At 31.6% G+C, this 72,089-nt stretch overlaps 3 protein-coding genes and 1 long non-coding RNA gene across 20 annotated transcripts; 1 reads left to right on the top strand and 3 right to left on the bottom strand.

Moving 5' to 3' along the window:
- Positions 1–25,371: 25,371 nt before the first annotated feature.
- LOC149496668 (uncharacterized) lies at positions 25,372–29,219 on the top strand. The gene has a single exon (XM_089720511.1). The coding sequence runs from the start codon at positions 25,657–25,659 to the stop codon at positions 29,062–29,064; it is 3,408 nt and encodes a 1,135-aa protein (XP_089576637.1). The 5' UTR covers positions 25,372–25,656; the 3' UTR covers positions 29,065–29,219.
- Positions 29,220–35,543: 6,324 nt separating this feature from the next.
- Positions 35,544–38,631, bottom strand: LOC105628620 (V-type proton ATPase subunit c2). Its single transcript, XM_012210066.4, has 3 exons — positions 38,419–38,631; positions 38,044–38,329; positions 35,544–35,961 (listed from the first exon to the last, which is right to left on the bottom strand). The coding sequence occupies exons 1-3, from the start codon at positions 38,495–38,497 to the stop codon at positions 35,829–35,831; spliced, it is 498 nt and encodes a 165-aa protein (XP_012065456.1). The 5' UTR covers positions 38,498–38,631; the 3' UTR covers positions 35,544–35,828.
- Positions 38,632–39,097: 466 nt separating this feature from the next.
- LOC105628630 (3-oxo-5-alpha-steroid 4-dehydrogenase family protein) lies at positions 39,098–46,117 on the bottom strand. Of its 17 annotated transcripts, none has more exons than XM_037639328.2 (10): positions 45,886–46,105; positions 45,007–45,089; positions 44,188–44,237; positions 43,841–43,941; positions 43,019–43,404; positions 42,464–42,810; positions 41,553–41,784; positions 40,699–40,797; positions 40,456–40,527; positions 39,098–39,512 (listed from the first exon to the last, which is right to left on the bottom strand). In XM_037639328.2, the coding sequence occupies exons 5-10, from the start codon at positions 43,172–43,174 to the stop codon at positions 39,408–39,410; spliced, it is 1,011 nt and encodes a 336-aa protein (XP_037495256.1). In that variant the 5' UTR covers positions 43,175–43,404; positions 43,841–43,941; positions 44,188–44,237; positions 45,007–45,089; positions 45,886–46,105; the 3' UTR covers positions 39,098–39,407. The 17 variants fall into 17 exon arrangements, with proteins under 17 accessions (XP_037495256.1, XP_089576353.1, XP_089576352.1 ...); XM_089720227.1 differs by having other exon boundaries at positions 45,007–45,075; XM_089720226.1 differs by lacking the exon at positions 43,841–43,941.
- Positions 46,118–47,102: 985 nt separating this feature from the next.
- Positions 47,103–50,578, bottom strand: LOC149496667 (uncharacterized). The gene is made up of 2 exons (XR_016320461.1): positions 50,336–50,578; positions 47,103–49,490 (listed from the first exon to the last, which is right to left on the bottom strand). It is a non-coding gene; the product is annotated as an uncharacterized LOC149496667 (long non-coding RNA).
- Between the last annotated feature and the right edge of the window lie 21,511 nt (positions 50,579–72,089).

Raw genomic sequence — 72,089 nt, 5'->3', positions numbered from 1 at the left:
ATGATTTTACTCTACTTTCAAATAATAGAATTATAATAATAGTTTTAATTCATTAATTTGTTTACTTGCTTGAATTGATGTAATAGTTATATTTTCTATTTAGATAGTGTTGGTGTTTATATTTTAATATATATATGGTTATAATAAAATTTAAAATAATTAGTTTTTTATGAGTAAAAGTAAATTTTAATTATTATTATTGATAGCATTTTATCAAAAACAAAAGCCAATTAAATTTTAATATAAATCTACAAATAAAAAACTTTTGCTAATAGTAATATAATAAAAAATAATTTAAGCAATCTATATATACCGCCCGCAAAGCGCGGCATCACAACTAGTTACACGATAATAGTATGTTCATAATCTTCAAAATTTTAACCGTACGTTTCCATACCATATTAAAATATTTTAAAGAGAGTTTTTTTTTTAATTTTCTTATGCAGTAAATTATTGGGTTTTGATTTTAAAATTTTATGCTTTAATATTTTTTTAGAGAAACACTAATTTTTGTAATTGGATGCCATAAACCCTTTCTTTTGCATTCTTGAAAAAACATAGAAAAAAAAAAAAGAAAGAAAACCTTTATTTTTGCCTTGTGGAACTCAAATGTAAAATATTTTGCACAAAGTTAGGCACAAGCCTTTAAAACTTTTTTTTAATAATGCTTAACTTAGGAGGGATAGTAAACTCCACACTTTGAATTCAATTATTTAGAATGAACTCCTTGATTTGGTTAATGTAACATCTAGTAGAAATTCAAGTTATGAATACATAAATTCACTCTCAATAAGATTAAATTGACAAAGTTCAGAAGTGAATTTCAGTATTTGGCCTTATATTATCTCATCTAGAGTTGGATTACATGCAAGTAAGATTTAGGACCAGCTAGATTTTATTGTCTATATTTTGTTAATTTAGCAAGGCCAAATGATAAAAAAAAATAGGAATTTTTAACACTTTTTACAATTTTAGCCAAATCTTTTGATTTTTACCGATCAATATATTGAGCTTATTTTATAATTATAATTATAGCGTCTGTTAAATTTCTATTCCAAACTAATAATGTGGCTTAAGTATAAAGGTTGGGTACTTTTTGCCATGTGATAGAAAAAGTAAAATTTAAATGCTATGAGGTTAAAAATGAAGTTCATGAAGCTGCAAGGTCAGCTTCACAGACAGTGGAGCTATAAGAATATTTTTGAAAGTTCGAGAGTTAAATTATATATGTCCCTCAACATTTAATTTATTAAATACTTCAATTTATAAATCTATATCTATTAAATACTTCAATTTTTAAAATTATTTTATTGAATACCTCAACTTGCAAAAGTAGATAAATGAAATACTAATTAAAAATTGAACGTTATGAAAATTTTTGTTTCAAAAGTCATACTAACTACATATCAAGTTTATTTTTCAGATAAAAGCCAAAGACATTAAAAAATTATTGATATTAATGTCGAAAGGTGTCTAGTCTTACCATACAAGTTTAAGTGCATGATATGGATCATCCGCAAAGTTCAGGATATCACAAGGTTAAAATTGTAAAATTTAGGGGTAAATTTATGTATTCAGTCAATTATATATACGCACACTGTAAGGCTTTCTGTTATGTAATAATAATATTTTTTTTTACCGGAAAGATGGCTTAATTATTATTAGCATCCATCAAAATTACATCATGAATAAAGAGTGGATAGTTTGTAGACCACTCCACTGAATCAGTCGTAGAACCAGCAGCCTGAGCCAACGAATGTGCTGTCTGATTCGCTGATCTTCTGGCAAAAGAAAATGACAAAGAATGAAACTCTTCAGCAAGAGTCTTACAATCAAGAATTATAGAACGAAAATAAGAAAAATCATGGCCACTTGTGTTTAGCGCTTGAATAGCCAATTGGCTATCACTCTCCACTGTCAACGGAGCCTGCTGGTACTGGGCCTTGAGCTAGCTCAATGCTTCCTTTATTCCAAGCGTTTCTGCAAATTACACACCAGCCACCCTACCAAGCTGCTGAAATTTACCACCCACACACCTACCAGAATTGTCTCTAACAAGCCAACCTACCCCAGCCATCCCAATCGTTGGATTATAACTTGCATCAACATTAAACTTAAAACCCACCTCTGGCAATATCCAATGCACTACCCAACTGCTGTCAACAGCCACACAAGAGTTAGCGGCCCCATTATTGGCAGATTACCATGCATGAAGAAACATTTGAGCTTTTCGAACCAAGGCAACCACATCAGTTACTTTTTGTTCCCAAACCAGCTTGTTCCTTGCATTACAGCTTGTTCACAAGCCTCCTCTAGTTGTTGAGTATTACAGCGTCCATTATGTCTCAAACCAGTCTGCCATACCATTAACAGAAGCCCACCATCCTACTAACGACGTCATCCAAACATCTCTAGCAAAAGGACACAAAATCAAATTGTGCAGCAAAGTTTCCACATCCTGCGTGCATGCTGGACAAAAGAGTGGAGTATCCATTTGGCGAGCACGCAACACGGCATAAACTGGAAGCACATTCAGTAGCGCGTGCCATAAGAAGTTCTTGATTTTAGGTGGTATGTTCAGCCCCCATACCTGTCATCAAATTCCAGAATGAAGCCGTGGCGGTAACTGATTCCTAGCATGTAGAAGTTTATACCCACTGCGGACTGTATACACCCCTTTTGCATCATATCGCCAACACCAACTATCACAAGACTGTCTAAAACTCAAAGGAAATTGCTGAATTAACTGTACCTCCTGGTTACTAAAAAGTTACAACAATGAGTTTGTATCCCATCTTCGTGGATTATCAAGTATTAAATCTGCAACACATACATCTTCAATGCCTATATTGGTAGGCGATAAAATGCACGGATAATTTGGATCTAAGAGCCATGAAGTGCCATACACCAACGTATCTCTGCCATCTTTTATTTTCCGGAAACACCCATCCTTCAAAAGTTGTTGTCCAGCCAGCAAAGAGCGCCATATGTAGTTTGGATTCTTACCCAACTGTGCATGTATAGAATCAGATGTTGGAAAATAAATAGCTTTTATGAGATGACTGACCAACGATTCTGGTCGAGAAAGAATGTTCTAGCCACTTTTTGCAAGCATTGCTAGATTGAACTGATGTAGTAGCTTAAATCCCATCCCTCCTTCATTTTTACTCCGGCACATGTTTTTCCATGGAAACTAGTGGATACCCGAGCCAGTATCACCCCCTCCTTTCCACCAGAAATGATTCATCGCTTGCTCAATGGTTGTATAGGTATTGATAGGCAATAAAGACTTCCTTTTTACTTCGACTAACCACCGCCGGAAGGCCAAGATATTTGCTGGGCTCATCAACCTCACGAACCCGCAATAAATTTATAACAAGCTGTCTAGCCTCCTGCAAGGTATTTCTATTGTAAAAATTCTATGATTTATCAAAGTTAACTTGTTGCCCAGAAGCCTCCTGATATAGCTGCAGACAATGCTATATAAGATATGCCTCCGCCGGAATAGCCTTAAAAAGATGAAAAGCATCATCAACAAAAAACAAATGTGAAATAGGAGAGTACCGCGAGTAATTTTAATACCATGTAACTAATTCCGACCCTCAAAAGATTGTAACAAAGATGATAGGCCTTCAGCAAAAATAAGAAAGAGATATGGTGATAAAGGGTCACACTACCGTAAACCTCGACTGGGAACAATGGGACCAAATCTCTTTCCTGCATGGCATATGTGATACGACACTGTGGTTACCATCTTCATAATTCTCGATATCCAAATTTCACCGAAACCCATTTTTTTCATCATCGTTTGCCAAAAATGACCACTCCACTCAATCATACGGTTTACTCATGTCAGTTTTCAGAGCCACCCACCCATCCTTTCCTTGCCTCTTGCGCTTCATAAAATGATGTACTTCAAAGGCGATCCTCACATAATCAGTAATATACCGGCTCGGGATAAAAGCACTTTGTGTAGGAGAAATCACAGAATGCAAACATAATTTCATTCTATTAGCCAACACTTTAGAAGCAATGCGGTCAATGACATTACAGAGGGAAATTGGATGAAGATCAGCAACAAACTCAGGTTCCTTTTTCTCTGGGATTAATATTATATTCGTATCATTATTACCCGGAGCTAGTCTTGTAGAATTCAAAGACTGTAAAATTGCATTAATGATATCATTCCCAACAATCGGCCAGAAAGATAAAAAAACCTAGAATTTAAGCCGTCTGGTTCGGGGGCTTTATCGGGATGCACACTAAAAACTGCTTCTTTGACTCCACCTGTATAACAGGATGCTCAAGCATGTCCCTCATGTCTTCCGAAATTCGATTATGGACTGTTTCCAATAGAGTCTCCATATCGCCTTGCGCTGACTTGAATAAATCAGAATAAAACTGCACAATAATCTCCGCTAGACTAGAGTCCCAAGAAACCCATTCACTATTGTCCGCCTTAAGTCGCTGAACCGTGTTCTTTTTTTTGCACGAAGATGTCATGACATGGAAAAACCTTATGTTTCTATCCCCTCCTTGGTACCAGCTCTGTTTTGCCCGCTGACGCCAATAGAAATCTCGTTGGTGTAATTCTTGCATGTACGCTGCGTTTCCAAGGCGATACTGCTGCAGGTGCTTCAGATTATTACTGCGCTGATACCTCACCATCTGCCGACAACTGTGTTTCAGTTTCTCCAAAAATTGAGTTCTCTTTAATTGACCCCACCGTTCCAGATAACAACCACATTCTCGTATTCATTCCGCAATTTCTTTCGCTTGACCAACGACCCATGCTTCTCTCACAGCTTCCGCAACATCAATCTCTTTTAACCAAGAGTTCTCAAAGTGAAAGTCCCTAGGAACATACTGAAAAAGTGTTATCTCAAGGGAAAGGAAAATAGCCATATGATCGCTTTGTACCACCCCCAGATTGTACAATTTTGCATCTTGGAAACCATTCCGCCAAGCCGTAAAAATTAAAGCGCGATCAAACCTTTCTTGTACCCATTCAGCAGTTTCCCTTCCACATTCCTAACCGTACCTATATCCAGTATACCCAGCATCATGCAACCCACAATCTTCTATTGTCTTGCAGGACCCATTCACTAACCACTCTGGCTGTTGAATCCTTCCCATTTTATCTCCAAAGAAAAGAATGTCATTAGAATCACCCACTAGGCACCATGGGAGTCTGATCGTTGCTTCAAAGATGGCAACAGGTCCCAAGAATGTCATCGACGATGTCTCTCCGGACAACCATAAAAGCCGATGAAGTGAAACTTAGGAACACCGAGAACCTCCACCATGACATCAATAAAGTTTCGACTATAGCTCAAAAAAGTACACATAGGTCTATCTTTCCATAAGAGGGCTAGCCCACCACCAATACCCTCCGGCTCAACTATAAAAAGGCCTTCAAAGCCCAATCTCCACCTTACCCGATCCATTTGTGTAAAACCGACCTTCATTTCCTTTAAAAAAACAATATTGGGCTTCTTAAGTTGAACTAGCTCTACTAATTCAAAAATTGTCCGTGGATTCCCAAGCCCATGACAATTCCAACTCAAAGAACTTATAATGACTGCAGGGCCTGGGAACCAGGGCCCGACCCATGTCCGTATTTTGGCTCACTATCATCTTGACAATCAATAACGACAGTTGACTTCACAAGATCCTGACGGCGTCGTTTAGGGTCAATTATAATTAGGCCATCATTCTCAATATCATCTTCATACTACCTCCATATACTCCTACCCATGCACGTCACTTTCTATTTTTTCTTTCCCCTTAGCAGTAGCCACCTTATCCGCCATTCGGTCCCCACTTTTCAGTGATTGATTAACTTCAAATTCCGTAGGTTTAGGAACTTGAAAAGAATTCCAACTACTTGCCTTATCCGATTCAGAATCATCGTACCCTGCCCTTCCATCTAGTTTTGACCACCGTGAACCGACCTAGTTAGCATTTCGGCTATCCGCCCTCATCCAAGCTCCATAAGCAAACTGTTCTTTAGCAAATCCTGGTGTTAAGAACAATTAACGGCAATACCGGTCCGAATGCCCGAGCATCCCACAGAAGAAACAAAAGGTCGAAAGCCGCTCATATTTGAACATGATCCGTTGCCATTCACCTTTATATTTTTTTTATCTGCATTCTATGTTTCAGAGATTTCCTCACATCCATTCGAACTCGAATATGCATATACTCTCGCCATAATCCGAAAAGTTCTTGGGGTCAGAAAGTAAAAATTCCGCCATATAGTTCCCAATATCCTTAGCAACTCGTTCCATCATAAAACCAATGGGGAGATCATGAACCTAGATCCATATTTCCACTTTTGTAAGTTCAACACGTTTAGGATTGTCTCCTGATTCCACACTCTTCAGAAGAAGAAGATTTTGAGCAAAATTCCAAGGCCCTCCATTCACTACGCGATCCCGATCTATTGGATGAAAGAACTGGAACAAGAATGCATTATTACCAAGATCCTTAATAAGCAAACGCATCACCGGTCTCCAAATTTGTGTTATAGTGTCCTCAAACACATGATTGTTAATAGGTTTATCTGTCAATAGATGACCAACAACGCACCGGAGATCACTATTCTCCGACTCCTCAGCCTCCTTATGATTTGCCCCTTCCTGCACTTCCAACCTATCCTCCAATTCTTCCAAATTCAACACAGCATAGACCTCCTCGATAGATGAAGCTTTATCAGTCATAGCGGGTTCAACATTTTTAAAATATTAAACTTGAACCGCTAGTTCCGGTTCTGGCCAGTACGGTTCCGATCACGGTTTTCGGCTATATATGGTTTTTTTTTTAAAAAAAAAATCAGTTTTAATGTTACATCTTTCTTTCGAAAATATTAATATAAGCTTAAAAAATATTGGTAAATTTTATTTTAAATAAATTTTAGAATACTCATACTAATATAAGAATAAAATTAATTAATTTTACAAAATAATCAAATAAATTATCACTTTATTTTGTCTAAATGTTATTAATTAAATAAATTATTAGAAAATTTTGAAAAATGCTTCAAAGAATGTAATTTTGAACTTAGTAAAAAATTTTAAAGGAAAAAAAAATAAAAATAATATAAGTTTAGAGTAAACATTTCTCTTTTTTTTCACCATTTTACTTTTTAGATTTTTAACTTTTAAAGTAAAGTGTATTTTTTTTAAAAAAATCTTAAGTAAATTGTACCATATAGTAAAATATTATTGAGACTTTTAGAGATGTATAGAATAGGCTAAGTAATTATCATTTTGAAAATAAAAATAGAAAATTTTCGATTCAAACCGGATTAGAATCGGCAGTTAACTGTTGTTTCAGGCCGATTCAGGTTTAAATTTTAACATTCACATGAATCTTAACTAATCCTTGAACCGTCGGTTCTGATTCAAAATTTTGAACCAATGGTTTCGGTCCGATTCTGATTCAAAATGACCGGTGGCCATGCCTAGGAAATAATAGTTGTTTTAGTAGATGTTAGTGGTTGTAGTAGCTATTAGTTATTCTATTAGTTGATAAGTGATAGTTGTTTATATAGTGGTCAGTGATGGAACCAGAAAAAATAATTAGAGGGGGTGATAGCAAAAAAAATATATATTTTTTATAGGTAAAAAGTAAAAATTTCTATTTATATAAGGTAAATTTCAAAAAAAAAATTAAAATTTAGGGACCGACCACCACTGCTGACCATAGTTCTGCCGTTGATAGTGATTTAAATTAGATGTGTATGGTAAAGATAGTTGTTTAACTTAAAATAATAAAAAGATATATCGTTTGTTTAATTAGTTGAATTTAGAAGAAAAAAACAATGGATATGGTTGTAAAAAAAATATAATTAATCTTCATAAAATGCTAAAAGTTCAAATGTTAACCTTTCATAAAAAGCTCACTCAACCTCTAAAAACTATTATAAAAATTGTGTTACTAAACAATACAATTAATATAAATAAAATTTTGTTAATACGCTAAAAGCTAACTCAAAGTTATTGTCGAACATGACCTTAGAAAAATGCTTGGGACGTACTTTCCTAGTTAAGTGCAATTAATTTACTAATTTATCAGATATAAATACACTTTAAATTAATATTATTGATATTATTATTTTCTTCTATAACTTGAGAGAAATTCACTTCTAAGAAAGTTGATTTGTATACTAAATATGCAAACTATATTTTTTTAGAAAATAGCTTTCTTGAAAGTGTGCTACCCGAAAATATATTTTTCCGAAAGTAAACGGTCATGAGCAACTTGGCATGGTAATTTTACCAACCTAGGAGTATTCGATCCAATCCGATTTGATTTTGGCAAGTTTAGATAGTGAATAAACGGGTTCGGATAGTATTTTTTGTAACATCCCTTCTCAGTCCACCCGTAAACCCGAATAAACCGAGACGAGACGCTACAAACTGGTTGACTGTATGTCCTGTCATGCTGACATCATCCTGTATATGAACATACTAGCATGCTGATGCTGTTATATTAATACTGTCTATAATCTTTACAAGACATGATACTAGTTACAAAATGGATTGGACCCAACTGTGTGCCCTGTACATGCCATAAAAAGAATAACAAAATGAGTTTCTACCCTGAAGACCGAGTCTTCTACAGATGAACGGCAGCAGTTGTAAACGGACCCTCTACGGACCAGTCTCAAAACCTGCGAGTTAAACAGGTAACTCGCTGAGCAAATAAAGCTCAGTGGATATCTCAACAAGGAAAGAAACAATAAAGCACATACTTGTATATAAAGAATCATGTAGGCACACAAGGCACATATAAGCACACATATCATGATATCTTTCATTTATCTGTATGATTTATGCAATGTTATGTCCAGATATCTGTATGGCTCCATAAGGTTATAGCGAAACCGAGGTGATAAGAAAAACTGTATAAACTGGATGAATACTGTATACTTGGCTGCTATGGCCCATATAATCATATCCACTCAACGGCCTGTAGCTGGAGTAACAAACTGTATGAGGCGCAGATCTGCTATCCTATGTCGCGACATGGCCTTATCGACATGGTTTCTACCTAACCTCAATGGAGCATAATGTTGGTATGTCAAATGTATAACACAACATCATAGTAATAGTTCATCACTTCATAAATTATAATATTCATATGATTTCACATCATTTGCATGCTTGGATGTTGTTTTGATACATGTTCTAATGTTGTCTTTTTGTTTTGAAATGATTGGATGCATACAAGTTAAGCAAAGAACCCAATTACATAGAAAAAGAAAGTCCAAAAATGCAGGAAAAGCCAAGTCGCGAGCGCGCCTGTGGAAGTCGCGAGTGCGAGATGCAGAAAATAAGAGACAGTGTGTTATCAGGCACAAGTCGCGATCGCGTACTTGAGAGTCGCGAGCGCGTAGTGTGCCAAATGAGAGACAGTGAGTTTCATGCCAACTACGCGAGCGCGCAATGCAAGTCGCGAGCGCTTCCAGGCCAAGGGCCAACTTCGCGAGCGCATCTTGCAAGGTCGCGAGCGCGTAATGTGCCAATTGAGAGTCAGAGAGTTTGAAGTGGAAGTCGCGAGCGCGCAGTGCAAAGTCGCGAGCGCGCGACGTGCTTCCAGCCTACGCAGTGCCAGGTCGCGACACGTTTCCAGCCTGCGCAGTCTGCACTCTTTTGGTCATATCTCTCAATATACAAATCCAATTTGGATGATTCAAAAACCCATGCAAAGCTAACACATAGCGAAACAAATAACTCTTCTATGACACTTCCTAATTCCCTCATTAAATGGGGTCAAAATCAAGATGAAGTCCTCCCCTGTTTTCAACATAAACTCAATACCTCCCCTGTTTTCTCACCACTACCATTCTCCAACATGAAGCAATATATTGTCTCAATAGCAACACACCACACAAATTCTCATGCAAAGACAATAATAAAATCAAGAGATATCAAACCTTTACTCCAAAAACGCGTGAGCTCTGTTCTAGCTTCTTTTCTCTACACTCTTTGAACTCCCTTCTCCTATACACATCAAAATTCTTACAACTTATCTACAATATCACTCAAGTAGAGACTGAATAACAATAAGCTGCAAGTAATTCTACTTACTTGGAGAAAATTGAGGTTGCCTAATTGGATGGAGAAGTAAAGGAAATGAAGGAGATGAAGAAGATGAAGATAAAGATGAACAATGGGAAAGTAAAATGATGATTACGGGTAAGTCATCACAAAATCAAGATAAATGATGGAAACTTACTACATGGTACCTCAATTGGGTAAAAGCTACAACTTAATACTCAAGCTTAATCTTCTAATGCAAGTAACTCCAAATCTTTATACTTTGCTCTTTTTCTCTCAATCAAGTAAGTTCACTAATAATCCCATTCTACCCCAACCGGGTTTGGTTCAACTCGACTCAACTCGACTCAACTCTATGCAAAGACTCGACTATGCAAAGACTCGACTCGGTAGGATGTCATAATTCTCCCCTCCTAAATAAAAACTTCATCCCGAAGTTTACCTGTTGTGAACAACTGCGGATACTGTTGTCGCATGGTTTCTTCAGATTCCCAAGTTGCTTCTTCTGTCTTATGATTCCTCCAAAGAACTTTTACCAATGCTATTTTCTTGTTCCGCAATTCTTTCACTTCTCTGGCTAAGATCTGAACTGGTTCTTCTTCATAAGTGAGATCCGGCTGAATTTCAATCTCTTCTGCTGATAACACATGTGATGGGTCTGATCTGTATCTCCTTAACATTGATACGTGAAAGACATTATGAATCTGATCTAAGGTTGAAGGTAACGCTAGGCGATAGGCTAATGGTCCTACACGTTCAACAATCTCGTATGGACCAATGAACCTAGGGCTAAGCTTACCCTTTCGTCCAAACCTTAGGATCTTCTTCCCTGGTGAAACTTTCAGAAATACTTTATCATCGACCGAATACTCAATATCCTTTCTCTTTAAATCAGCATAAGACTTCTGTCGATCACTTGCTTCTTTCAGCCGTTTTCTGATGATCTCCACTTTCTCTTCCGTTTCTCTAACCAAATCTGTACCCAAAATCTTCTTCTCACTAAGTTCTGTCCAACACACAGGTGTCCTACATTGTCTACCATACAATGCTTCATATGGTGCCATTTTAATGCTCGATTGATAGCTGTTGTTGTAGGCAAATTCCATGAGAGGTACATATCTGTCCCAACTGCCTTCAAATTCTATGACACATGCTCTCATCATGTCTTCCAGGATCTGAATGACTCTCTCTGATTGGCCATCTGTTTGAGGATGAAATGCAGTGCTGAAATGCAATTTCGTTCCTAATGCTTCCTGCAGTTTACCCCAAAACTTCGATGTAAACCTTGGATCACGGTCAGATATAATGGATGATGGAACTCCATGTAGTCGAACTATTTCTCTAACATAAATTTCTGCTAACTTGTCTAGAGAATAGTCCATCCTAACTGGTAGAAAGTGTGCGGACTTAGTTAATCTGTCCACAATCACCCATACTGCATCATGCTTCCGCTGCGTCTGAGGTAATCCAGTAACAAAATCCATTGTGATCTGATCCCACTTCCATGTTGGCACTGTTATTGGATGAAGCAACCCAGATGGCAGTTGATGTTCTGCTTTTACTTGTTGACATGTTAAACATCTTGTTACAACATTTCCGATATCTTTCTTCATGCCCGGCCACCAATAGCCTTTCTTCAAATCTTGATACATCTTGGTACTACCTGGATGCATTGTATATGGACTGTTATGAGCTTCATGCAGAATCTTTTGTCTAAGCTCTCCTATCTGTGGTACAACAACTCTGTCTTCATAAAATAAGACTCCACTGTTATCCAATTTGAATTTCCCACCATGATCTTCCTGTACTTGTTTCACCCATAGTGCTGTTTGTGCATCTTTCTTCTGTGCTTCTGCAACTTCCTGAACCCAAGATGGCTGTATTTGCATCTGTGCTAGAATCACTCCCTGCTGTTGCAACTCCATGCGAATTCTCATTGCTTTCAAAGCAAACAATGATTTCCGGCTAAGGGCATCAGCTACCACATTAGCTTTGCCCGGATGGTAATTAATGACATAATCATAATTAGCCAGAATCTGCATCCACTTCCGTTGTCTTGAATTCAAATCTTTCTGTGTTGGTAAATACTTTAAACTTTGATGATCTGTATAAATGTGACACTTTTCACCATACAGATAATGCCGCCATACTTTGAATGCTAGAACAATAGCTGCCAGTTCTAAATCATGGGTTGGATAATTCAATTCATGTGGCATTAACTGTCTGGAGACATAAGCTACCACCTTCCTGTCTTGCATAAGTACACATCCTAACCCAATATGAGAGGCATCACTGTAAATCTCAAAGTCTTTACCTGACACTGGTTGGGTCAACACTGGTGCTTTAGTCAACTTTTTCTTCAAAGTGTCAAAACTCTGCTGACATCTATCATCCCATTGGAATACAACTGCTTTCTTCAATAATTTTGTTAAAGGTGATGAAATGATAGAAAATCCCTTTACAAACCTTATGTAATAACCGGCTAAACCTAGAAAACTGCGAACTTCTGTAACATTTCTGGGTGGTCTCCAATCAACAATAGCTTCAATCTTCTTAGGATCCACTCTGATACCCTCAGATGATACCACATGTCCTAAGAAAGAAACTTCTTCCAGCCAAAACTCACACTTACTGAGCTTGGCATACAGCTGTTTATCCCTCAATGTCTGAAGTACAATCCGCAAATGTTTATCATGTTCAACCCTGTCTCTGGAGTAGACCAAAATGTCATCTATAAACACCACCACAAACTGATCTAGATATGAATGAAACACGCGGTTCATGAGATCCATGAAAACCGCTGGTGCATTTGTGAGCCCGAATGGCATGACTAAAAATTCATAGTGACCATATCGGGTCCTGAATGTAGTCTTAGCGATATCTTCTTCCTTTATCCGCACCTGAGGTCGATTTTAGAAAACATACCTGCACCCTTTAGTTGATCAAACAAATCATCAATACGAGGCAATGGATACTTATTCTTGATTGTCAGTTTGTTCAGTTGTCTGTAGTCAATGCACAATCTGAATGATCCATCTTTCTTCTTTACAAATAATACCGGTGCTCCCCAAGGTGATACACTGGGTCTGATAAAGCCTTTATCCAATAACTCCTGTAGCTGAATCTTTAACTCTTTTAGCTCGGCTGGTGCCATTCTGTAAGGTGCAATTGATACTGGTGCTGCTCCAGGATAGACATCTATGGTAAACTCCACTTCCCTCCTTGGCGGTAACCCTGGTAACTCTTCTGGAAATACATCTGGATAATCACACACTGTTGGTATGTCTTGCACTTTTGACTGTTCTTGCTCTGCGTGTAATGCACATACCAAGTATGCTTCACAACCCTTCTGAATTAATCTCTTTGCTGCCATGGCTGATATCACATTACCCAGAAAATCTCGCCGCTTCCCGACTACTATTATCTCTTCCCCTGCTGTAGTATATAATGTCACCCTTTTCTTTGCACAATCAACTATAGCCTGATGTCTGGATAGCCAATCCATACCCAGAATAACATCAAATTCTCTAAATGGCAACTCCATAAGATCTCCTGGAAACTCTTTTCCATGTATCACAATTGGGCATCCTTCGATTACTGTATGGGTTTTACTACATCACCTAGTGGATTAGTAACTACCATACCCTGACTCACATATGCAACTTCTAACCCTTTAACCCAAGGTTTAGGTGCGCTAGTGTATGAATGTGATGATCCAGGATTAATTAAAGCATAAACTGTATGACCACATAGAGAAAACTCACCAACTATTACATCTGGAGCTTCCTCCTCTTCCCTGGTTCGCATAGCATAAACCCTGGCTGGACCTCTAGTATCGGGTCTGTCAACAGTCTCTGATTGCTGTCTCTGCCCTCCGGAGCTCTCACCTCTACCTCTGCCTGTTATGAACTGTGTAGGAACTCTTGCCCTCTTAGGACAGTCTTTCTTCTGATGGTCTGATGCTCCGCATATCCAACATTTACCAGTCACCAACCAACACTCTCCACCATGTCGTCTGCCACAATGTTCACAAGGTGGAAAAGGATAACCGGCTGTCTCTGCACCTCTACTGGTGCCTCTACCAGTTCCTCTTCCTGAACCTCGACTACCACCGGCGGAACTAGCCACAACTGATACCGCTGGCATGTTAGCACCCCTAGCTGCACCTTGGCTAAAGGAAGGTCTAGAACCAGCTGAACTACTAGCACCTCTGAATCTCTTACTTTCTGACTGATAGCTACTAGGTGCACTCTGAGTTTGGTCTCTCCTCTGCTGAGTCCGCTGGCGTCTGGTATGCTGACTGGCCTGAATTCACTCTATCTCCTGAGCTGCCTCTACCAAAGCTGAGAACTCTCTGAATCTGGAAGCTACCACTCCCATCTGAATCTCATCATTCAGGCCTTCCTGAAACTTTTTACACCTTTCGGCTTCTGTCGCCACTATTCCCTTACCATACCGGCTGAGCCTGGTAAATTCTCTTTCATATTCTGAAACTGACAGTCTGTTCTGTCGAAGGTATAAGAAGTCCTTCCTTCTCGCATCTAGGTAAGCCTCTGTGATAAACTTCTTCTTGAATTCGTCCAAGAAGAATTGCCATGTACGCTGCTCTGTTGATACTCGCTGCTGAACAGTAGTCCACCATGTATATGCTTCATCTATTAGCAATGATGTGGCACAAATCAACTTATCCTCTAGTGTACACTGCAATTGTTCCAGAACTCTCGATGTCCCATCTAACCAATACTTAGCTATTTCTGGACTATCATCCTTACTGGCACTGAATTCCTTTGCACCATATTTTCTAAGCTTCTCCAGTGGGGGCTTTCTTTCTCTTTCTATTACGACTGGTGCTTGCGGCATCACCCCTGCAATCTGTCGAAAAGTATCTGCAAGTTGCTTTAATAATGCCTCTTGACCTGGTGCTGCTGGAGCCTCACCCTCCACTGCTCTGGAGGCGTGTGACTCACTCTCACCCTCTTGTGACATCCTCCTAAAAGAACAACAACTGCTTAGTTCATCAGGGTAGTCATGGCATGTACACTATACTAACTTATGAATGCAAGCCCAGGGAAACTGAACCTAGGGCTCTGATACCAAAATTTGTAACATCCCTTCTCGGTCCACCCGTAAACCCGAATAAACCGAGACGAGACGCTACAAACTGGTTGACTGTATGTCCTGTCATGCTGACATCATCCTGTATATGAACATACTAGCATGCTGATGCTGTTATATTAATACTGTCTATAATCTTTACAAGACATGATACTAGTTACAAAATGGATTGGGCCCAACTGTGTGCCCTGTACATGCCATAAAAAGAATAACAAAATGAGTTTCTACCCTGAAGACCGAGTCTTCTACAGATGAACGGCAGCAGTTGTAAACGGACCCTCTACGGACCAGTCTCAAAACCTGCGAGTTAAACAGGTAACTCGCTGAGCAAATAAACAATAAAGCACATACTTGTATATAAAGAATCATGTAGGCACACAAGGCACATATAAGCACACATATCATGATATCTTTCATTTATCTGTATGATTTATGCAATGTTATGTCCAGATATCTGTATGGCTCCATAAGGTTATAGCGAAACCGAGGTGATAAGAAAAACTGTATAAACTGGATGAATACTGTATACTTGGCTGCTATGGCCCATATAATCATATCCACTCAACGGCCTGTAGCTGGAGTAACAAACTGTATGAGGCGCAGATCTGCTATCCTATGTCGCGACATGGCCTTATCGACATGGTTTCTACCTAACCTCAATGGAGCATAATGTTGGTATGTCAAATGTATAACACAACATCATAGTAATAGTTCATCACTTCATAAATTATAATATTCATATGATTTCACATCATTTGCATGCTTGGATGTTGTTTTGATACATGTTCTAATGTTGTCTTTTTGTTTTGAAATGATTGGATGCATACAAGTTAAGCAAAGAACCCAATTACATAGAAAAAGAAAGTCCAAAAATGCAGGAAAAGCCAAGTCGCGAGCGCACCTGTGGAAGTCGCGAGCGCGCCTGTGGAAGTCGCGAGCGCGAGATGCAGAAAATAAGAGACAGTGTGTTATCAGGCACAAGTCGCGATCGCGTACTTGAGAGTCGCGAGCGCGTAGTGTGCCAAATGAGAGACAGTGAGTTTCATGCCAACTACGCGAGCGCGCAATGCAAGTCGCGAGCGCTTCCAGGCCAAGGGCCAACTTCGCGAGCGCATCTTGCAAGGTCACGAGCGCGTAATGTGCCAATTGAGAGTCAGAGACTTTGAAGTGGAAGTCGCGAGCGCGCAGTGCAAAGTCGCGAGCGCGCGACGTGCTTCCAGCCTACGCAGTGCCAGGTCGCGACGCGTTTCCAGCCTGCGTAGTCTGCACTCTTTTGGTCATATCTCTCAATATACAAATCCAATTTGGATGATTCAAAAACCCATGCAAAGCTAACACATAGAGGAACAAATAACTCTTCTATGACACTTCCTAATTCCCTCATTAAATGGGGTCAAAATCAAGATGAAGTCCTCCCCTGTTTTCAACATAAACTCAATACCTCCCCTGTTTTCTCACCACTACCATTCTCCAACATAAAGCAATATATTGTCTCAATAGCAACACACCACACAAATTCTCATGCAAAGACAATAATAAAATCAAGAGATATCAAACCTTTACTCCAAAAACGCGTGAGCTCTGTTCTAGCTTCTTTTCTCTACACTCTTTGAACTCCCTTCTCCTATACACATCAAAATTCTTACAACTTATATACAATATCACTCAAGTAGAGACTGAATAACAATAAGCTGCAAGTAATTCTACTTACTTGGAGAAAATTGAGGTTGCCTAATTGGATGGAGAAGTAAAGGAAATGAAGGAGATGAAGAAGATGAAGATAAAGATGAACAATGGGAAAGTAAAATGATGATTACGGGTAAGTCATCACAAAATCAAGATAAATGATGGAAACTTACTACATGGTACCTCAATTGGGTAAAAGCTACAACTTAATACTCAAGCTTAATCTTCTAATGCAAGTAACTCCAAATCTTTATACTTTGCTCTTTTTCTCTCAATCAATTAAGTCCACTAATAATCTCATTCTACCCCAACCGGGTTTGGTTCAACTCGACTCAACTCGACTCGACTCTATGCAAAGACTCGACTATGCAAAGACTCGACTCGGTAGGATGTCACATTTTTACTATCCGTGTCGAGTTTAGGTTCAAAGACTTGGATACCCGCTACTCGTTACCCGTTTAATTAGTATTTCAAAAATATTTAAAATAATTTTAAAAAAAAAATTATATATACACTTTTTAAATTATAATTAACTTTATAATTATATTTAATATTTATATTATATTTTTTATTAAGTCAAAATAATAATTTTATAATTTTTACTTACTTTTGTTTGAAAAATAAAAAATATATATCTTTAATATTAAACGAGTATTTAAAAGGGTTCAGGTATTTAAACGAATAATTATAATCGGATTTGAATATTAAATACTTCCTCCGTTCTAAAAATATAGTCTACTTTCATTTTTTTGCATTATAGTTACTCCTTAAATTGTCTACTGTACTATTATTAAACTTTATTTTATTTTCAATAATCCTCATTAATTCTTACTTATTATTTCAATATAATAATTGTTCATTTATCATTTAAAATGGACATAATAGAAAAGTTATATGAATAATAATAATTGTTATTTCTTAATCTATGTAAAAATAGAAAATTGACCATTTTTTTGAGACGGAGAGAGTATAAATTTTTAAACATGTTCAACACAGATTCATATACCTAATTTATAATTAGGTTTGGATTCAGATAATGCATTTAAAGCGGATATTCAGGGCCATTGCCATCCTTATAAGCAACCATAGGAGGCATAGTTTGAGTTTTTCTTAGCATGAAAACCACAAATGCTTGATAGACATTGAGAACTCATAGAAGCAGCTAGCTAATGGTCACATGAAAAGTGCTATTCAACTTTATAATTGTGGATTAAATTCATTTCCCTTCATACACTTGCCAATCACTAAACCCTAGTTGGGAAACTCTTAGGTCCACCATTGTTAATCAATAATAGCAACCCATTTGTCAAATTTGTAATTTGGAGCGAAAACCTTCTCCCGCTAACCTAAATCAATTCAAATTTTGCACCAATTAATTTGTCTTCTATTGCCCACATTTCAATTACTCTTTTTTTTTAATATATATATATAATAATAATCTAAGAATGGTTAGGTTAGATTACCTTTTCTTTTGCATTATTATTATTATTATGTGGCCACTACCCACCTAATCTTAGGCCCATCCTAATTAATTGACCTTTTTAAGTAGTGGGCCTTCTTGTCTTTTCTCTTTTTAACAAGCTTATAGTTTTGGGTATAGCCTCTCTATGTACTTCCCCCTTCATAAACCCTAAAAGGCTAATCAACCTTGAAACAATTTAACTTTTCATTATTCATCTCTCTTACTTAGCATTTTGACCATTGAATCAAACAGGGAAAAGAGAGGATAGAAAGCAAAAAAACAAAAAAAAAAAAAAAAAAAAAAAGGTTTAGAAGTGATATAAAAGTCAAAAAAATAAGGAAAAATTTTATCAAAGAAGAGGAAAAAGTGCACAATTGTAGTAAAAGCATAAAGGTGTTTGTAGCTCGACAGCACATTCTCTTTTGCAATTTTTTTAATTTGGCTAAATTGAAAATAAAAAATAAATTATATATTTTTTAATGAAAAGCTCAGGCTAGCTTAAGCTATAGATTAGAAGTGGTTAATAATTATCCAATCTTAAATTTTGTTAATTAGATTTAATCAATGGCTTTTTGAGAAGCTACTTCTCACTTTATAAGAAGTTACTTCCTAGAAAGTTAGTATTTTTATTGCAAAATTACTTATAAGAACAATGCACTTTTTTTAATATTTAATTTGATAACTGTTACAACAACAAATCCTTTCAAGAATTATATTTATTTAGACCGGATCCTAGACTAAATGAATGAAAATAGAAATTATTTCTAATTTATTTTTTTTTCTAAGTTTATGGTCCCAAATATTTTCATATTTCTATTGATTTGATTTATGGATAGGGTCACAGATCCGGTCTAGATAAGTCAATCTCTCTTTTTCAAACATTTTGTAATTTATTAACTATTAAATATCATAAGTCTAGTACTCATCCAAGGTTTTATTTTTTAAAATTTATTTGTATAAAATAAATTTGTTCAACTTGATTGCATTTGTCATTTATTGACTATTAAATATCATAAGTATGTGTATTCATCCAAAAGTTTATTTTTTAAAAAATTTATTTATATAGGGCATGCCCACAAGGGGACAAACCGCTCCCTCCCCGATGTTTAATAGCACTCTATAGTTTGGGCTCCAACTCGAGTTCTCTATTTAAGGGAAAATGATCTCTACCATCTCATCTCAGCTCATCATTCGGGAGTGTATTAGTATAATAATAATAATATTATTATTATTATTATTGTACACATGTAAAGCATATAAAATTAGCATTTTTAAACATCTAATAATTCAAATTTCTTTTTTTATAGTAACGCTAAAATATTGATTTTTCTTTTTTACTTATATTAATTTTTGATGTTCCATTTGACTATCACATATTAAGTTTGATGTGTATTGGTAATTTTAATAATACTACTATCTAATTATTATTTTTAAACATGGAAAACATTTAACAAAAATAAAGATAAGAAGAAAAAAAATAAATGGAATATATTTGTTAATTTATTGAATTGACTACAGTTAAAGCCTAATAAAAAATTAATTTTGATCACTTCCTATAAATCAATCAGTGTATATCTCATTCCTTTCAAAAAAAAAAAAAAAAATCAATGTATATCTCTTTAAACATTGTTTTGAATATATACAATTTCAAACAATTAAATCTGCAAAACAAACATTGAAAACCAAAAGACAAAAATAAGAAAACAAAACTTGAACAAGTGCATACACATATAATGGACATACAAATATATCTGAATTAACAATAAATTGTCAAATAAACAATCCAACTTATTTGACTTTCATATCAAAACTCAATTTGCCTCTTGTTCACACATGCATATATATCCTTCTTGTCTAATTAATAGTGGGAAACAAAGATATAGTCCAATGGTAAATATATATACGGTGCGGCAATAGATCCAGGTTTAAATTCTCATTCCCAATATTAAAAAAAAATTAATAATGATGTTTATATCTAATTAAGGATATTTCAATAAACTAGAGATAATTATATTGTTAAAACATTAATTTACATTCATTCAAGAAACAATAATTGTATTCTTAAGATGAAAATCTTACTATGACATTAGAATTCTTATCTACATAAGGAATGAAAATCACATGCTAACCTACAATAATTGTTGAATTATTGAATAGACCATAGCTTTTATCAATGTATATCATGAAGCTAATTTTTATACCGACTTAGTAGTAAAGTTAGTAGTTAGCCGAAAATACCCCTCTAGGAACCCAATTTCTTAAAATTATTCCTCCTGAATTAGAGGTTTGGGTACTCTAGGATGTTTGTGGAGTAGCCTATTTTAGGTTATGCACTTAAGAAGTTTATAACCTACAAGTTTACAAGTTTAGAAAGTAGTACAACATATAAGAATAAAGTATATAATGATTAACTAACCATACCCAAAAAAAAAAAAAAAAAAAAGAGCATACATAATTGCTTAGTATTTTATTTCATCTCCCCTCTTTTTAAGTGGAAGGTCATTAAATAGTGAGGTAAAGGTATAATTTTATATTCACAAAATATAATTCATCAATAATAATATCAAAAATTATAATTAAATACTGATGTAGATTAGATATAAAATTTTACTATTAGTGATTAATAGAGTTCGTTCGTCTTTTAATAAATTAAGAGAATTAGTTATTTTCTTTTGAAAAATAAAACTTAAACTAAAAAGGATCATATTATATCTTTCTACTTGATAATGATCTTGACTAAATATATAAATTTTCATTGTAGTCACTAGTTTTTTAATTTATTTGGATAACAAAATAATAATTTCTCTAAATCTTTTATTCTTGATTGTTTTTTGAAGAGCTTAAAACATGTTGCGTACATGGATGAGTTTTCAAAACTATGCGTTAATAACATCAATGGAGGAACATATCGCACTACCAGATTCTATTGATTAAAGATTCACATTTTTAAATTAAGATCTAAAGTCCTCGACCAAACAAAATCAAAATTAGTAATAAATCCTCACAAAAAAGCACTAAAATTTCACTAAAAGGGTAAAAAAAATTAAAATATAGATACAAAGCAGTAATAAAAATATATATATATTATTTTGTTGTTTTTCTTAAAAAAAACGGAAATCAAATTTTTGATTTTTTTTCTCACCATTTATTATTAGTTTAGAAAAGACTTAAAAAGACTTGCTCATAAATATTATTTATGAATTCACAGGAACAAATTTTTTATAATAAATTTTCCTAAATTATTAAATAAATTATTAATTTTTCTAAATTATAATAAATATTTTATTTAGTTAACTAAATTATCATTTATCTCATGCCATTAATTTAATTAAAAATAATTTTAAAAGTAATTTAAAAATTATAAAATTAATTTTCATATAAAAAAGGATAAAATAAAAAAATTAATTAATTACTCTTTAATATTTTTAAAGTAATGTATATCTATAGATAAAATTATAACTATCCTAACAAATACTTGTGGATACCAAATTACTCTTTTTAAAAAATGTTTTCAGAAAACAGTACTTTTTTATGCTCAGTTGTAAAAAAATATTTTTTTTTCCGTGAATATTCTTTTCAAATTAAAGGGTAGAATTAGTATATTTAGTAAAATTTATAAATTGAGACTTCTAATTTACAAATTAATTAAATATTATTCAACCAAATAATCTTTCTATTAATTTTTTTTTTTGTTAAATTATAATGAAACATCAATTTTATCCTTAACAAAACTTTAAATTTTCTTTTACATACTACATTAAACCAACTTCTTCTTTCATCTTAAACATCACCCATCCTAATTCATAAATAAAAAATTATCTAAAATAACAATATGTCTAGATTCAATTATTAGATAACATTTAACAATAAAATTTGATTCTTTCTCTTAAAGGCAAAATCAAAAGGATTTTTTTTTTTTAACCTTTTTAGTTCATTGACCAAAAAATAAGCAAAATTTTAATAGAAGAATTATTTAGTTGAAGAAAAAGGTGGAAGAAATGTTTAAGAAAACAACAAATTGGTCCCTAACTTATTGTTAAATTAGCACATAAGGATATTTATTTTTCAAACACTAACTATAAGGTTCTTAATTTATAATTCCGTTAATATGTTGGTCATTCCGTCCAAAATAGCATATTTTAATTGTCAATTGACTGACAAATTGGTCCCTAAATTATAGTCAAATTAACTATTAGATTCCTGACTTATATGATTTATGTGGACATTTTGTTTTTTCCCTTATAATTTTTATTGACATTTTAGTCCTTCTATTTTTGAGCAAAATGACTAAAATGTTAATAAAATCATAATTTAGAGATTTCTTTTCAAATTAGAAAAGCATGTGAGAGTCATATGATTTAAGTAAATGTTTTCTATTTATGCGCCAAATAGACAAGATTAAAAAGTTGAGACAACATAAATATAATTAACTCTTAGTTTAATCCTTTAAAATAAACTAATTTGATTTTAACTTTTAAATTCTAATTTCAAATAAAGAAGGTTAATTATATTTATGGAGGAGGTTTATTCATAATATAAATGCAAAAAAAATAAAATAAAATTATTCAATATATTTTTAATAAATACCAAATTTTATTATACAATTGTTAACATGTTTGTGTGTGTATATATATATATATGCAAAATATGTGATTTACAATTTGATTTAGTTTATTTTAACAAAAAAATTTAAATTAAAATTTAGATTATATTTTAAAAAATTTTAATTAAATTATTTTTTTAAGAATCATATTGAAATAAATTGTTTAATTTGATATACTCTAACGAGTTGCCTTGAACAGTGAACAATTCCTAAAAAGGAGGTTGAATCTGAATCCATTAACTATATTTAAATATATAAGCTATCAGATTAAACTTACAAATGCATATTTTTAAATATTTAAGATATTACTATTTAAAATACATACTTATAAAAATATCACATTCCTATTTAAAATATTACTTTTCAAACATACAATAAAATATTGTTGACTTGAAATAAACTCTACCAAAAATTGAAAGATAATTAAATAATTTATTTATTTATATGCATAATATTTGATATACAATTTATTTAATTTCCCAAAATTCAAAACCACATTAAATCATAAAAAACCCAATTATTTAGAGAGTCAAACCAATCAAAATCACCAAAATCAATGTAATTTGACTAATATTATTAAAAATAATATCTCAAGTAATTAAATACTTCTTTGGACATGCTAATAAAGTTTGAATAATATAATAAGAGATTAAGTAATTCGCACGTCATAAATTTAATGAAACATTTAAATATATTTTACATTTATATAATATTAAAGTTCATTAAAATTTTAATAATTATTAAAATTAACAATTAAATTAAAATATTTATTGAACAGATGCATTTCCTCCCAAGCCCTGGACATAGAGGAATGGAGCTATGATCCCTGTAGTCACATGAGTATACAAAATACTAGGTTTTTTATTTTTCCTTCTTTTCCCCAAATAAATAACAAACCAATTAATTAGCACACAAATTTAAAATTAAAAACAATAAAATAATAAAAGGAAAATGAAAAAAGAAAAAAAAGAAAAGAAAACGACAACAAGGCAGGGAAGGCAGGGATAAGATTTCACACAAACACACACAGGACTTCAATGATTCAACCCATATCATATCATATGCGCTTAAAACGGTCCCACCACACAAACCCCACCGTTTGCCGTTTTGAAAAGTGCTAATTCAAATGCTTTTGAGGAAGTGACGCAAATAAGAGAATAACAAAATTTATAGTATTAAATTATTATTCAATCCCTCATATTTAATCTGATTATTACTTCATTCTTTCTTTATAAAAAACTTTATTAATTCTTTTAAATCTTTAATATAAATAATTGTTTAGTGTATTAAAATGACACTTTAGTTGAGCTCTTCCTTCAATTTTTTTTTCACTTTTTGTCTTATGGAAAATAAAAATTTTCTTTCGTAGTAGGTTTGGCCGTGTTCGGCAGCAGTTTTTTTATATAACTTTTAATATTTTGACTATTTTTACAGTATTTGAATTAATTTTTAGAGGTTAATATAACATTTTATAAAAAATTAATTCATGTAATATTTAACTCTTAATGTTATATAAAAAGTCACTCAAACAGTTAACAGCCAAATACCGCTACAACAATTATCTGTTATTAAAATAACTAATTTTATAGAATAAATCATTGGAATATGAATTCAAATATGCAAAGTCATTGAATAAGCTAATAAAAATAAGGAAAAAACCTTTTTAGATCCCGGCATTTTTTCATAATTAATTACTTTATCTTCGTATTTATAAAAACTAATTTACTCATTACTAAAATTTTAGCCTCGTCCAACAATAAACTCCTTTCATCCAAAAACCGATCTTTTACCATTACGCCAGTGTGCAAAGCGTTGGCTTTGATATAAATCTACTGTCCAATGTATATATATTGAAGCAAAGGCTTTGTAATCACTTGGAAAATTTTGCTCATCTCCAATTCTTTATTAGTGAAAATGAAGCTCACTGGACAGTAGATTTCAGTTGCCAAAGAGAAGAGCAACTATGCCACTGATCTCAAGAAAGGTATCGACGTTATAAAAACATTATTCTATTTGGACATCATCAATGAGTTTAAATTTGCATGGAAATTTCAGGTGATAAATAAAAAAAAAAAATACATGGAAATTTGAGGGAATTTTACAGAGCAATCATATTTCAAATTAAAATTTAATTGCTGCAGGACATGGCGGAGAGAAGACATGGTCTCTTGAAAGGATTAAAGCTAGTATTGAAGCTCGCAAGCCTGCTTTTGATGCATTTACAATTACTGGTACGCATGTGTTTTGTTTTTTTTTTTTTTTCCGAGAAAATCATAAATAGGGTTGATTAGAAGTCTGAAAACATAAATGGAAAATTGAAATATTTACAAGAGAAGGACCAAGAAATAGTAATTATAACTAAATATATGGATTAAATATTATGTATTTTAAAAAAATATTTTTTATTTTGTTGAGAATTAAAAAAGATTTGATTTAGTTTTGCGAGAATCTCTGCCTATTTTCTTGTCTCTGTCTCTCTCTTTCTCTCTCTCTCTCTGTAACAAACACTCCCCAGTCTGCCTCTACACATGGAAACACCATCTTGCTCTTCTTCTTCTTCTTCTTCTTCTTCCTCTCCTTCTATTATCACACACTCTCTCTTCTTCTTTCTTTATCTTCAAACACTTCAATTTTTAGCCTTTAATCTTCACTGAAGTTCTAAAGATTCTCTTTTCTCTCTGTTTTCTTTCCTGGGAAATTGTTCATAAGTCTTTACTGTAGCGATGAATGGTGTTCTGTTCACTTTCTTTCTTTTTCTCTGCGCTTGCTCAGCCGAGCGCCACCCTGAAAATCTGGCGGAGATTGAAGCTTTAATGTCTTTTAAGCTTGACCTTTATGATCCACTTGGAGCTTTGGACGGTTGGGATTCATCTACGCCGTCGGCTCCTTGTGACTGGCGTGGAGTTGCTTGCAATACAAACAACCGAGTTACTGAGCTCCGTCTTCCTCATCTTCAACTCGGTGGCCGACTCAGTGACCAGTTATCTAACTTACAAATGCTTCGTAAGTTGTCTCTCAGGTCTAACTTCATTAATGGAACTATTCCTTCTTCTCTTTCCAAATGCACGCTCCTACGTGCTGTTTTTTTGCAGTACAACTCACTTTCCGGTAATCTTCCTCCGGAGATCGGTAACCTCACTGATCTTCAAGTCTTCAATGTTGCTCAAAACCATCTTTCCGGTGAAATCTCCGGTGATCTTCCTCCAAATCTACTTTATTTGGACATTTCATCGAACACCTTCTCTGGTTTAATTCCGCCCACCATTGCTAACCTTTCTCAGCTTCAACTGATCAACCTTTCATATAATCAGTTCTCTGGCCCCATTCCGGCGAGTTTTGGTGAGCTTCAATATCTTCAGTATCTATGGCTGGATTACAATCTTCTAGAAGGAACTTTACCATCTGCCATTGCTAATTGCTCTTCTCTCGTGCATTTGAGCGCTAATGGTAATTCGCTTGGAGGTGTGATTCCAGCTGCCATCGGAGCTCTTCCTAAACTGCAAGTCGTTTCTCTCTCCCAGAATAATCTCACTGGTTCAGTTCCATCTTCTATGTTCTGCAATGTATCAGTTTATTCTCCTTCGCTAAGGATTGTGCAGTTAGGGTTCAACATGTTCAGTAATGTTGTTGGGCCTGAATCAGGAAATTGTTTTAGCATTTTGCAGGTTTTAGATCTCCAGAGGAATAAAATTCAAGGTGTTTTTCCTTTATGGTTAACAAAGGTGGCTACTTTAACAATATTGGATTTTTCTGGGAATTCATTTTCCGGCGTGATTCCGCAGGAGATAGGAAATATGATGAGGTTGGAACAGTTAAGACTGGCTGATAATTCTTTCAGTGGTTTAGTTCCGGCGGAGATAAAGCAATGTAGCTCAATGCGTGTTCTTGATCTTGAAAGGAATCAATTTGCAGGGGAAATTCCTGCATTTCTAGGTGATATAAGAGGTCTAAGAGAATTATCTCTTGGAGGAAATCATTTCTCAGGTTTAGTTCCAGAGAGTTTTCGGAATCTCACTGAACTAGAAACCTTGAGTTTACATGATAATGTCTTGAATGGAAGCTTACCAGAGGGGCTTGTGGTGTTAAGCAATTTAACCACATTAAACCTAAGTGGAAACTTATTCTCAGGTGAAATTCCTTCGAGTATTGGGAATTTGAGTCGGATAATGTCACTGAATTTGAGTGGAAATTCATTTGCGGGGAAAATTCCTTCGAGTTTGGGAAATCTATTGAGACTCACAAGTCTAGATTTGAGCAAACAAAAATTATCTGGTCAGTTACCATCTGAGCTTTCCGGTTTACCAAATCTTCAAGTCATTGCTTTGCAGGAGAATTTCTTATCTGGAGATGTTCATGAAGGATTCAGTAGTTTAATTGGTTTGCGCTATTTGAATCTGAGTTCCAATTCCTTATCTGGTCAGATTCCATCAACTTATGGATTTCTCAAGTCATTAGTTGTTCTTTCATTGACAAATAATCACATTTCTGGCTTGGTTCCACCAGAGCTTGGTAATTGTTCTGATCTTGAAATTCTTGAACTGCAATCAAATTCATTGACTGGTCAAATTCCTGATGATCTCTCTCGCCTTTCGCGCTTGAAAGTGCTTGATTTGAGTAAAAACAATTTATCAGGCGAAATCCCAGACGAAATTTCTAAGTGCTTGTCATTGAATTCATTGTTACTTGATAATAATCATCTCTCTGGTAGCATTCCTGATTCCTTGTCCAATTTATCGAATTTAACATCTCTTGATCTCTCCACTAACAACTTGAGTGGAGAGGTACCTGCGAATCTCACGCGAATCAGTAACTTGCTATACTTGAATGTATCGAGTAATAATCTTGAAGGTGAGATTCCATTGTTGTTGGGTTCTAGATTTAACAATCCATCAGTGTTTTCAAGTAATCCAGAGCTTTGTGGAAAACCGTTAGACAAAAAATGTGTTGATGTGGCTGAAAGAAATAAAAGGAAATGGTTAATTCTGTTAATTGTTGTGGCTGCAAGTGGAGCTTGTCTATTGTCACTGTGTTGCTGGTTTTACATTTTCCGTCTCTTGAGATGGCGAAAGAGGCTAAAACAAGGAGCAGCAGGAGAAAAGAAAAGGAGTCCAGCTAGGGCTAGCTCAGCAGCAAGTGGTGGTAGAGGAAGCACAGACAATGGAGGACCAAAGCTTGTTATGTTTAATAACAAGATTACACTTGCTGAAACACTTGAAGCAACCAGACAATTCGATGAAGAAAATGTACTAAGCAGAACTCGATACGGATTAGTATTCAAGGCATGTTACAGCGATGGAATGGTACTATCAATTCGAAGACTTCAAGATGGATCAATGGATGAGCAAATGTTTAGAAAAGAAGCAGAATTTTTAAGCAAAGTGAAACATCGAAACTTAACAGTTCTTCGCGGTTATTATGCAGGACCACCAGATTTAAGGCTTCTTGTTTATGACTACATGCCTAATGGAAATTTAGCTACTCTTCTTCAAGAAGCATCCCACCAGGATGGTCATGTACTGAATTGGCCAATGCGACATCTTATAGCCCTGGGGATTGCAAGAGGGTTAGCTTTTCTACATACATCAAACATGGTTCACGGGGACATAAAACCGCAAAATGTGCTATTTGATGCTGATTTTGAAGCTCATTTATCAGATTTTGGATTAGACAGGTTAACAACAGCAACAGCAGCAGAAGCATCAAGTTCAACTAGTGTTGGTACATTAGGTTATGTATCACCAGAAGCAGTACTAACAGGAGAAGTAACTAAAGAATCAGATGTGTACAGCTTTGGGATTGTATTGCTTGAGCTACTAACAGGGAAAAGACCAGTGATGTTTAGTGAAGATGAAGATATAGTGAAATGGGTAAAGAAGCAATTACAAAGAGGACAAATAACAGAATTATTGGAGCCTGGGTTACTTGAACTTGACCCGGAATCATCTGAATGGGAAGAGTTTTTGCTTGGAGTTAAAGTTGGGTTGCTTTGTACTGCACCAGATCCTCTTGATCGACCTACCATGTCCGATATTGTTTTCATGCTTGAAGGTTGCCGTGTCGGTCCCGATATTCCGTCTTCTGCTGATCCTACTTCTCAGCCATCTCCGGCTCAACAACCCGAAACATTTTGAGACCCGGTTTTTTTTTTTTTTTTGGAAAAAAATCTGTAGGTTTTCATGAGTGCAGGTGAAAACGGTAGCGTTTAGATTTGTGTTAATTTTTTTAAATTTTTTTTATTGGATACTTGTGCCCTTTTTTATTTAAATTTTTACTCATTATACATCAATTAATGCCGGCCTCGAGGGAAGATGTGGGGACCATAGGGAGAGAGCAAAGTCTAATACTAACAGTCAACGATTTGGACAGGCACAGTTAAAGATGTCTGTGAAATGGCAAAAATAGGATTGATGTGGTCCCTACATTTAGTCACGTGGCAGAGGGAGTTCTTATTAGTAGTTTTTGGTTGGTGGGCTTGGGATGGTGAGAAAAGTAGCCGTTAATGTTGTGGGGTCCGATGTACAACCTGGCAAAAAAAAAAACATAAAAAAGAAATTGTGCTTTTTAATATTAAGAGTAGAATCTAGATTGAAGTTGGGGGTACAGCTTCAAGGTGCTTTCGATCTGAGGTGAAGACACGTGAGACGTCTGTTGCCCCCAGTTTCTTTTTCATTTTTTCTTGCTATCGTTTATTGCAAACTGCTAGGGGCAAAAGACGGAAGAGTACGAACGACACAAAATTTTAGGACCCACTAGGAGAAAGGAACAGTAGAAAGAGAGAAAATGATGGTTCAACATAATTTTCTTTTTGGAAAAAATAAAAATTGGGTGGGGTAATAGCTTTTCAGTGTTGATTTTTGAATTGCTATCCGATTCTGTCATTTAATATGTATATGTCGTCGTTTTATTCACAAAATGAAATAAAAACAATTATTCTATGAAATAAAATATAGTAATTTTGTCATATTTTCTGAATATAAAATTAAAGTAGGAAGGGGCTTTTATTAGCTTTTTTTGGCATGGGGCACAATTAGCAATGGCAATAATAAGATTCTACATGGAATAGCAAAAAAAAAGAAAAATAATAATAATAATATATTTTGTTACTATTTAAGAAAATCCGAAGCAGTGACCGTTAAGGACCATCATCTTATTTGTTTAATCGGCTGTTTACAGCGCTCCCAATAGAGTCATATGAAACCTTGACTTTGTTGTTTTTTGTCCGTTCTTTAACGGACTTCTTCTGTGTGTGTTTTTGTAATTATATAATAATTGATGTTTTAATTTGGTCTTTTTTTTTATATTTTAGTATTCTTTTTTTTTAATTCGTTTTCATAATTAATTGTTTCACTAGATAATTTTTTTATTAGTGAGGAGGTTACATGTAGACCTTTGTTATCATTGGTACAATAACTTCAAGTTGGTTTGTTGTTAACTTGTTGCACTAAAAAGCCTGAAGTTCAGTTCGAAAGGGAGAAACCCCAAAAAAAAAAAAAAAAAAAAAAAGGTTAAAGTTGTAATTTACCTATGCATAAAAATACTACCAATGCATGTGTTGGAAATGATTCCATGCAATCCACTTTGGCTCATGCATTGATTTACCTATATGTAAAAATTTTTATGACAACTTCCATTTTTACTTTTACCTATTAATTAAATATTTTAATTTATAAATTATATTAATTAAATACTTTAATTTATAAAAATTATTCTAAGAAATACTCAAAATTTTTAAAATTTAATCAATTAAATACTTATTAGATAGTTGAAAAATGTAAAAATTATTGTTCCAAATATTATATTAACTATACAATAAGTGAATATCTTGCAAATAAATGTTAAAAATATCCAAAAAATGTTATTGCTAGTATAGAAAGATACAATGTTAGCAAAATTCATAACTCCAAAAGCATAATAAATCACTCGCAAAGTTTGAAGTGTCAGAATTTTTTTTTCGTAAAATACATGTGTATATTTATGCATTTCGCAATTAACTTTACAAGTGATTGATTTTATACATATTTTAATTGTCACGGTAAAAGACTAGCATTAGCGTACTATATTTATTTGTGTAACCAATAAGCACAAATAGTCTTAATCAATAATATCAATATCTATGGGAAAACAATTAAAGAAGACACTCAATGAATATTATTTTGTTGGCTCAAGGTCAATTTTATCCTAAAATTTTAATGATTATGCAAATCAAATAAATTTAATATTCTTGTTGTATTAAAGTTATTTTATGCAAAAATTATTGTTGAGAATTTCCGAAGATATGAAGCTTCTATAATCCAAGATTTTTATTTGAAGATCATAAAAATTAATTAAGATATTTTTATTGGTTAGTATTAGATTAAGTCTTAGGAAATTATTGTAGGATAGAGAGAAAATTATATTATAAGCACAAAATCTATAATCGCTTAAAATTATTTTGAAGTGCTTTTGATAAAAATATTAAGAGAAAATAGCCAAAATATTTGCTTTTCATGTTTTTCCACTTAAAAGATTTTTGGAGTAAATCTTCTTCGTAGCTATTAAATGAATTTCTGCAAAAAGCAATTTTTGTATCTGACACAGCTGTCTATTTCTGATATAGCTACCTGTTTCTGCTATAAAAGTAACATAGCTTTTAAACTAAAACTTTCACCTCAGAGCCTTGCATGTGTGAGTATTAAAAGTGGTTTGACAGCCCATGCATTGTCTCTTTATTTTAAAAAATGTCAGAATTCTCATTGCTCATTAAAGCAATAATCCCAACATTAATTTCTAACGGGGATTATCATCTTTTTCATATAAAAACTCTTTCCTCTTTCAAAAGAAAATGTTGGTAAGAGTAAGAGTTCATTGCTCAAAAATTCAAATTATTCAAAGCTCTCTTTTCAACTCTCTTCGTTTATTTATTTCTTTTTTCTACAAGAAATATTTTTAAGGGAAAAAAATTATTAAACAACTCTTTTAAAGAACAATTATGCACTTACTTTCTATTTTCAAAATCTGTTTTCTGTTCTTCTTGTGCTTACAATTATATTTCTCTCTATCTATATAGATTGTATAATCTATTGTAGACTAAAGGTTTTAAATAAAAAACATTTGTGTAATATCTTAGGTGAGAAGCTATGATGTAAAATGTTATTAAGCGACCTTCTCCTTGTATGAGATTTTAATGTCTTGATTTGAGTTTTCTATTCTATGCAAAGTAGAAGGTTAGAGGTTAACTAGAACCTTTGAAACGTAATAGATTTAAAGGCCAGATTTAGTTTTTGATCTATTTCCTTGTAACTATTGTTTTGTATTTTACCCTTTAAAAGAGATAACAGATTGTTTGACATTGTTGAGCAATTTGTGATTGAAAATAGATTGTTAGGTGTCTAATTTACATGTTTTTAGATTAGTTTGATAGTGGTTAAATACATAAATTCAATCCTGAATTTTACAACTTTAATCTTGTGGTATCTTGAACTTTGTGGATGACCTATTATGCATTTAAACTTGTAAATTTTCGTGATATTACACACTTTTCGACACTAATATCAATATTTTAAAATTTTTGGCTTTTATCTGTTAAAATATCGATTTGATATATGGTTAACATGACTTTTGGAATAATGATTTTCATAAATTTTCATTTTTAAATAAGTGTTAATTGATATAATTTTGCAAGTTGAAGTGTTTAATAAAATAAATTTAAAAATTAAAGTGTTTAACAGGTATACTTTTATAAATTGAAGTATTTGATAGTTTAAACTAAAAATTAAAAGTGCCATAAAATTAAAGTAACAAAATTCGAGACCGAATTATTTATTTAAATTTCTTATGTCTTTATTTCTAATCTCCTTATTTCTTAGTTTTAGTTGTCTTTATAAGTTTAAGACTTTTCATTTCTTTTTTAATAGAAAAAAGTAGATTTTGGAGCCTAAAACATCAAGCTTCGATTGGAGTTAGCAATATAGTTTTATTTTCTATATCATCTTGAATTCAGTGTTTTGTCTCGATACTACGTTAATTATTATGGATATCTTTACTCTCCTAGACTAATTTTATCTCAGAACTAGATATGAGAATAAAACTTCAAGATAAAAAATAATAAATCTCAATATTTAGACGATAATATTATTTGTAAAAAAAAAAAAAAAAGTAAAGAGTGTGAAAGAAAAAAAAAAAAAGAATTTTTAAGTTCTGAGAAATTGCGAGATAGATGATTGCGAAATAGAGACTTTTTTAACAAGATATGGATGGATAATATATTTTAACAAATATAACACAACTTGAATCGTGGAAGAAAAATAATTGGAGCCAGACCAAATCTTTAGACAAAGATAAGAATAAGCATTACAAAAGCACATGCCAGCAATGTCTATATTCCTATGGATAATTGGTTGCTACTAATCATAATTATGAACCTTAATTAACTGAATTTTGGTAAGAAATGTCAATCAACTTTACCAAATCTTTGTTTTTGAATATTGAAGCATCAACCAAATTATTCCATTGAACATTTGCCAAAACATGTCAACTCATCAATCCACCTCTAAAAAATGTCATTTTTTTAGCTTATCCAAAACATCCCTACCTATAACCGAAAGATGGACAAGGCCAAATATTTGATAAGCCATAGACAGAATCTAAAATATTTACCACAAAAAAAAGAAACAAAACAATTTAACCCCACACATGATTTAACATCCATGACGTAACTTTCACACCTTTTCATATTGTACTTTCTTTGTCTGATTGACATAATTGGTCTTTGTCGCTCTTCAAAAAGTTTATTAGTCTTTTCAAAAGAAAGAAATTAGGGGGAAGAAAAGATTCCATCCGGCCTAATGCTACAAAATTCCCATTTTAAAACTCTGGAACTATTGTATTCTGTAGTTAAATTGACAAAAAAAAAATTAAAAATTATATTGGTTAACTTAGCTCATCAAATTAATTCATTATTTGATTAATCATTTGTATTCTCAAGTTTGGTTCGATTCGTTTATAGTCTTATTTTTTATTCATATTCTCTCTTTTTATATAGAAAGAAAAACTTGGTGGTAAAAAATAATAATAAAAAGCAAAACACATATTTAAGCTTCTAAATTAATTCAATTTTTCTCTTAAATCCTTAAACTTTATTTATCAACACTGAGTCATTCAACTTTTATTTTTATTAAAATTAGACCTTTATTTAATTAAGACAAAATAGAAATTGAAGTTTCTAATGATAGACAATAGGTTCAATAATTATGTAGCATGAAAAATCCTAATCTCTATTTTAGAGACTGAAATAAAGGTAAATCAAAACCAAAATAAAAATACTAGATTTCATTTTTGAAACCGGAAAACAATCCCTAAGCCATCCATTACTATTGTTTTCCTTCTAATTGAATTTCATAAAGTAACGGTTGCACATTTCATGACCTCCGGTAAATAAGGATTTCATTTAACAAAAATAAACATTAAGAAGTTCAAGAATCAATATATAAATATTTAAGAGCTTAATGGGCAACCTCGACAACTTCACAAGCTTAAAAACGTGGTTCGCCAAAAAAAAAAAAAAAAAAAAACTAGTTTAACACAAGATCGTGCCCTTTTGCTCCTACATCAACCATCATTGGCGGTAAAAAATCACTTTATGAAAACATAACAGTTCAATTTTGTTCAACAACGAACAGAAATATCTAGTGGTGTAAAACGAGCATAGCTCTAACATGTCATGCTCAAAGCTCAGCTCAATAAAAGAATTCGACCTCAACTTGAAATTTAAGTTCAATTCGAAAAATTTTAAACTTACACTCGGCTTAAAGTTCAAGGCTCGAGTAAGTTTAAAATAAATATTACTATAAATATATTATAAAAGCTCAACAAAACTCGATAAGGTTTGATGAGCTTTCGAGCTGAATATCATTAGGTTTGAACTCAGCTCGTTGAACAAACGAGTCGACTCGAGTTCAAGCTCAAGCTCGATTGGAACCGAACTTTTTCGAATTTTTTTTAAATCGAGCTCGAATAGCTCACTAGCTGGCTCAGGTCACTTTCGCCCCTAAACGGAATAATAATGAAGTTTTATAGACTAACCATGACTATACAACTAATTTGACAGGATATTTGCTCTCTATTTCAAGCACATGTAACCAAATTATAAAAGATTATGTATCTAGCTGTATAGTTTATACCATACAAATCTGACAACTAAACCCTAGCCCCAAACCATTAAGAGACAGCAATAAATCCTTTGTTTTCAATATCTGCTCTGATCAAATTAATCGCCCCTATATAAACCATCATTAAAGGACAGCAATAAATCCTTTGTTTTCAATATCTAACAACTAATTTTGAATTACTTTTTGTAGAAAAAAATTGAGAAGAGAATTTTAAAATCATTCCATCATGCAAGTTCAAATGGATAACAAATAACAGAAGACAAAATGGAAAACTAACAAACAGTATTCACCAAAAACCCTTGATCCATTGATCCATCACCTTTTGGATTTATCAGAGGGAAAAACCCAAGTGACTTGACCCCAACCAAACTTTTTACTGTGGAATTGATAAGAAATGGCCAAGTGCAGACTAATAGTTACATTTTACAAACATATAAATACATAATCACACGAGGCATGAAAGAGACAGAGAAACGGGCTATTAGCGGCGTGCAATTATTCCATTACAGTAGCACATTAGCTGATGATCAAAACAAAAAGACAAGTGTATAACAAATAACCAAATAATGTGCACACTAGTTTTCAAGGTTCAACTAATATATGAAGAATACAACAAAAATGTAGAGCATGACAAGCTTTATTTCGATGGTCAACTAACATGCATGATAAATGACTTCATAAAACACCTGCACAATCTTCACCGGCATCACCGACCTGAGAATAACCAGTGATGCCAACAGCCAGCTATTCTATTCTGCTCGAGATTGCCCAGCTCGAGAAGAAAGGATGATGCCAACAATGAGTCCATAAAGAGCCAGTGCCTCAGCAAAAATGAGAATGAGAATCATGCCAACAAAAAGCTTTGGCTGCTGTGCATTAGCTCTACAGAAGAAACAATAAAATTCAGCCACGCATATTTTCTTGGTCAGTACATGTATAATGTTAAAATAGCTTCAGAGTAGTGAGTGCACAATTATTGAGATAGGCTTCCATAAAAGTAGTGCAGAAATATGCAGTAGTGATTTAGGCCTTTGCATCTAACAAGAAAATCAAGGAGTGAATGCACCATAAAACAATTAGGAAAAATGTAGAACCAAAAACAAAATATTGTGGTTACATAGTCAATAACATCAGATTAAGCAATTTCTTTTGTCTCCATATAAGTGTACTCATTTCAAAATTCAACAAATGTCTTGGGTAACATGGTGATGAGACACTTGACTACCATAGACTAAAATCTCCTGACCTAATAAATTAGCTTCAGTACCTTCATAGCATGAAAGAATTTTAAGCACCATCGAGCAGCCAAAGAGTCAGGTTTACCCCGGTACAGATTAAGATGCTCCTGAGCTATCCTAATTTGTTAGCTCTATGATGTAAAACTTAATCCTTCAAAAACCACTGTATTACAAAAGGTGTTCAAAATTCATGATAAATAGTCATGGAACCTAATAGTCAGACAACAAGCATTATAAATAACTGGGTCAATGAAGTAAACAAATCAAAAACCAAACGGATTTCACATTTATGCTACAACAGAGCTGTTCAAACCACATTCAAGATTGCTTCACCTAATGGCAGAACTAAGACGGGTCTAGTTCCACCTCAGCATCTGCCACTCCTGCCCAAGGTATATGAAAAAATACAACCATCCCTTTCAACATTTCCCTCAAAAAACTTTGATCTTGACCCACTTATATAATATTATAAAACATAATAATACACTAATATGACATTAGTTTTTCATGTTTTTTTTCAAGAATTAAGGGATTGTAGCTCTCCAAAACTCTACCTTTCTAATCCATTAAATTTAACTCAGCAAGTTTCTCTGATTTCTTTTCCAGTTCCAATGTACATGGACTTCACAAAGATATTCTAGGTTTTGGTTGTAATTAGATTTTTTTTTTGTTTTTGTCCTTCGAATGTAAAAGGATATTTATTTGCAACACGAGAATCTTTCTACTTCTCATGGAAATCTCTTGATTCCCTTTTAGGGATCAATTCTTTGGAAATTCTCAATTCTCTGTGAAATCTGAAACTAGACTGCAACATTTCAATTAAGGTTAAGAATATAAGTTATGCAACTAGAAAGACCTCATAAACTATGTATATTTCAATTTTGTCTAATATGCATAGTTTAACGGGCTAATTCATACCGGTTCATGCACCCATTAACTATGTGTTGGAAAACAGGCTGCATTTGGGTATGTTATTGTTAGCAAATATTGTTCAAATATCCATGAGAATAACTGAATGCATACAAATGATCAAATCAACTATATGCATCATTGTTTATTCTCCATACTTTCTTAATGGGACATTTTTATCTAACTAATGATTTCATTTATTTGAGAAAATATAGTTCAAGAATTTGATCCCCCAGCTCAAACTACTGGGTCTGCCAACTGCATCACCTACTAGGTAACAACAAATATACTTTTGGTCAAAGGGAAGAGCATATAGGTAAGACAAACATCAATTGCAAATTTAGTTTTAGGCACAGAAAGCATATACGTTCTTCCAACTGACAATGTATAATGTGACAGAAATGGCAAATTGAAATAAGAGTAAGCTATTAAGAATGCCATTTGGACATCTACAGTAACTGAAAATAAAGAAATTTAAAGATCACTCCAACAAAATAATGAGATCTATAAAAAAACATCAGGAAAGGATAAAAACTTTGGCATCTCATAAGATGTTTGAGCAATTCTGTTTTGCCGTATGCTAAAGGCCCAATATATATACCAAGTCCTGAAATGCCATTACAACAGCTAAAAGATACACATATCAAAACAATGCAACAAACAAAATTCAGGAACAAGTACAATCATAAACAGGTAAAGAGCAAACAGAAAAAACTATAATCCCACATATAAATTCACCATAAGAAAAATTAAATAAAAAACAACCCAATAAAACAAGAATTAAAGAAAAAGAACTACAAATGATAAAATTAATTACCTGACGCCAGCATCTCCAACAATACCAATAGCCATACCAGCAGAAAGGCCAGCAAGACCACAGGCCAGACCGGAAGAAAGATGAGCATAACCATCGAAGAGGTAATATGATTTGGCTTTAGGGTTAATTCCAGTACTAATAATAACAGCAATAATCAAACCATAAATACCAAGCACTCCAGCCATAACAACAGGAACTATAGATTTCATCACGAGCTCTGGTCTCATAACGCCCATTGATGCTACACCAACACCGCTCTTGGCTGTCCCATAGGCAGCTCCCATACCTAAGAAACAGAATGTAAAATTGAATAACTATAAAATGGATCAGATTCAATCGAATAAAATCAATTAAGGGGATTAGGTTTTGGCTTACATGAGAAAACGAGGGCCGCCGCGGCGCCAAGGAAGCCGAAGAAAGGAGCGGTTTCATCGCCGCTAAAACCAGTTGCCATTAGAAATTTTGGAGAATTGGATCGGTGAATCGATTGCGAGAGAAGAAGTTTCTCGGCGTTACAGAGACATGTACCGTCGATTGGGATGAGACAAGAGACACAGAGGAGGGACAATAGGTCGGGGGGAGAGGAAGTTTCGTGGTGGACCTACGTACGCGGCTAAAAACGACAAGAGAAGTAGCGTATTGGGTTGTTTGTTCATAGACAATTCAGAACGAACCAACTCATTGGGTTACACAACGAAGCCCATAGAACAAAGGATAAAAAGAAGAAAAAAAAAAAGAACGGCATCGTTTCGTCCCTATTATTATTAAATTTGGCAAATAAAATAAGAATAAACTATACTTGGGCCTCGTTCCTTTTTTTTTAAGAAAAGAAATTACTGCCATTGGTAAAACACATTTTTTGAGGGAAAATATTAATTTCTTGAATGGAAAAACCTAATTGAAAATTTAAATAAGTACTAGAAACGTAGTTGATTTTTAAAAAATAAAGACAAATATTATTTTAATAAAAAATTAAGAAATAAAAAATATTAGTAAAATATAATTTAGGACCCAAAGTATACTTTACCCATAAAATAATATTATGAACATAGGATGAATAAAATATTATTTTTTACTGCCACAGAGTGAAATTGAATTCTACGTTTGTAGCTGAATTTATAACAGAGAAAGGTTAAGTAGCAATTCAGTTGAAAGATACAAAAGCTCTAACATTCTAATTATACAGCGAAAATCTCAAAATCGCAGCACTAGAACCTAACTATTATTTACTGTACATCTCCTTCAAATGCTAACCAAAAGGTCATTTTTCAGCTTCACATATTGATCAGGACAAAAGTTTGCCCTTCCTCGGAAAATATCTTCAACAACTACAGTTATTCCGATGGCAGTATGTAGTATGCATCTTAGTACACAAATGGAAGTATGGCCCGTCGATTTCGTGGATAGTTGTCAAATTTGTGGAGGTACCACCTATGCGTCTCAGCTGCTGCAAATGCAAGATTAGCCACCTGAAAATATTGAAGCAAACGATTTGACGAAGCCGAAAAGGCAAGGATAAAAAGAAAAGAAAAGGAATAATAGCCAATTTACTTGTTTAGTTAGATAAAAAAAGGTCAGATTTGACCTTTTACACCAATTTGGGCTCCGAACCTGTTTAAAATGATTAATAATATCATATTTAACCTTTTAGACCAATTTACCCTTCAAACTTATTTTGATTTTACAAATTAATGAACTGATTCAATTTAACAAGATGACTTTTATACCTTCTTGTTTTGCGCTCAATGCATCTACATCAAACTTTTGTAACACTTTTAAACATAATTTTAAAATCCATAAATGTAGCATTTCTTCTAACACATTAAATTTACAAAAGGTGGTATAACTTTAATAAATTTACAAAAGATGCAGTATAATAATCTATTTAACATGAGAAATGGATAGATTTCATATACAATAGATGTTCAAATTAATATATATTTTATGAAATCAAAATCATGAATCAAGGTGAAGAGAGTTACAATATACTTAATATATCATTTTCTTCTATTTCATATTTAATTTATTTTTGTTAATAAACTATATGGTCCAATCCTGACTATAATTTTAATAAATATCAATACAAGGATTCTCATATTGTAAATATAGTGAAAAATCAAGAGCTAAATTGACCCAAAATAGAAATATCATATTTTTAATCATTTTAAATAAATTCACAGATTAAATTGACCCAAAATGTTAAATCTGATCCTAAATAATTTTAAACAAGTTTAGGTGGTTAAATTGGCCGAAAAGATCAAATACAATCCTTTTTATCTTGTTAAACAAATTCAAGAGCCAAATTGGACTGTACTCCGAAAAGAGAATGATTGGAAATAGAATAAGCAGCAAGGAGTTTCCTTAAAAATTACCACAAATAGAATAAGAAGCCATGTTATGAAGTCATATTACCACAAATAGAAGAAGAAGCCATATTATGAAGTCAGTGCCTCCACTTGCAATCAACATACCTAAATATATTATCTGCACAGTAACAAATGAGATAATGAGTGTTTGTACTGACTTGCAGCTGATTCAATTATATGCCCATATTGATAACAAAATCATAACCCAACACATGCCGGTGCGTCTCAGTGTGTGTGTGTGTGTGTGTGTGAGAGAGAGAGAGAGAGAGAGAGAGAGAGAGAGAGATACCATCTCAGCCAAGTAGTGTGGACTTGAAACTATTTCAAACCAATCACCACGAGGAATTCCATATTCTTCATTTTGTTCTCTATCTTCTCGCAAAGAGCCCTGAAGAGCAACAAATTCAGTTAGAAACTAAACATAAATATTAACAAATTCCATAAGAAAGATGCTAGGATATGAAGTTAAGAATGTATATTTGCAAGGTGAAAGGAGGAGAAACTGGATATTCTCAATGGGACATCAAAACATGTTGTCAATGTTTATTTTGAGTTCTAAGAACTGCAATAAGCAAAAGTAACATAGCAAACTAATTTAGTTCATATATCAAAGCAAGCTGTCCCCACCAATATTAAAAATGTCTTCAAGTGAAAACTTCGTCATTTCAATGCTGTCCATTTTTTTCTAGTCTTAAATTATTAAGACAGTATGATGCCATTGAAGCCGAACTTTTAGATAAGTTTTACACTTCAATAAAAAGATAACCCTGTTATTTTGTACATAGCAAGTGCTAAGATGGATGAGAAGAGTCGCTACAGGTGAAAGCATATAATTTAGTTACATTTTCATGATATGAATTCAGACATACATGCTAAAGTAAAATGAAGTTAATATAATCATAATCAACTAGGTATTATCACTCTGTATTCATGAAACTATGGTCCATTTGTATATTAAATAGCCTATAGCAGTTCTAGCGCATTAGCAATACATTCCACAGAAAATTTGTTCAACATACAAAGTTTTTCCTTTTTTTTTTTTTTTTTTTTTTAAGTTGGAGTTATGAGTTTTATATTTGAATGTTAAACTAGTTATCTTTGCTGAGACAAGTTACAAAGGAGAGATGTCAAGAGTGGAACTACCAAGATTGCATGACATCGGAGTTGATGCAACCACCCCCAAGCAAATATAGCAGCACCAACCCAGTGGCACCAACCAAGCTTGACAAAAGGCTTCACTAATCTCCACCAATCAAAATCCACAGCTACTGTCTGTTGGTTTTTAACATTCGCCTCAATCATTTGATATGCTGCAAAGTTAAAAGCCTCGAATGCACATGAGTAGCATAGTGTCAAAGGTGCTACTGTATAGAAGCTGCCAATAAACAATTACATTAATAGAAAATAAGGTGAACAAATGGATACTCCATAGTCTAACAATGACGAGATATACTCAATGAAAAAGTAACAAAAACAAAATCTAGAGATGTAATCAGGCTGAATTGAATCAATAAAGTTTGCTTAGCTTGAATTTAACACGATTCAGACTCAAGTTGAGATTTATACTCAATATTGATTCCAATGAATGCTCGAAATGCTCAAGCTTGACTTGATCACCATTAAAAAATAAAATGAACCTTACTTATCAGTCATCACTGTTAAAATAAATCTTGATAAACTCCAGTGAGCTCAAATTGGAACTTGAGTTGGTATTATTGTTCAAATATTATATAATGATAAAATATATTTAAAATTTACAAAAATTTAAATACTCAGTCAGAGTCAGGAGCCATTTTAGGCAAATTCTCATGTACTCAAAAGCTCCATTCAACTCGGTACTAGAGTTTGACTTGACTAAAACCAAGCAGAATTTGTATATTTTACAAGCCCAGCCGAGTAGCTCACCATTCATGAGTAATTTGACTCATTTTTTACATACCTATCAAATCAAATCCTATAAAAATAAATAGGATTTAGAAATAACTAAACACAAGTAGCTTCAAAAAGAAACTTCTAAGTGATAGACAAAGAAACTTAAATCTTGAGAAACTCACAAAAGGCCCACTAGATAGCCAAAAATATGCATTCGAGCTGAAGAGCTGTACTTCAAGACATAAACTGTCTCATAAAGGCGCCTCAAGACTTGCATTTCCATTAATAAAAGCAGAAACACAGATATCCAGATTTTGTGCCTGTATGCTAAGGTGGGGAAATGAGACACGTGCAAGGAATATATCTGTGAACCTCCAACCAATTGACTAGCTGCTGTAGAGTAATCCAATGAGCCAGAATCCAAGGAAGCCAATTTATATGCATAACCCCAAATTATGATCAGCAAAAAAGTTGTCAACGCAACACCCACCAAGTAAAAGTGCAGGAAGAATCTTTGAGGAACTGTGAACTTTAGCAAAATAAATAAAAAAAAAAAAAACAATTAAAGATAATAATAATATTAGTTTAAAAATAATCGCTGAATTGGAGCCTACTTCTCATATACATTTGAATTCAGATATACATATAGAAAAACAATTGAAACTCATTTCATTTGGAAGCATAAATTGGAAGAATTAAAAATACTCAATTAGAGATTTTGATTCTTTTGCACTTACATGAGATGATGGTTGCATAGTCTTGCCCCTTCTAGAAAATCCCAAAAGAAGTTGATGGAAAGAGTTTAGGCGAGAAGAAGGGAATGAAGCAATTAATATGGGTAAAGTTGCAGAAATCCATGCTGCTCGTAGAAGCCAATCAAGGCGAATATCCATTGCTCGATAATCTACACTAATATATCGACTATCTATCAATGATAACAGAGAATACTATACAGGTAGCCCAATAACATCCCTGTGGGCAAGAACATGAAGGCAGCCTTTTATTCTTTGCTTTAGTAGCAGCCCACGAGTCCTAAGACGTGGCGTGTTTCTAGGACTTAACATTTGCCTTGCCCAGTGAGGTTTGTTTTCATCCAAACAAGCGAAGAGATGCCCACGCGTTGCTGCAGATTTATAATTCTATTCATAATGTACTTTTGACCATTGGAATGAACATACAGATTAGTACATACATGATAAATGCATTCATTTTATATACACACAAATGCATAAATATTTATAAGTATTTAATTTGTTAAAATATTATTAAAAAAAGGAATAATTTCACTTTCTCCATCATTCTTATTTTTCTTTTACATTTCCATTCCACAAAAAGTTTAATATAGAATGGTTTACAGGTCATAGATTCCGACTTTTTCTTTTATTATTTCTCAAGACTCATTGTTCATCGTATAATCAAAATACTAAACATATTCAATAATGCATAAAAAAATCACATATAATTAGAGTTTCAAAGTGCAGAATTAAGTTGTTCTTACTATTTGTTAACCATCATTGCTAGAAAAAAAAAAAGGAAAAAGAAAAAATTGTTCAATGTACCTGTTGTTGTCTTCTTAGACTAAACAAATCCAATATGAATGCAACACACCTTAGTTTTCTCCCAGTTTAGAAACTACCACAGGAACTGTTCTAACACTAACCTGAAATAAGCTTAAATGTCTGAAACATTCTATTGAAATTTTACTAACCTTGAGAAGTAAAAATAAATAAATAAATTATCTGCTTGAATGGTCAATTCTTGGCTGCAGATTAAGTGAAGTTTTCAAAAAGATGAATGCAAATAAAATAGAAAATTATAAAAAGGAAAAAAATTAAGTGAGAAAAACAAATTATGTTTTCAATGTCAAAAAATGTAATTAGAGAAGAATAAGCACTTGTGTTCTCACTTTTGTTTCTTTTGATTGAATCTTAGTGTCGGTTATCAAATTTTCGACAACTGCAATAAAAAATAATGCAATTAACAAAATTCTTTTTAGTAATAAAAGAAATTTTTTAAAATAACTAAAATAAAAAAATAGAAAAATGAATAATAAAAAGTATTATTAATCATTCTATTTAACAATAAAGGAAAAAACATTATATGAAATAGATTTTTAGAAACTTCTAAACTTATCTTTCATCCATATAATTCACAACTTTGTAAAACTTAATAAATATAGCATCCAATGACAAACCAATGTGTACATAAATAACTAACAAATCTCAATGGCCAAAGTTATTAACAAATATGGTATACTTGTTTCTTATGCAGCTTTTATTTTGTTATTTATACATGTGGAACCAAAGGTCGCCAACTATCTCCAGATGCAAGTAAACATCGTCCTATCCCTCTCATATTTTCAAAACCATAGAAGCTAATCTACAATCTCCTACCAGTTTTATACTAAAACCTTCAATTATATTTTCAAAGTTCTCTGGAACTCTATTTTATAGACAGAGCATAAGTCATTTGCCATTAAGTTAACAATATCCAAAACCATTCTGAAATCATCTTTTTCCTCAACTGTAAACAATCTGCAACTTCAATTCTTTTAACGTATCCATATTCATTTTAAAAAAGGCAATAAGAACTCAGACAATACAACTCAAATAATTGTATTATCAGATTAGGAAAGGCCACATGGGGATGGTAGACATAAAAAAGATGAGCCTAATTAAAGAGATGCAGGTATGCCATTCCACTAGAAAATTGATGTGACCCTTACATGTGAATGGATTAGAAATGGTATCTACTTTCCCAGTTGAGAGTCTAGGGTTGGCAGCGGGGCAGGTACCTGCAAGAAATAAACTACCCGAATCCGAACCCGTTATTAATTTAAGTACCCGAATCCGTTAAGGAATAAACTAATAATACCCAAACCTGTCCCAAATACCTGCATACTACCCAAATCCGTTTAAATACCCGTCTAATCACAAATTTATTCAATCCATGAAACCCGAATCCGAACCCGAAGTGCAACAAAAAAAATACACAAAAAATACATTAAAATTCAACTTCAAAATAATAAAACAACTTAACCTGTAATATTCAAAATAATAAAACAAATTTAACCTACAATATTCTCAATCAACAGTACATAGTAATATTAAAATAGAACAAAAGAATTGAAATTCAAAACAATATCTCAATTCTCAATTAAACTATTTGACAATCAAACATCTATTAAAATTCAATAAGAATAATATCAACCAGAAACTATAAACTAATTAAAATATAATATTTTTAGAAGGCATCAACATATTTGTCTCATTTTTGTTACTATCTTCACAATCTATACTCTCAAATGTTGACATTATATCCTACGAAATAAAATCTATGTTTAGATACAATATATTTAATATGACAATTACATGCAAATAATCTCATTCTCAGTATCTCTAGACAATCTTAATCATTATTAACAAACCAAACATATCAGATTTCACTTAACAGACCACGAATTGGCTTAACCCATAAATTAATTCAACAATTCCTCCTCTTCGTCTGTTCATATGTGTTCATATAAAAAAAGAAAAAGGAAAAGGGACGACGCAAAACGAAAAAAAAAAAACTGAGAATGAAAAAAAAAAAAAAAAGAACGAACCTGGCACTTCTACGCTTGAAGAGCACGACTGCTGCGGAGGCGATGGCCAAGAACGAAAGCAACGGAAGGTGTAAGGAAAGACTGGCTGTCTGAGTGCAGAAAACGAGTTGCGCAGGAAGGGTGGGAGCAGAAAATACGTGTGACTTGAGTTGAGTTTGAGAGAACTTTCTGTTTGTATGATTAAAATGCAAACCTAGGCTAAAACGACGTAGTTTTGTTCATGGATTCATTTAAACCTCCTACATCAAAACTACGTCGTTTTGAAGGTTTAATAGCTACTTTTGTCATTTTTATTATTAAAGTTATTATTATTCTTATTATTATTAGTTATTAATTAAACGGCTATAATCATACTTCAATATTATAGTAATTGTAACAACAAAATATCATGTAAAGTATTAAATTTAATATTTTTTTATTAGAGAATATACTTAGTAGGTTATAATTAATTATGGTTATTATAATCCTTAATCTATATACACTAGACTTCTAAGTATCATTATACTAATAAATATGATGATACTAATAAAAAAAAATCAAAAGACATTTAACTAAGATCCAATTATAATTATGTTATAAGTTCATTATGATATTTTATATGAGTCATATTTCAATTTACTAAAAATATATCTAAATTTCATATTCCATGTGAGTCTTATTTTAAATTAAGATCTAATTATAATTATCATTAGAAGTTTACTAGTGATGTTGATAAATAGCTTTAAAAATTTTTAATTATAATATTATTAGCATTTGACCCGATCATTAACTTTTTATTTTAATAAATTTCATAATTATCAAACTATAAAAATTCAATTAAATTACTAAGACATGGCATGAATACTATATATAATTTATTTAATATATTTTATGAAAAAAAAAACTAAATTCAATTTATTAAGATATTATAATTTAATGCATGTAATTTTTTAAAATTTAACTATAAATAAGATTATATTACTATCTAATAATATTTTATTCATATAATATATTTTATGAAAAAATACTAAGTTCAATTTATTAAGATATTATAATTTAATGTATGTAATTTTTTTAAAATTTATAAATAAGATTATATTACTATTAAATAATATTTTATTTATTAGTAAGTATTTAAAATATAAATTACTATAATTACCAATATATATTTTTTGCGAATATATTATTCAAGAATATTAAGTAGCTTCAGTGTAAAGTAACACTTGGGATAAACAATAGATACTCCTATGTTATTGGTTCATATTACTAATCATCATAAAAGCGAGGGCAACAGGACCGGTACCTACCTGAACCCGATCCGAGTAATAGATGGTATCTATGAATTAACTTTGACTCTTAATTTCCATTTCTAAGAACTAGAACACTTTCAGTCTTCCCATTACCTTTTTTACGAACTTTTATTTTCATTTCTCCTAGGTTTATACTTTTATGAATTGGAACTTTGATATTCTTTCTTTTAGGTTTAATTCCAATATCCATAGGCTTCAGAAGGACTCGGCTTCGAAGTCTATTTTCCTATCTGTGTCGATCAATAATTCGAGTATCAAGTAATGTCGGATTGCAAATTCTAATATACATTTTCAATCTACGCATTAAACGTGTCATTACATACAGTTGCAGTTTCCGGTCACCGGAGTGTTGGGAAAATCGTTATTTTCCCGCCCTTCGGATTGGCTTCGAGCAGGAACAAATGAGAAAATAAAATAATGATTGAGAAATTAAAGAGAATAAATAACACGATAATTTAACGTGGAAAACTCTCCAAGTGGAGAAAAACCACGGCCGTTGCCAAATGACAATCAAGAAAAATATTCACTATGCGGCAAATTGTTACAACCACAATTACAAAATATTTTTCTACTCGACACTCTCAAAACACCTCAAATATTTTATACTCCAAGAGACTTGCTCTAAATCCCTAATATAAAACACATTCAAGTATTTTTGGTGTGATTAGAAACCTAAACATTGGCTTCCTTTTATAGCCAATCCCAAGTCCCTCAAAACTCAATCTCCCCGATGTGGGATTGAGCACAACCAATTTTTTATATATTTTTTTTCTTTTGTTTTCAACAAAGGAGGCTAACAATCTCCACCTCGAAAATAAAATAAAATAAAAACACAACATTGTCTGCTACTGACAATCATAATTCTTATCGTCAAAAATCATCATACTCCACCATAAAAGAATATCGCCACTTGGAACCACTTTACCGACTCCAAGAATTTTCCATCGGCCATGTCGGATCCCGCTAATAGTTTATGGTGCAACCCTCTTGTTGACTTTTCCGAGAGTTCATTAGCCATCAACATAATTTTTTCCACCACACACTTTGCATCAACTGTCAACCAATGTCGTGCACATTTCCGTGGACCAGCTACCAATAATCCGTCCTCTTCCATGGCATCTCAATGGGTAGCAATCATGCCATGAGGACACACATCTCTCAATTACAGAGAGATCACATCATCTCCTTCGCCACAGGAGATCACATTGGCAGCAACAACGTTAGAGCTTCTAGCCGAATCAGCTCCACCGTTCGGGCAATCCTTCCTCACGTGTCCAGTTTGACCATAAACCCAGCAGACAACCTTCCTCTTTCCGGAGCTTTTATTCTTTTTCCTGGTACCGACAAATAAAGCTGAATCCTCATATGATTTATTTTTCATTTCATTCAGTCTTCTCTCCTCAGTAATGAGCTTACTAACCACATCCGCATACACCACTTTCTTACTACCATATTTCATAACAGGTTTCATGTGCTCATATGTCGAAGGAATTGACAGGATGAGTTGGAAAGCTTTATCTTCATCTTCGGTTTGCACTCCAAGAGTTTCCAATTCAGAGACGATGCCGTTAAGAACACTCAGGTGATCTGACAGCTTTGTACCTTCCGCCATTTTCAACGTATGAAATTGCTCCTTCAAATATAATCTGTTGGATATATTTTTTCCCTAGTACAATTCTTCCAGTTTCTCCCACAATTCCTTTGTCGTAGACAATCCAAGCACATTAGCAAGAACATTTTTTGCTAGACACATGCGAATTTGACTTGCCGCTTTGATATCCAGCTCCTCCCATTCTTCATCGCTAATCTTAGATTTTTCTGTGTCTCTACTGCCACTGTCTTTTCCTGAATTCTTTCCGCTGACTGGTTTATCCTGTAAAACCTTATGCAGTCCAGACTGAATCAACACGTCTTTGACTTGCACTTGCCACAGTGCAAAATTCAGTCTCCCGTCAAAATTCAGTCTCACTTCAATAATTATCGTTAGGACCTTCACATCTCATAGCCGACATGCTTACTTGTGCTTATAATAGTGAACCCAATAATTAATGAAGTAAACTGATTCGGCAATACCCAGGAAAGATCACAATGATCTCCTAGACAATATTACCATTCCACGTAAAATCTCAGTTGGACGGAGGGATCACAAGTGGTCCCACTTAAAATCCGGCCTTCTAGATAGAAGTTACGTGCACGGTATATTATCAGAACTTTCGTATTAGAATAACTTCAATAATTATCGTTAGGACCTTCACCACCGGTACTCAAGCACACCAAAACAAAGCTCCACCCGCTTCAAGACTTCCAAAACTCTACCTGCTTTTAAAATAAAATAATTTCTAACAACAGTATTTCTGATGTGGAAGATCAGACTAAGCCGCAACTACAGTGCATACTTATAATTTAAATTACAAGAAATTATTTTAACACTAAAAGCTCCGCCTAACAGCTAGGCTCTAATACTGCTTGTTGAGAAAATCGCTATTTTCTCGCCTTTCGGATCGGTTTCAAGCAGGAACAAATGAGAAAATAAAATAATGACTAAGAAATTAAAGAGAATAAATAACACAATAATTTAACGTGAAAAACTCCTCAAGTGGAGAAAAACCACGGCCGTTGCCCAACGACAATCAAGAAAAATATTCACTATGCGGCAAATTGTTACAACCATAATTACAAAATATTTTTCTACTCAACACTCTCAAAACACCTCAAATATTTTATACTCCAAGGGACTCCAAGAGACTTGCTCTAAATCCCTAATATAAAACACATTCAAATACTTTTGGTGTGATTAGAAACCTAAACATTGGCTTCCTAGCAAATCCCAAGTCCCTCAAAACTCAATCTTCCCGATGTGGGATGGAGCACAACCAATTTTTTATTTTTTATTTTTTCTTTTGTTTTCAACAAAGGAGGCTAACACGGAGCTGCCGTCCATGGTGGATGGCAGAATTTATCATCGTTTACACAATAGTTGTAGTTTTTCATGTAGAGCCCAATTTCCAAATCAATTTCACCATCAAAGGCCTAATTTTATCAAAACCCCAAACTTTCTATCTCAAAACCTAAGTTATTAATCTCTTCTAATTTCCTCAAACAAGTTCAATTAATTCAAGAATACATTATAGCAAAGGGTTGAGAATCGATTTTCGACTCACCTAATTGGAGGAGATCACAGGAGAAACTCAAGCTCGCCGGAAAATCAAAGAAGGAAAGCTGTCGAAGGAGACAGCAATGTTGCAAGAGAGAGAGAGAGAGAGAGAGTTTCGCGTGCAACAGGCTCCTTTTGGCTAATGGAAGGCCGAAGTTGCAGTTGCGTCGATGGAGAAGCGAATCACCGCCTGGAGTCGGCCGTTGAGTTTGATTGATAGCAGGAATACGAAGAAGAGTTTCAATTGAGTTTGACGGCATCGTTTCGACTATGGAAAAAAGAAAGCAAATGCTGGAGTAAAACGGCACCGTCCCTGTATTAATTTTTTGCGGTTTATGATGTTGGCGTGTCAGACATACATGACGTTCATCCGGCGTCAGAATGGATTCATATACGCAAAAGTAAGCAGATTTTTAACAAAGGCTAGAATTCAACAATAAAATAAAACTAATATACTAATTGCAAAAATTAAAGAAATAGGCTAAAATTGCGAAATTCGCTTAACGTACAAGTTTTTTTTAAACATTAATCCTAATTAATAATATAATTATTAAGATAATTATTAATTAATGAATTTTGATTAAGAGAAACTGAGAATTCCAACTCAATTGTTTTTTTCTTTTCTTTCTACTTCCTTTTGGAATGAATTAGATGGCCTCGGTCACTTTGGCCTCGGTCACTTTGCCAAATAAGCCCAACAATATGAGTTCCGATATATGATTTTAGTTGGGCCTGCCTGCAAGTATCTTATTTATTACATTCGTTAGATTTATATATAGAATGTTGTTTTTATTTTCAAGAAAATATTTAACTAGTCCTTCAGATTTTAGAAATTTAAAATTGCTTGAGGTGAGGACCATTTGTCTTGTCTGGCTAGGGCCCTGTTCAACCGAAGTATTTGAAACAGTATTTAGTATTTTGATCGGATTAAAATACTATTTTAATTAATTATAATTTTTGATAATATAATATTTATGATAGCCTATAGTTTGAAGAAGTGTTTCATGAAACGTTATCTTTATTACAATTTAATTTTTTATAAATTTTGTATGGTACCTATATCCATCAATTATTTTTACCTTATTATTCACTTTCATATCTTTTTTATCTCTTTATATTAAATAAATAATCAAACAGTTATTTTATCAAACACTTTTACTCTAAAAGTTCTATAAACAATTAATCAATAACAATAAATATCTAACAGCTAATCGCTAATAAAACTGTTGACAGCTATTAAATAGAGAATAACTGCTAGAACAGTTAAAATTTGCCCAAGACGGCATAAGTAATGGAAATAATTTGGAAAAAGAAAGGAAAAAGATGATGTGGAGGGGTTTGTTGTCTTTTTCACTGAAATTTAATAGAAAAAAATAATATTTTTTTATAGGGTGGCCAAAGAGTTAAACGGAATTAAATTTCAGGATGTGATAACTATTTATCAAAATACAAGGGAAAGTGGTTAATTTTGTGAAACATCGGAGTGAATAAATATTCTTCCTTTATTTACATTGAAATAGGAGGATTTGTAAATGAGGAAAGTCATTATTCAATGTTAGGTTTATTCGGTAAAATTAAATATTTTGGTGGCTGTTAGCTATTTTAATCAAGTAGCTTTTCATGAAACACTAAAATCTAAATGTTACACGAGTAGTTAACTTTTTGTAAACGTTACATTAACCTTTAAAATTTAGTTCAAAATTTAGTTCAAATGTTATGTTACTGAGAATAGTGTTTAATTAAAACACTAAAAGCTACTCAAAAAGCTGTTGCCAAACACAGCCGTTATATAAAGAGTAAAATTATTTATCAACTGAATTTATATATATATATATATATATAAAACTAAAATTATTCATACATATAATTAAAATAAATTGAAAATATTATATTTAATAATTAAATTTTACTACAATATTAATTTTATCAAATAGTTAAAATAAAATATTGTATTATAATATTGTAAATAAAATAAACAATAAAAACGTTAAATAATGATAATTATTTCTGCACTAACAATATTTCAGTATTTTCAATAAATTTCATGATACATATAATGAATATATTTTCTTTAACTTTATAAAAAGGTGAAAGAGTGGATACAATTATTTTTATAAATAAAAACAAAATATTTAATTGGAGAAAAAAATTCTATAAAATAAAAAGAGAAACTTATTGGATAAATTGGAATTATAATTTTCATTGATCAGTGTAAAAATTAAATAAGAAGTAATATAATAACTGTGTAAATATAATCATTATAAGATATTGAAATAAATAATTTTTTAAAGTAATTTATTGGATTTAATACTACAAAAAATTTTTCAAAAAATATTTTAGCAATTAAATTGATTTTTAAGTAATTTACTTGGATTTAATACTAAAAAATATATTTTAGCAATTAAATTGACCCATTTAAATCAGTTGACCTTTGTACAAGTTGCAAGGCTACTGGTTCGACCGGCCAGGTCAACTAATTTTCATTGGTTTCTAGTAATCATGGAGTTAAAGATAGAACAGACTTGGTCTAATTTCGAGTTTCTATTTTATAGATTGAATTGATAGCGTAAGTCTGAATCCTAAAACATAAATATTTATCACATTTAAAATTTTACACCTGTTTAATTATAAATTTAATATCTCTAACTCTTTAATTTTTTTTTTATATATCTCAACAGAAAACGTTTATAATCAAATATTTAAATTTCAAATACGTTTTCAATTAGGTGTTTTCATCCTATGCAATAAGCCGAGATACAAATAGAACAAAAAGAGTTCACTGAAAAATTTAAAAAAAGCCACATAGGAGGACATTAAGATCGCCACATTGGTCCACGTGTACAAAACGCGATTGAGTTTTATCTTTTCCTAATTTCACGTGTACAAAGCATCAGTCGCTCTATTCACAACGAGAGATGGAACCAAAAGGCCACCAAAATAAATGCTTTGACAAAAAAATAATTAACAATTTTAGGAGTTTCTTGGATCCCTTTACTTCACCAGCTTCAAAACCCACGCAGCATCCGAAGCATTTGCAGACTGGCCCAGATCTGCGTCCACTGGCCCAAAGAGTTCTTCTTGCTTAATTTCTCAAACAACCTTTACACGCAAATCACTGCCCGATTCGATTCTCTCCATCGGAGGCTCTTCCTCACATACTCTTTTCCGTACCTTCTTCTGTAATAGAGTCCAGAACAGGTCGGAGTAAAGGTTCGAGTGGTTCGCAGGCTTCAAAATCCAGATCGGTACTAGATCCTCTTGGAGACCCGAATCCAAACCTACACATTCTAAGAAGCAAACTCTCCTCTTGCAGTTAATGCATTCTTGCACAGCTGAGTTCGATAACGCGCAGGATGCAACCAACAGTCAAAAACGGCATGAGCAAACTCACACGCATCACCTTTCTTACAATTGCCCTTTCGAAAATCAGGATAAGCAATACCAGAGTAGTGATACGGATTTAGTTCCCTTCGATGGCGAAATAGCGCACATAAAGGGGAAAAGTCATTGAAATTGGTCAAATATTGGCGAAGCCTATAAAGAGAAACAAATTGATCAGTGAATCTGAAGCGCTTGAAGAGGATGTGAAGAACATAAAATTAAAGAGAGGGGTTTTGCAACTGGAGCTAATAAGAATGGTGTTGAGAAGAGAAGTAGAGAAGAGAATTGTTGCTGTTGGCATTGGATTGGATCCCTAATTTTCCATTGTTGAACAAGGATGCAAGAGTGTTTATTGCAAGGCTAGTTTAGTAATCTACATTTTTCAGTCCACTGACAGTAACTAATCACCAACTGACAACTCAATATTCATTTCCACATAAGCAAAAAGTCCAGCTTAGGACAACACCTCCGTCCTATTTGGATTTTTGGCTTGCCTCGTTGGATAAAAACACCTTATTGAAAATATTTTTTGCGGTTTAAATACTTAATTATGTATTTTTCCATTGAAACACTAAAATAGAAAAAATTAGAGAATTAGTACACCAAATTTATTAAGCCATTTACATTTCTTAAGAAAATCATTAAATTTTATTAAGTCATAATAAATTATTTAATAAATTAACTATATTATCATTAATTTAATATATTCAAACACGAAACTTTTGAGAAACTGAAGCATAAATTGTTGGTCATATACAATGATAAACATGGAAAGAATTATTACTTCTTGAAATCATATATGTAACAAGTATTTTGAAATAATTATTTAAAATCGGAGGTAGTATAACTTTGTTAAATATTTCATTCCAATATCTCAACTTTATTTTTATCAATCAAGTTTTTAAACTGATAATATTCTTTTTCCATATTATGAAAACGGGCCACATTTATGTACCAGATGCTCGTAAAAAAGTTTAGAATATCAAATATAAATGAAAGAATAGGATGCAATATCATGCTATTTCAGTAAAGAAATTTTATCAAATTTGATAATCTAAAGTCTCTAATCCAAAGAATCAACAACCTGTATATTAAATCTTGAACTACTAATAAAAAAACGTCGCCAATGCACATAAAAACTCATCAACAATGAAGAATAACTCCTTAAATCACATGATTCTACTAAAAGGTATCAAAAGATTTATTCCACACGTAACAGATTTGAAAATTTATTAAAATAAAATAAAGAAAAATGATGAAAAAGAACCAAAAGAAACTATTGTCAATCTAAGAAGCCAGTCAACAGTGGCTTCGAGAGATTAGGTCTACAAAAGCACCAAAAGAGAAAGAAGAAGCGAGAGATAAGTAGTGCTCCAATTTTGAAATTTGTGTAACAAAAATTTAGAAAATTAAAATAGAAAAACTAACAGAATTGGAACACAAACTATGTAATTATTCTTACACCCAATATATATATATATATAATTATAGTTATATAAACAGTATATATTTGTATTAATTTGAAGTGTAATATATTAATATTTTTATATAATTAAAAATAAAAGAAAAATTATAAAAATAATAGTAAAGAAAAACTAGTGGGGATTGAAAATCACGAGTTCTTCATATTGAGAAAGATAAGAAATACTAGAATAGTCTCAACCCTTATTCCCGTGCTTACGTTTAGCCTGGTTACCATCTCTAAATTTGACCCAACTCGTTAGATGAACACGGCTGATAATAAGTTTAGATTTGTATCCCTTTTTTAATGTTAAAAAAAATTATTAAAATGGTATAATATATGTTGACTATGCGGGTACCATATCCAGAATTTTATGTAATGAGTATTGACATTTAAGTAGGAGCAAACCTAAGACAATTATTTTGGAAGAGCTTAACGAAATTTCTTAAACTTTTAGGAGTCAAATATAATTTTTCTATGTTTTGAAGTATCAGAATGTAATTTCTCATAAAATTATTCTTTAGGCCCCTTAGGTCAAAATGGAGCTCCGCCGGCGACGTTAGGTACAAACACGATTATAAATCACAGTTTCAGTTTTAAAGTAGTGGATTTCAATTTTAAGAACAGTGGAATGGTTCAACTGTAATTTTTTTTTTGGACTTTCCATAAATATTTCAACACCCATTTTTTTAAACGAGACTAATCTTATTCAGGGTTATGGCTATCCTTCTAAGTTTTTTTTTTTTTTTTTTTTACGCTTTCAGAAATCATTTGTTGAACTCAATCATATTTTACAACATGAATTACTTTTTATAGATATATTCAGTTTCAGTTTTGATAATTTAAATCCAGTTTAATTTTAAACGGTGAAGTAGGCTGAAGTTAATAAAATTCACAAACAAAAAGTTTTACTTTTATTACAAAATACCGGCATGTTAGTAGATTAATTATGGCTTGTGAATGTTTGATTTAACCATAACAAATAGTTTATGGATTATATGAAAACGTGCGAATGCTTAAGATTTAATACATTGTGATTAAGTTTCGGATAAAAAGACATTTAATTACATGATTTTGTTACTTTCATCATTGTATTATTTTTGAAAACTCAGTGCAAAATGGAGTTATTTTGCAAACCCCAGAAGTTAACTTTATGGCATTTTGTAATTGATTAATACTTATTAGGGTTTTTATTATAATCATGAATTGGAGATGATTAGCCTCATCACTTTAATATTTGGTTGTGGATATATTGAGCCACACGTTCATTTCAGAAAATATATATACTCAAGCCAATTTAGATATTGGGTGCAGAAATATGTGTAGGAGACCCATTGAAGCATCTCTTACATAGAAATAATTACAATATGGTTATGTGGACAACTAATAGAGAAGTAATTATTGTATTTAGCTTTGTGTTATTTGAAGAGCATTAATGTGAAATGAGACAACTCTATATATTATTTTATATAGTTGTTCGGATTTTATTTGGTAGATTTCATTAGTGAAATATGCTTTTAGTTTGAAATTAAGAATTGTAACATGCTTAGGAGGATTAAGAGTACAATTAGATATTTTCATAGAAAGGTTTTGATAGTTCAATCTTGAATAAGGTGATAAGATATATGATAAAAGAGAGTTCTTCTTACTTAAGTTATTTTACTTCCAAGAAATATAATGTGCTTAAATTTAGCCAGTTAAATTTTTATTTGTACATATGTCTAGCTCAAGGGAAAGAGATTTATCCAAGTCATACGCCCCTCGCACTCAGGCATAAACATTTAGAGCATCAATAAGATTTCATTAAAAAATAGTATTTAATTAAGTCGTTTTGATCGATTCACATTCCTCATTATATGTTATACATTTATTCAACGTGTTATAATCAAATATTACATATATGACTGAAGATGTACTTAATTTCGCTGATCTAACCGTATGTTAGTTTAAATTAAAATGTAAAACCCTTCGAAATTAAAAATAGAAGATAAAAGATGGTATATATAATTGCAAATAAAATAATAAGAGTTGTGTCAATCATTATGCATGTGCTAGAAGTCTAATCAGAGTTTGCTAAGAAAGTTCCTTGACTTAAAAGATCATATACAAAAAGAAAAGAAAAAGGAAAAGCCCAGCAGATACAGAATCATACCTTTTTGACAAACAAACACAAACGACATGTGTGTATCTAGAAACAAAAAGAGAATGAAGCCCATGTCTATGCAATGCAATTGCATCCCAAGCAACATATTATCTAACGCGTTAATCATTGATCTAAATATATCTGGACCCCTCAATATTCATACCAAACCTCTCGCAGAAAGCTCTCCTTGTACACGAGGCATTCCTTCATTTGATGTTCCAACTTGAATTTTGCTTTTTAGAAAGAAGCACTTTTGTAGATGCTGTACAAAAAAACAGTTTGAATTGTTACAAAAATCTTATGGTTTGTGATAGTTCCTCTTTTTAATAAGTACTGACGTCAGAGTTGTAAATTGTAAAAGACTTGCTTTTGTATAATGTTATAATAGATAGAATTGCATTAACCCTTCTTCTGTCGAAGAGAAAGCCTTATAAAGGGTACACTGTATGACCGCTAGATAAGAAAGATTGTGGTAGAGATTGTAACGATGATTCAAATAATAAGATACACTTGAATCTAATTGTTAACTTACATTTATGAAAAGTAATAATCATAAATACTAATAAAAGATTCGAAAAGATGATTTTTTCTAACAGTAACTCAAATAGAAATGTCTGACACATGATAATGGGAATTAGACGGACCAATGAGTTGAAGCTAGCTAACCTAGCTTTAATAAACCCACCACCGATCTATCGCAGAACCTGTATTTTATTGCAGGACCCCTTAGCTCTCCTGTTCCCATCATGGCACCAATATTTGCCATCCTTTCTCAATCAATGGTCCATTTTCTCTGAACCCCAGTGATCATTCTATAGAGTTCATGTTCAAGTTAACTACCTATACCTATCAATATCACATATGTTACTGTATACCCCTCTACTTTTTCCTTCTATGCGGGCGGACCAATCAACAATTAACACTTAACCATTATATTTAGGTGTTTTTCAGCAACAATTTTTAATTTTCTTTTAATCATATCTTTTTTTTTTTCTCATTAATTCAACTAATTAAACAACTAATATTTTTTTTGTCATTTTAAATCGATATAAATAGGTACTTTTACCAAATACTCATAATTTAAACCACTATATAAAGAATTAAGAGCTAATAGCTAACGACCAGTAAAATAACTAATAATTACTACAACTATCAAAATAGCTAGTATTATCGAACATGCCTTTAAATGAGTATCTCCAAACCCATTTTAAAAGAGACTATTCTCGTTTTAGAGTTTGTGGCTTCCCAACTGTATACCTTTTGGAGTTTTGCCCTTCACGTTAATATCTTTAGTTCATCATGTGGAAGCAAAGGTTGGGTTCATCTCCATTGAAAAATCATTAAAAATCTGGACCTCTCTCATTGCTTTCCTTCTTTCTTTTAGTGTGTGCGTTCTTTTGATGTGCTATAAGAGTATCAATGTTCTGCCTTCAACACACTTCCTTTTACTAGCTATCCTTCACTCTTTCATAAACAATTATCTTAATATCAAATTAACCCTACTAATTGCTAACAATAACATATTCAAATGATACCTGACTTGGTGGAAAGGGTGCCCTAAGTTTGGGTCCCAAATTTAATTTTCAAACATGCAAACATTTAATTGTAATTTGTATTCTTCCCTTTTGTGGGTTGTATTGCTTTTAATAGGATTTACAATGGATTGTATTGTCCTTGATGGGTTTTGAAATTGTTGTAACTGCTACCGATAGTAACTGCATAGTGTATATTATAACTGATGGAAAAAAATATTATGTATATAGCATGAATCAATAACTTAATTTTTCAAAATATGATAATAGAGCAAAAATTAGCCCCCATCCTATATATATCTACTCCAAGAATCACATAATCAACAATCATGATCTCACAGAATGACAAGTTAGTAGTAAAATATAGATATTACCCTTTTTTTTTTTTTTTTTTTTTTTTTGTTCTTTCTTGTTTGATTAGTTACATTAATCTAGAAGAAGGGTATGAAACAAAAGATCAATTCCATCAAATTGGTCCAAAAGAAAATTTGTTGTTTTTCAATCATAGTCTTCTTAGTGTGTTATAATAATAGAGGGTCTAGAAAAATATTATTATTTAATTTCTTTTCAATAAGGGAATGTTAGAATTAGTGCCTACAAGAGGGTGCAATGATAGTTTCTGTCCCTTTGAAAGAAACTTGTGATTCACATCTTAGTATAAAGAGAGATGAACATATATAGAGAAAGACAGGAGTGAAATTGAAGAGTTTGTTCTTATATATATAACACCATACATATATATACACTTTCATTCTGATTTCTATCTACCAATCATAAATTAAAATTTTTTTAACTAAATCAATGAATTCCTTTTGGTATATATCAAAATTATTTAAATATAAAGTTACTTGAACTGATAAAATACCATGTTAACTAAGTGTTAAAAGAATGTAAACGAAACATAAGTTTTGAGGGACAATCACCTAAATAGCTAGTTTTGATCGGGACTGATTTGTCTAGTTTGATTTTATAGACTCACCCATAAATCGAATCAATAAAAAATAATAAATTTTTATTAAACTCGAAAGTATTTCCGATCATACATTAGAAAAAAAAAAAGATAAAAATGAAAATAATAATTAAAAAACATATGCACAAGTCATAACCTAATGGTAAGTGTATGTACGATTTGACAATATATTCATGTTCGAATTCTGTCCTTCCGAAATACTCAAAAAAGAAAAGAAAAATATATATTTTCATCTGTTTAATGTGTGAGTAGGGTTATAATTTAGTAGACAAGTCTAATCTATTTTGATCGTTAGATCTGATCTAGACAAGTCTAATCCATTTTAATCGATTTGGTCTAGACAAATCTAATCTATTTTAATGGTTAGATCTCTTAGAACTGCTAAATTTTCCAATTTGTGCTGGCTGAGAAACACGAATATGAAATTATTTCTATAATTATGAAATAAAAAGCCTAATTGAAAAAGAAATGGTTCCAACAAAAGTGAAATGAAATTGAGAAAGAGGTTGGAGAAGGGTCTATGTCAGAAGAGGGTTAAGATCCAAATAGGACCCCCCAAAGGATCTCCTTTTGCAGCTTACGCTAACTCTCTCAACATATGATCTGTCTCCACATTTTTATTTTTAACATATTTTCATAATTTGCGGAAAGAGAGCCTTCTTGATGTTTAGCTCTCTCACCTCACCGCCCCAGCTTTGAGAGTGAGAGAGAGGTGGTGGTGGTGGTGGGGACCACTGAAGAAGAGGGATATGTAATGTAATGACTTCAATGATGCGGTCCGCCGCCATGATTGGTGGCTAAGGCCGACCACCACCGTCCTACGTGTAACTATATATGACTCCACAGCTCCATCTCTTCTCTTCATCAGCTTATCTCTTGCATTTCCACATTTGCCCGCAACATATATTTCATCTCTATAATACATGTCTATCCATATTATTCAAGTTTTTTTTTTTTTTTTAATTAATTAGTAGGTTCATTGGATCAGAATAAAACGATGGGTTACACAATAAGGTCAGTCCTCTATTGACTTATTGAATTGATAAAAATTCTTGTAGTCGAGAGATTTAAACTCGATACGTAATCTTGTCTCCTTAAAAAAAAAAAAAAATCAATCTTGGCTAGGAATGATTTCAATAGTGTGATACATATATTTTTTAAAAAAATTTTTATTGTGGCACCTCTTTTTCTCATACATTTTTTCATATTTGTCCGGAAGAATTATTTAATTAAAATTTTTTAACAATGAGTATTTTAAATTTTCAACTCTTAATTTTATAGGTAAAATTTGAAATTTTAATTCATTCTTTTAATCCAACCACTTGTTAATAACAAATAAGTTTTTTTTTAATGGTACCAGAATCATTTTCAAAATTTGAACCCTAAATTGAAGCCTAATTAAAGATAATAACAATAATAATAATAATAATAATAATAATAATAATAATAATAATCTTTGGGGGAAAAAATCTTGGTGCAATCAACTAAAATCTGCCTGCTCAAAATTTTATTGTACCTTTATATATACACTTTACCTATTGAAAAAAAGAAAAGGCAATATAACTTTAGATATAAAAAAATGCACAGTTCGATATAGGTCAATGCTAAAAAAATGATTTTATGATTTAATTATTAAGAAAAAAAAAACAAAACAACAAAGGAGGAAAAAAAAAGAAATAATTTGATAAATTGGGAAATTTCAAATGACACGTGCTCCAATCTTATTCCAAAATAACTCGTGATTTTGAAAAATATAGGATAAATAAAGTCAACAATCTTTAAGGCGCAGACGCATAGCATCATGCATTATTCTGCCTCTCTCAAATCATAATAATCATCAATTAACACATTTGTCTCTTTTTGGGTTACTTATTTTTATCCCAATTCCCATTTATTTGGATTTCAAACTCTCTAATTGGCAATTGCCCATATTTTTCCCTCCTTTTCTGTTACCTTCTTCTTCTTTACCTTTATCATTCTCAGGAACTGCCATATCTGCTGCAGTTTTGAGCAGTGACTATTTATTGCTATCGCCACACCACTACTCTCTGCCCTGTTTTGCCTCCATATGTAAGGAATTCATTCCCATACCATATTCTCTTTGGTGGTCGCAGGGATGGCAGCAGGTTGGAAATCCACTTAAAATGCACTATTCGAACTCGAACTTGATCTTAAATTCGATTACAAATTAAATATCCGAACCCATTTAGAAATTCACTTTTTATCATCCAAACCCGTTACAAATCTGATTATAATTATTAATATATGAATCCATCTAAATGATAGAGTTATACTATTAACTATGCATATTATAATAGTAGAGTTTGTTGACTAATTATTTTCGAATAATTATTTAATGCATTGAATATGAGATTTACGTTTAATAAATTATTTTACAGTATATTTAATAACAATATATATGTCACTTATCTTATATTTGTGATTGATTTAATGTATAGAGATTAACTTGTACATAGCAGATTAAATCTTCAGTTCATATAAGATAAAAAGTTTAGTTCACAGTCTAAGGTTGAACTGACACACTACCGGTATGACTGTCGCACAAAATTATATGTAGTTTATCTTGATTATGGGAATGGTAGAATTCCAACTTCTTGTATGTATTTGTGTATTTTGTATGTATTGAACTGACCGAGTTGAGAATATTTTTTTTATACTGACTTAATAAAACGAGATTCTCTAAGGCATTAGAAATAATATTTATACTCTTCATCTTGATTTAATTAATGTGATCAAATGTATGTTGTCTTTGTTTATTTTGATTCATTAAAAAGTAAGTTCCATTTTTGGAATAATAAATTTGATGAATTGGAGAAAGGCAGTGTGCATTTGTGAAATATTAATTGATGATGGAATCCATGTCTTGGTATAGAGAATGATGATGCTACTTAAGTAAGTTTATAAGTTCTCATCGTGTAAACTTTGCAGGTAGATTTTGAATCCGACACGTGAAATAAGTTAAGCGATAGTCTTAAGGTTCTAAATTGCTAATTAAATAAATTGTCAATAATTTAATTTAATTGGCATGCATCTATAATCTTAATATGGGGAGTTTTATAAGTATTTATGTTTTGAAAATTTGAAATTTATAAGGAGTTCAATTATGAAATTGTAGTGGAAATAATTCATAATTAATTATAATAAGAATTTACTAATTCTGTAAACGTTCTTATTATAATTAGTAGCCTTGTTAATTTTATTCATATTGTCCCTATTGTATCTGTGTTAATAGGACATAGTGTGAGATATTGTTTAATATTTAATAAATGAAAAAATTTTATTTTAATTTAAAATGAGAAAATCTTTTCATTTTAAATTTTAAGCAAACCGCGTCTAGAACAGAATAATTAGCCTTGTCAATCATTTTGTTCGCGGAAAACAAGACTGAGAAGTCTATTATTAGCGTGTTTTCTACCTATCAAAGAAAACACACTCTTGAAACAGTTTTCTCTTCCTCTTCTTCTCACATAGAAAAGTCTGCCCACACAGACTCGTTTTTAGGTTTAATAGAGGTCACATAACATAGACCTCGGGTGATTCACGGAAAGATAAATGATGTTCCGGTATTCTGTTTGAAAAAGAAAAGGAAGATGGTGAGCGATTCTGCGCTCTAAGAGGTAGTTAAAATCTATATGCATTTAGTTTGCCTATGTGTATGTTTCTATTCTTTGCTTGCTTCCATTGCTTATACATGTGTTTCTTTCACTAAATGCATGTTTAAAATTAGACTATTTTTTTTATTTTTAAAAATAAAAATAAGTAAAATTATAAAATTATTTTTTTAACTTAATAGAAAATATGATAGCATTAATTATAATTAGAAATGTATATAAATATATAGTTTTCTTTTGAGAAAAATGATTATTTTAAATATTTTAAAATATTAATTAAATGTGTAATTGATAGCAAGTATCTTAGTGCTTGAATCTGAATCAAATCTAAATCCAACATGGATAGCAAAAATACTATCTAAACTCGCATATTTGCTATCCAAACCCACTGCAATCAAGTTGGGTTCGGATCAGCCGGTAAATTGTCATTCCTAAGTGGTTGAGCATAAAAAATATTTAAAAATATTTTTGTAAATTCAACTAATATGAATTTTTTACACAAATTATTATATAAGAGTATTGTAAGAAAGTGGAAAAATAATATTTTTCAAGAATATAAATAAGACTATTATTTTAGGACAGTTAAAATAAAAAAGTATAATTTTTAGAGGGAAAGAGAATTTATTTTTTATATATTGACCCAGTAAAAAAAAAATTTCAAGATCCCCCACTAATTATATACATATTAGAGTTGTGATAAATTAATTTATTGAGATTATTTTAGAGGCGCTGAGAAACTTGACCAAAATTACTGTAAATTGTAAAAAATAAATTATAATGGTTGGCTCAATGTGCCAGAAGATTAATTGTTGGACGTACAAACTAGTTTAAGAAATATCTTAATTTCTTGGACAATTAGTTCATATTTATAAATTTTTCGGATCAACTTATGTATATCAACCACGAAATCAGAAAGTGGATGCCTCACTAAAAAAAAAAAAAAATTTTAAATTTACCATATAGATTAGTAAAAAATTTCTTTTTTGATTTTCTGCCCCAATTTCCCTAATTTTAGATATTGGTACGGATGGGAGTAGGGGAATACCCACGTATTTAGAGCTATTCGTATCCGTATATGTTACAGACAATAATTTCACTATCTGTTAAATCCATTTATAACTACATGTACCCTGATTAAATAGATCGGAGCTGAGGCAGCTATCCTAAAATACCCGTTCAGCTTCTATCCGCTATATACTGGTTCCACAATTACAAAGCATCATGCTATATACTTTTGTTAGAAAAGTTATTTCTCTTTTTTTTTTTTAAAGTGTTCTTTGAAAAGTCTTCAAAAACAATATGGAAAAGAAAGTGCACTTATGTTAATGAAAAAGTGAAATTACATGAAAATAAATTCTAAATATACATTATAAAATAAAAATGTATGTAATTTTTTACCTGCTGGTGCAGTAAACTATGAACATTTTTATATAAAATTACTTAAACTTATTTAGTAAGAACAATATCTTACCCTCAAAACTAGAAATTTTGAGCTTGAACTTAGCAATCTCCTTTAAATTAAAGCTTGTGGAATACAAGTTTTACCTACCAGAATCACTTGATGGTGTCTTCCTATAATTACTGAATTTAGTTAGCCAAGATTATTAAGACTTAAAAATACTTTATGTTTTCTAATCCCTAATGGGATGGACATTGAATGTAATAATGACAGGTTACAACACCCTCATGCCAAAATAAAATTTTAATTAAACAAATTAAATTTATGGGATAATATAGTTAGCATATAGTAATTTTTTCTTCTTTTGTAAATCATTTTATTTTCAACATTGAATGACCTAGGGATGGAAGTAAGAAGAGCATTTTAGGGTATTTGTTCTGCTTTGATAGGTTTAATGAGGGTATAGATAATTATAAATTGATTTGAAATGAGTATGGATAGTGAAATTATTACCCACAACGGATACATATATGATACAAGTATAAAACTATAGGTACTCATTACCCGTTATATTAAATGAATTTTTGGTCATGGATATCACTGGGTATCCTACCTATATATTAATAAAATTATATTTTAAATAAACTCATTGTTTGAATAATTTAAAATTTATGGATACTCTAATAATTTAAGAGCTACTTTAAACAGGTTTGAGACGGATATGAATATTAAAATTTCAAACGGGTTCAGATACGAATATTTAAACAGATATTTAAATGAGTTTATGACGGGTATGAATAGTAAAACTCTAAAAGGATATGGATACGAATAGCTTAAAATTCGTTGGTATTCACCCTACTTCCATCCCTAAAATGACATGCTTTCACCGGAAAAAAGTTGGACTATGTGCATGAAAAAAAAAAAAAAAAGAAATGATATGTACAAATAAATAAATATTAAAATATAAAATGATGTGCAAGATGCAGTTTTAATTCAACTTAATTAGGAGAGCATTTAATTTGAATATGACCAAAAACATATCAATAAAAAGTTGGGTTAGCATAATGAATTACATTTTAGGCATTTGAGGTAAATTTTACATGCAAGATCAAAGAATTAAAACATGAATTTATTATTGTTGGAAAATTACCTGAATACCACCTAGTAATTGCAATTTTAGACAATTTCAATTATTCCAATAAAATAATTAATTTTTTTTTTATTTTTTACCCTCTCTGTTAATTCAATTCCAATTTAATATATATTTAAAAATTTTTGGCATAGAATTAATTTTTTTACAAATTATTTTTTTATTCAGTTGGAAGGTTTTCTTTTTTTGACTGGAAAGATGAATCATATATTATTAATGTCATGTAAAAGAACATCATAAACAATAGATAGATGATTGAATATTCATTTCATCGCATTAGACATAGAATTAGTGTAACATTCATCGCCGATTCCAAAGGATTAAACAATAAATATCACATTCGGTAACGAAAGTATCTTTTTAAAATACAGAATCATTTCTTATAACCAAAGATATAGATATTTTTTTTTTTCCAAGTCTCACAAGTTTAGCAATTAAAAAATGATTACCGACTACCATAGTGAAAGGAGGAGACTATGGTGAAATTGTCCAAGTTACCGCCACGGCGGAGTCGCCCTATCAGTGGGCTTTCAGTTCCTCCATAAATCTTTTATAATACTAATCCAGTGAAGCACCATGCCTTGTCTGAAATGGAGGAAACTTAGGGGTGTTTATTTTAAAAAAAAAAAAATAGTTTTCTTAAAAAAATGAAAACTAGAAAACCGAAAATGAAAAATGCATTCACTTGGTAATAATAAAAAAAATTATATTTTAATTTAAAAATTTTATAAACATTATTCATAACTTTTATGATTAAAATAAGATTTATAAATTACGTTTAGAAGTTTTTTATTTAAAATTTTTGAATTTTTATTATCGATTATTTATAATAATAATATCAATTTTTATCATTTTGTAAATTTTTTTAAAAATAAAGGACATAATATATTTTTAATAAAATTAATTATATATTAAAGCATAATATATTTTTTTATGTTATTTAAATATTTTTATTTAAATATTTTTATTTTATTGAATAAAATATTTTATAGAAAAAATTATTTATAGATATTGTAATTTTAATTATGAAAATATCATTTTTTAAAAATGGAAAACAGTTGGAAAATATATTTTTTATTATAAAGAAAAACTCTAAAAAACAACTTAAAACTGTTTTCTATATCTAAATCAAATTATTGAAAAATTATTTTCTAATTTTTCAAATAAAAAACTGATTGATTAGAACACAAAATTATATTTTTTTATTTTTCAACCTAATCGATTAGGTTCTAAGGGGCATCCAAAATGCCGAGAGCACTAGCGTCAATATGACTCCTCAAATGATCGCATTGACTATTCTAATATAACAGCCAGTTATATAATGCCTCACCATAAAATTTTCCAACACCAATACACCAATTTATCCTCGTATGAACATGTATTTGTTGTACTCTCGGTAAAAATTAGGCATGTAAGAGTCACAACGTACTAAACATACAAGAACAGGCAGACCTTGTTTGTTCCACCATTTTAACTTTGAAATTAGATATCTAAAACTTTTCAATAGTACAAGGCACATTAATTTACTTTAAAAGCTAATTTACTTTTCCTATGGTAACTTTATTTTTCCCACAAAGATTTCATTTACTTTTCCTACAAATCTGTATGATTCATGATTTCCAATATATATAGATGATCAGTGAACCGTTTATCAGTTAGCCATTTTCTACAACCGTTTTTATCCAAACCTCAGTAACTAGAGTTGGACACCAGCTTCAAATACATTATTTAAACTCGAATGTGACCATAAATTATATATCTGAATTCATTTAAAAGTTCACTTACATTGTTCTAAACCAATCTCAAATCCGATTAGAATTACTTATCAAATAATCCAACCCATATAAATATCATATTAGCATTAAAAAATATTATTTTATTTTTTATTTTTGAAAATGAAAAAAAAGTAAAAATCCTAAAATTTTAATTTTATTTAATAAAAATATACTATCTATCTATTAGATTCCATTTTCGCTGATGCAGCTACTTTGTTGACTGATTATTGTTTTAAATAAGACTAATTATTAAATAACACATAATAGTTAAATTCATCTCATTACTCATACAATTGATGTATTATGACTTGAGAGGGTTATTCTAAAGAAAAAAAAAATACTGATTATAGTACTTTATATGGATTTATTGTCATTTGATTTTAATTATAATTATCAATTGTAATTCATTATTAAAATTTGAATTTAATATCAAAGGATTAGTAATAAAATTATAATTGTAAAATTTTGATAATCAAAAGAAAAAATGATTTTTTTTTTTTTATGATTTAACGATGAAGTCATTTTGATTAGAGGAAAAAGTGGGAATACTCATAATCGAAGGCTGTGGCCTTTTTTTGTGATATATTTTTGTCTTTTACTTTGTTTATCTTCTACGTAAAGTACAAAACCCTATCCACCAACCTATGCATGCCACGTGGCTCCCACTGTTCTCTTCAAGGTGCGTTTTCTCTACTCTTCTACGGCTCCTTTTACTCTCCCTTCTTCAAAATACTTGTCGAGAAATCATTTGAAGGCCGTAAAATGCATCTTGCTAAATTACCAAACTACCCTGATAGCGACGCCAGAGGCATAGCTCTGCCATGATGTGGTGATGTTAACGCGCCTGCCGTCTTTCGATTCAAGTTGGGGAGTGGAGGGTGTTTCTGGTAATTTCGACTGTTAAAGAAAACCGCTAAGCCGAATCTTAGCCTTGCGAGCCGCCGTTGGCCACGGGGGAGAAGAGCTAGGTTTAGGCGGGCGGTGAAAGGAGTTTGGCGGCAATACGTGGTGGCAGAATGAGCAGTGTCGCCAGCATGGCAGGTGTGTCAGAAAGTTTGAAAACGAAAAGTGAAAGTGAAAAGGGGAGTAATTGTTGTCTCGTGAGATATTGACGATACGATATGGAGAGAGAAAGAACAGCAACAGGTTTGCTTAGGTAGCGCCTGGAGATTGGAGCGTGGCAATCCGTCCAGGCGCAAAACAGGATAAAGCACCGTCATCTTTTCATGTCCAATATTATAAGTTTTAAAAGTACACCTTTTATTCTTTCTTGCTTTTTTTTAAGGCCTTTAATGAATTAAGGACAAAAACAAGAATTAATTATAAAATTGATAAAATTAATTAGTCGAAATAACACAAACTCGAGACCTCTCACTCCTACTCTTTAAACCAAGTAGTTCATAATAATTAAAATTAAGAATAGAGTTGTAGGTTTTGAAACAAAATACAAAATTAATTAAATAATAACTAAAATTAATAATAAAAAAATAGAACAGATATAGAAAACTACAAAAAAAAAAAGAAAAAAAAAATACTCAAAGGATATTACTCCACATAAAATGGAAGACATTTCCTTGATATTGCCTATGTGTGTGTTGATGAGTAATAATAAGCCTTAGTTGGTTGGAAAATCAGATTTTAAATAAAAATTAAATATAAATTTTTTGCTTGCCAAAAATTAAATATAAGAATAATAAATTTAAATTCTTTAATATTTTGGTCAATTGTCACAAAATTATCAACACAGCACGTCATAATTTTCAGCATTATGGACAATGATACCAAGCTACTGCTAAACTCTCTTTATAAGGGTTATTCAAAGAATTTTTACCTTCATTCTTCTTTAAAAAAAATGTGAGGTTTTGTGTGAAAAGGAGACAGAAGAAGAAAATAGAGGAAAGAAAATAATAAAATATATATTTTTCTTAATTTATTAATCATTATATTTTCTCTAATTCGGACATATTTTAATTTTGTGAGCTCAAAAGAAAATATTGTATCTTTTCCTTTGATTTTTTTTTTCTCACTGCTTTCTTAAATAAGGGAAATTTTTTTCCTTAATATTTTCCTCAAATATTTATGAAATTCCAAATAAATTTCTCTCCACATTTATATTCTGGTACATCTAAATAATATGAGAAAAAAATAACTCTCCGTCTTAAATTTATTTATCCTTGTTTCCTTTTTTCCTTATTTTTTTACTCCTATACTTTGCTCAATTTCAAACTAAGAGCTTATTTAGGTAAGAGATTTTGACTGTCAATTTTGCAAATATTACAATTAGAATTAGAACGTTATTAAGGATTTATTCGGTAAAATTAGTTGTTTTAATAGCTGTTAGCTATTAGCTGTTTTAGTAGTTTTTCATAAAACGCTAAAGGCTAAATATTATATGAGTTAACTTTTCACAAAACGCTATGTTACCGAACATTTTTTTAAGTAGCATTTTTCGGTTTAACTAGTCAAAATGCTAATTAAAAGCTACTTAAAAAACTGTTGCCGAACACAATTTAACAATCACTGTTTCAAAATCAAAAATAAAAATGTGGGATGTATAGATATATCTTAATCCTTGTATCCTGTATTTTTAAGTCATCAATAATTGATTGTTAGCTGAATCAAATTAGAAAAGCCTACTTGTGTTAAGTCATATTGGATATGTCTACTAGCTGATATTAATGTTTTATCGAAAGTTAAAAGAGAATATATAGCGATTCATAGGTCCTATTCGACAACAACTTCTTATAACTAAATAAAATAGTACATTTATTATTTACAGCCTTTGATGATGTAGGGTCTGTTCGGCAAAATTAGTCGTTTTGATAGTTGTTAGCTATTTTAGTAGCTTTTCATGAAATGTTAAAAGCTAAACATTATTGCGAGTTCACTTTTCACAAAATGTTACCATAATCTCTAAAAGCTAATCCAAATGCTATATTACTGAATAACTTTTTAAGTAGTTTTTAGCGTTTTGACTAACTAAAAAGTTGTGGCCGAACACAGTCGTAGGACATGTTTGGCAGTAGCGTATAGCATTTGAACTAGTCAAAACACTATTTGTCTAAATTATTGTGTTCGGTAACTTGATATATAGAGTAGATTTCAGAAGTCTATGGAGTGTTTTCTAAATCGTTATTTTATCTAACGTTTAGCGTTTCACTCTTTTTACTAAGTTTTTTTTTTTTAAAACCTTATCCTTAATTAATATAAAATCATTTTGTTATCACATTACATGTTTTATTATCTTTATGTTTGGATTATTTATATTTGATAGTGAAAGAAAAAAAAATGTTATTTGTATATATGTATTTAAACTCAAACAAATATTAAAAATAAAAAATGTTGATCTTAAAATATTAAAAATTTTCCATTTTATTTATAAAATAGTAAACTTTTTAATTTTTGCTCCCTTAAATTTTGAAAATTTAGATATAGTGAAATCATTTTTTTATAATAAATTTAATTGAAAATTCTAGGTAAATATTTCAATATCCTTTTTTGTCATTTTAAATTTATTCTAATCAAACAACTGTTTTTTATCGAACAATTTCGCTTTCAATCACTATTTAAACAGCTAACAACTAGCCGCTAACATCTACTAGCTAACAATTAATAATTATCAAAACAACTAACAACCACTAGAATAACTAGTATTTCCCAACAGATTCGTAGTATTTATATTAGTGCGTATAATTTAAGAAAGCATATTATGAAATTTTATTCTCTTTAAAACACTGTTACCAATTAACAAAGACTAAAACATCTAAAATTTACTAAAGAGAGTCGTAATTTGCTTCCTCAAATTCTAAATCATTAATTATATATATATATATATATATATATATATATATAAGAATCAATGGGTTTTCTCCAAAGTTGACGTGACACTTCCTCTAAAAAGTGAGATTGTATAGATTTTAAATATATTGATTTATCTTTTTTTTTTTGTGAATTTTTGAGTATTTTTCTTTCCTTTATCCACTTTTTTCTCTTTTTTATCTACTTTTCTCTCACATAATTTACTTTTCAATAATAAACTATCTTTTCATTTTTGTGAGTTTTAAATTCATTCAATTATGGCAATATAAGAAATTTAAATATTTCAATTACATTTTTTAGATTTTCATAATTTACATATATGTAAAGATTTTTATTAATTTTTAAATTCAAATCAAATATGCTTTTTTTTTTTTTTGTAGAAATCAAATATATGATAGAAAAATAATACAATTTCTAAATATTTAAATTTTCATAATTTACAAATATAAAACTTTGATTTTTATATAGTCTAAACTTCAAATCAAATATAGTATGTTT

Source organism: Jatropha curcas, chromosome 4 (genome assembly GCF_041381405.1).
Source record: "Jatropha curcas cultivar XTBG-Jc1 chromosome 4, XTBG_Jcur_1.0, whole genome shotgun sequence".
Lineage (NCBI taxonomy): Eukaryota > Viridiplantae > Streptophyta > Magnoliopsida > Malpighiales > Euphorbiaceae > Jatropha > Jatropha curcas.
The sequence above is the reverse complement of the archived record's forward strand: the minus strand, read 5'-3'. Positions and strand labels throughout refer to the sequence as shown.

Excerpts from the sequence above, each read along its gene's own strand:
- LOC149496668 (XM_089720511.1), top strand. The coding sequence starts at position 25,657 with ATGAATGGTGTTCTGTTCACTTTCTTTCTTTTTCTCTGCGCTTGCTCA.
- LOC105628620 (XM_012210066.4), bottom strand. The coding sequence starts at position 38,497 with ATGGCAACTGGTTTTAGCGGCGATGAAACCGCTCCTTTCTTCGGCTTC. Across the intron at positions 38,330-38,418 it reads GGCGGCCCTCGTTTTCTCAT|GTATGGGAGCTGCCTATGGG; the intron begins GTAAGCCAAAAC and ends TCTGTTTCTTAG. Across the intron at positions 35,962-38,043 it reads GTTGGAGATGCTGGCGTCAG|AGCTAATGCACAGCAGCCAA; the intron begins GTAATTAATTTT and ends TTTCTTCTGTAG.
- LOC105628630 (XM_037639328.2), bottom strand. The coding sequence starts at position 43,174 with ATGGATATTCGCCTTGATTGGCTTCTACGAGCAGCATGGATTTCTGCA. Across the intron at positions 41,785-42,463 it reads GGCTATCTAGTGGGCCTTTT|CTTCTATACAGTAGCACCTT; the intron begins GTGAGTTTCTCA and ends GTTTATTGGCAG. Across the intron at positions 40,528-40,698 it reads CACACTACTTGGCTGAGATG|ATAATATATTTAGGTATGTT; the intron begins GTATCTCTCTCT and ends GTTACTGTGCAG.